The sequence below is a fragment of the Lycium barbarum genome, chromosome 7 (assembly GCF_019175385.1).
Source record: "Lycium barbarum isolate Lr01 chromosome 7, ASM1917538v2, whole genome shotgun sequence".
In the NCBI taxonomy this organism is placed as follows: Eukaryota; Viridiplantae; Streptophyta; class Magnoliopsida; order Solanales; family Solanaceae; genus Lycium; species Lycium barbarum.
In genome coordinates this window covers 22,685,248-22,757,336 of record NC_083343.1, presented here as the reverse complement: position 1 = coordinate 22,757,336, position 72,089 = coordinate 22,685,248, and the positions used below count along the sequence as shown (strand labels likewise).

The following is a 72,089-nucleotide window of genomic DNA, read 5'->3' as shown; positions in this document are numbered from 1 at the left end:
CCACGTAAATAGAACAGTTTTTCTCTTTTGAGGACCAGGTCCTTTGTTCTAAATTCCTTTTCAAAACATTTCTTATTTATCTGAATAGCTTGAATTTTGTCTTTGCATCCATCTTTATAAAGACATGTCTGACCGTAGTAAGTGCATCGCGAAGTTTCAGAGTTGGCACCATGCTTGCTACATGAGTTGCAAGGGATTTTTGCCTTATGAAAGCTAATCACCTGCGTGCCACCGACATCCTTGTACATAGAAGCAATTTCACAGTGGACCAGGTACAACAAGGTGACTTATCAGGATCTGCCTTAACCTTCATACTATACTCTAGTAGTTGTCTACTCTTATCTAGCTCAGAGGTGAGACTCACTTCGATCTTCTTAAGCTCCTTTTCATGCTCAAGTTGGGTTTCACAAATCTCTTTTACTTTCTTCGGATTATTCACCTTTTTATTTATTTGAATCTTTAACAGAGATGTCTCTCTTCTTAACTCAACAGCTTGTTCCTTCAGATCTACAATGGAGACTTCCAGGTCATCCTTTTCATGTTCAGAAACACAAAATTCTTCACTTAAACCAATCTCAACATCCTCATTATCATTGATAGCAACAGATCTGACTATGAGTGCAAAAGTTGACTCATATCCTGAAGGTTCATTAACAACAACAATCATAGATGTGTCTCCTTGGTCATCTACATCTTGAGATTTTCAGGAGAAGTTTTCCCAGCCAGCCACAACTTGCTTAGCCAAGTTGTCAAGACCATTACTTCTGATGATTTTCTCATTAGGGACCTGGTTCCGATTAGCCGCTTTTTCAATATTATTTTTGTAATTGTCGAGCTTAGGAAGAGGACACTCTTTAATGAAGTGTCCATGCTTCTCACACTTGTGACAACAATAACATCCTTTTAAGCTCCTACTAGGACTTTGTTTCTTTGGGACCTCACCATTTCTTCAAACCATCTTTTGAAATCCTCGAGTGAGATACACCATATCGTAGTCGTCACTGCTTGAGTTACTTTCAGCAGTTTTGAGAACCAGGTGCTCATCTTTCTTTGGCTTCCTTTTTTTTTTTAGATCTTGAATAAACTCACTGTCCTCACTTTCTAAAACCCCTTGCACTCTTGCCTTCCACCGCTTATGATGTTCTCTATTGAATCTTAGTGGTCTTGTGCTAGATTCTTTCTTTTCTGGGTTTGGTGAACTAGTCATAACGATGATCCTTTCTAGGTGTTAACCTTTTAGAAAGCACCTGCTCTGATACCAATTGATAGAACCTACGGGTTCACCGTTGACTAGTTCACAGCCTGAGAGTTTAGTCAAAACAGTCTAGGGGACCTGGTCCCTGAACTATTTTCACAGATAATAATGGAAGGTAAATGAGGCGAGGTATTTACGTGGAAAACTCCTTGCTCAAGGGATTAAAAACCACGACCTACCTCAATAGGATATCCAACTTCACTAGACTGAGCAAAGTGTAAGATTACAAGTTTTTTTTTGTCCTCGGAATTAGTTCCTAATTCGACCCCTCAAAATACCTCTATTGTAGGTGAATCTAGAACACTAATGTCCCCTCACAAACAACTTCGCAACCTTCACCCTTTTTACTCCTCTAGGCTGAGAAACTAATACACCTAGAATATAATACAATCCTAGTGTACCGCTCAAGGGCACCCCTTAAGAATTCAAACCATAACGACTAACTCTAGCCAAAGTGTTAACACACTATTTGAAAACAAGGATCAAGAAAATACCTACAAACAACCCTTCTCGAAGGAATGTAGGTTTACAATTTAAAGAACAAGGAAACAAAGACTCAACAACCTAAGGACTTAAAGCATCTTCAATTCAGGGATCTGGTCCTTTGGCTTGTTGAGGCTTGTTCTTGAGAGCACCTTGATAGGGGTAACGGCTGCACTTGGGAAAAATATATCTTTTTGAATTTGTAAGTGTCAGGTCAAAATGATGCCCAACATGTTGTATAAATATGAGACAAAATAGAGCGCATGTGAGACACATGTGACCATGAATAATGACATCTCAAGGGCTTTTAGTTTCCATCATACATACAGCTGTGCTGCTGCAGTTCTGCCTGAACAGTGCAACAGCTTTACAACTGTTAAGTACCATGCATTACTCTCATGGGACCTGATGGAGGACCCGGTCCTTGGATCTTTTGTCAATTATCAAAATTTATGAAATGCTATAACTCATCAATAATGATTTCTAAAATCTCATTGAAAGTCTTCCAACCAAATCAATGAATTTCACTCTAATCTTTTCTAAGCCTTAGAGTGTGATATTGGGCACAATCAATTTAACCTCAAGTAACTATCCTATTCCTAGCTCATGTAATTAGATGGGGTTTAAAGCCCCAAATCCTTTTTAATTAACCTTTCCCAACCTCAATTATCCTCTTCCAAGATCAAATCGAAGTAAATGGGCGAGTCTTAGAGTTAGCTAATCCCTTAAGAAACATTAAAGAGCAAGATTAATTAAAGAAACAAAGACCCACTTCATTAGAAATAAAAATCATTCAATACATAAGCATAACAAGAGTTTCAATTCAAAACCTTTTCCGTAAACAATATTCAAGTAAAGGAATGAATTACTACACACTTAAATATTCAATACAAGGCAAGGAGGTGAAGAAAGAGTTAAGAGATTTCTTATTAAAGTACTCCAATATTCTCCTCCAATGGTGTGGTTGATGATGAACTCTAGCTTCCAAGCTTGAAATGTGGCCAAAGATGACAATATTTTCTCCCATGTCTTGTTTTTATAGTTCAACAACTTTCCCCCAATAAAAAGTGACGAAAATGGCCTTCAAATTTTAGATTTTCAGATTTGCATTTCCAGCCAATTTTTGCACTTTTAGCCTATTTTCTCATTTTCTTCAATTTGACTTCTTTTTGACTTGTTTTTCACTTGATTTCTTTCCGATCACTTCTCAAGCATGTAAAACTTATAAAATGGAGGTAAACGATATTAAATGCACTATTTTCTCAATCAAACAGGTCAAAAGTCTAAGATTAAAGAAGAAATAAGTTGGAAAATACCAACTTATCATGTATGAAAATTATTTTAAAAATTTTGCTCACACATACACATTTCATACACAAAAAATTTAGGTAATTTTTTAAGCCTTAAAGTTAAAAAAATTAATTTTTAGAAAATAAATTTTTAATAAAATATAAAAATTATTTAATTTTTAAAAAAAATAATTTTAATTTTTTAAAAAATTATTTTCTGAAAAAAAAAACGAAAAATATATGAAAATTCGTCATGTTTCGTAAAATATCATTATGTTTTGTAAGTAAGAAAAAGGGAATCTATATATTTTGTAATAAATAGTCTTAAGTAGGTACCCTATGTCATTTTCCCTTTTGTATTTAGGACCAACTTTGTCCTGAGCATATAATAAGAAAGTGTAAGCAAAGTCATCTAAGTAATATTTGGAAATGGATCAGTAACTAACTCAATCACATAGATACTTCAAACATTCACGTCACATTTTGCAGGTAATTTTAGAGTTCATTCACATCGAGATCATGAAGAATTCCCTAAATGGTCCATTAATCTCGAATTATAACATCATCATGTGTCCTCAAGCAAAGCAGCAATTGCTTCACATCATCACATGGTGCTTGATTGTGTTAAGAATTAAAAGAACAATGCAACAGAACCGATTAGGATGCACCAACACAAGAACAATAATGCAAGAAAGCAATAAACGTAATGAACACGAGATTTACGTGAAAACCTAAGACGACAAAAACCACGGGGCGCGAAGCGCATAGAAATCAACTATAAGGTAAGGAGTACAAAATGATCACAACAGGGTGTCGAAGCACAACGAGTTCAAAGGAAACGAAAGATTACAATCTCTCAATGAAAACTCTCTTTAACCTAAGTGTGGAATATAGTATTGTGTGTAGTCTTGATAGTTGTTCTCTTTTTCTTGATGTTCTGGCTGAAAATCTCCTTTAAATAGGGGTTGAAGACGTTCAAAATCTAGTTGGAATGGGACAAGCCAGTCGAATCCCAGTTGGAATGGGACAATTTCATAAAGCCCTTTTGGGACATATTGTAACAATCTCCACCTTGGACCAAAATACATCAATATCAACACTCATCACCCCATAAAGCCCTAAAGGGCAAGCTCTGAAGGGAAATTTAAGCATGAAGAACACCAACTAAGTCTGAGCAATGCTTAAACTTAGTAATAGCAAACGGCTTGGTTAACATATCTGTGGGATTCTCTGACGTGTGAACTTTCTTTACCACAATATCCCTTGCAGCAATTGTATCTCTGATAAAGTGGTATTTAACGCTAATATGCTTGGTCTTCGAGCGATGAGAATCGGCCTTGGTAAGATGAATAGCACTCTGGCTATCAGAAAATAGAATGGTAGTACCCTGTTGAACATCAAGATCAATAAGAAGACCTCACAACCATTTAGCTTCTTTAACACCTTCAGTTGCAGCGATATACTCAGCTTCGGTAGTAGAAAGAGATGCGATAGACTGTAATTGTGCTTTCCAAGAGATAGCACCAGAGCACAGTGAAAAAATGTAACCAGAAATAGACCTCCTACAATAAAGATCACCACCATAATTAGAATCAACGAACCCAACAACATCATAAGACGAAGCCTTGGCTCTATTAAATACCAAACCAATATCAACGGACCCTTTCACATAACGAAGAATCCACTTCACGGCATTCCAATGATCCTTTCCAGGACTATGCATGTATCGGCTCAGCATGCTTACCGCAAAAGCTAAATCAGGTCTAGTGAAGACCATAGCATACATAAGCTACCAACAACACTAACATACGAGATAGTAGACATCCTCTCAATGTCCTCCTCAGACTTAGGACAAGAGTCAGTAGATAGTTTGAAATGATCAGCAAACGGAGTAGAAACAGGTTTACAATCAAACATATTAAACCTATCGAGGACTTTCTCAAAATACTTCCTCTGAGACAGGTAAAGCTTCCTAGCTTTTCGATCCTTGTGAATCTCCATACCTAGAATCTTCGTAGCTGCACCAAGGTCCTTCATCTCAAACTCGGAATTAAGTTGAGATTTTAACTTGTTGATCAAGAAGCAATCAACATATCATAAACATATAACAAGTAAACGAAGGAACCACCAGAAAACTGTCGAAAATACACACAATTATCATACTTACTACGTGTGTAGTCTTGCCCAATCATAAAGGAATCAAACCTTTTGTATCACTGTCTTGGATCTTGTTTAAGGCCATAAAGAGATCTTTTCAACCGACAAACAAATTCCTCCTTGCCAGGAACAACAAAACCCTCGGGTTGCTTCATATAAATTTGTTCTTCTAACTCTATAAATTTCTTCTTCTAACTCTCCATGAAGAAACACAGTTTTAACATCAAGTTGCTCTAACTCCAAGTTAAAAAGAGCAACAATAGCAAGTAACAAACTAACGGGGGTATTACGAACAACATGAGAGAAAACTTCATTAAAGTCAATACCTTCCTTTTGGTGGCAACCACGAACCACTAAGCGAGCTTTCCATCTTGCTACTTCAACCTCGGGAATACCATCTTTTAGTTTGTAGATCCATTTTGCAGTGTCACGACCCAATTTGGCCAAGTCGTATGGGCACTTACCTTTTCCACCTCGGTAAACGAACCCTCAACCCAACAAAAATAAATACATAAGTAAATAAATAAATAAATCATGCGGAAGAGAATAATTACGTAAGCCTTACAATAATATATAATAGAATAGTGCGGAAATAAGGAAAATACCCCTAGGGTTTGGTCTAAGCCATACAAGAGCATCTAATGAAAAATATACAAGTCTGGAATATAATAATACATAAATACATCTATGTCTCAGAATAGAAAAATAAGACAAAACAAGAGGAGTCTTCAAGGCAGCGAACGTCGCGTGCTCACCCTGGAAACTCGAAACTATGCTGATGGTGACAATTAACCACGGGAGATAAAAGCAGACCCAACTTAAAACTCTGCATTCATAAAGGAATGCAGCAAGTGCAGGTCAGTACAAACCCACAGTACTGGTAGGTATCATCGGCCGACTAAGCTTAGCTAACATAATTCAAACAATAAAGCAGGATAGGCAGATAAATCAACAAGTATAAGTGAATGCAATCAGAAACAAGTATTCGTCATCACCTAGGTTGAAGCATCTAAACCCAAGTATGCCAAGTCTCAATATATATCCAATCCGAAATCAATCAACACAAGTACAACACCGAATCACCATAGTATAGGTCAAAATACAATGCCAATGCAATGCAGTGTACACATGTACTCCGGACGAAAGTATCGACGTCCCGGTAGCACAACCCATGGGGGACCCGCGAAGTCCATGTACTCGCTTATCCATGACTCCGAGAAAATCATCGGATGTCGGACTCTCGAATCACACAATCCACGATTTCGGGACAACCATCGGACATCGGACTACTCACATCACTCGCACACAATCCACGATTCCGGGACAACCAACGGATATCAGACTACTCACATCACTCTCATGAAAACTGAGCTCAACTCATCACAATGTATCATCAAGTATCAACAATATATCATGAGAGACGCAAATGTGTTCGATGTATGAGTCAACATGAATAATCAGATCAATATCACAAGTACCAAACATGAGTACGCCAACAATATCATGAAAGACTACACAAGTCATATAGAATACTATCCTCAAAATCAAATGCCAACAAATGGGGAACCACAAAGTCATGAACAATATATCTCAATAGTCTCTAATATCCACTATCGTTATGAGGCATCAAGCTCACAGTCAATAGGACAAATCAATTACCACACAACGGGGTGGCTAGCCCCAATCACACAATAGGGCCCAACCCAATACAGTATCCAACCCAACTTCATACCCGAAGGTTTACATGCTTTCCCCGATAAGCCATAACAATATATCTCGCAACATGAAGTCTCACCAAGGGTAAGCCATAACCTACCTGGATGGCCGAACAACAAACACCAACAATTACTTCGCCGCTTTTTCCTTTCGCTGAGCCTCAAGATCAAAGAAGTCTAGGCATATTCGAAATCTAGATTACAAATCATGAAGATCGATACTAATATCGCTATTATTCAATTTAGGTCAAATCTAACCCTAGAATTTGGGGAAACGGGGACCACAAGGTCAAAACGAAAAATTCGAGAGTAAAATAATCAAATTAAGCACTAGGTGATCAAAACCCAACAATTAATTGCTAAATTAACTCAAGAATTAACCTAATTTCAAATTTCAAGTAAAACCCCCAATTTTGGGTATAAACCCTAACTCTTAGATTCAAGAATTCAACACTAATAATGGAAGATATATGATTAACAACCCTAGATACATCTTAATCTAGCATAAACTCCAACAATTTCATCATTAATAAGCCTAGATAGAAAATCCATCAAAACCCACTTTTAATCTTCCATTACTAAGGAACTAACATGGAAAAAGGTATTCTAAGATAATTAGGAGAAATGAAATAGCAAGAGGATTAAGAGAGATTACCACCAAGAACCTTCACCAATAATCCCCAAGAATAGTCCCCAAGAGATCTATTTTCGGAATGGTATTAAATGATAAACTAAGGACTTTTAACACTTCATTAAATGAACTCACTGCCCGTCACCCGCTTCCGCGATGCCTAGGCCATCCAGCGGTGCCATGATCGCTACAGAGATCAAGCCCAAATGGCCAGGACCGCTCCATCAGTAGGGTGACCGCTTCAGCGGTACCACTGCTGCGGTGCTGGTGCAGCCAAAGCGGGCACCAGACACCAGACACCAGAAACTACACCAAGTTTCACACTACAATCCGATTTTTCGACTAATTCCCGAGGTCATCTGCTCACATACCAAATACATAAACACACATAAAAATATGCTATGAACGCACTCGTGGCCTCGAAACTCCCAATGGAGGTCTCGTTGACCGAGTCAACCCCTAATACGTTAATTCCAATCTCCCAACCCAGATCTCAAAATGCATCCGAGTGCATTGGAAACCAAACCAAATATGCACACAAGTTCTAAATGACCATCTGGACCTCTCGGAATCGATGGATTTTTGAAAAAGGTCCGTTTACCCGAAATTCAACTTTGAGTCAACTGTTTTTTGCTTAAAGAGTCAACTATTTTTCGCTTAAAGTTCAAATTTCACAAAAAGTAGCCCAAATCAAGTCTAGACACCTCGAGAAGCATGCCAACAATCCTCTCGATCAAAAGTGAGCTAACCTAGCTCGGAAAGAGGCGAAAATGCCGGAAAGACTACTAAACGGGTCGTTACATCAGATACCAATTAAACCATCGCTCGTCCTCGAGAGAATAAGGGAAAAGAATGGGGAAATACCTGAATCAGCGAATAACTGGTGATATCGGCTACGCATGTCGGACTCAGTCTCCCAAGTAGTCTCCTCAACAGGATGATGCTTCCATTGCACCTTTACAGAAACAATCTCCTTTAATCTCAACTTTCGAACCTGCCTATCCAAAATCGCAATAGGCTCCTCCTCATCGGTCAAATTCTCATCAAGTAATATCAAATCCCAACGAATAATGTAAGTATCATCGGCATGGTACTTCTTCAGTATCGAAACATGAAAAATCGGATGAACTCCCGCCGGGCCTGGCGGCAATGCCAACTCATAAGTAACATCTCCCACACGGTCAACAATCTCAAATGGGCCAATATACCTGGGGCTCAACTTGCCCCTCTTACCAAACCTCATGACACCCTTCATAGGTGAAACTTTCGATAGAACCTGGTGACCAACAGCAAATTCCAAATCCCGGACCTTCCGCATACATCTTTTGCCGACTCTGAGCTGCCAAAAGCTTGGTCTTAATAACTCTCACTCTATGAAGGGACTCTCTCAATAGATCCGTACTCCAAGGTCGAGCCTCAAATCCATTAAACCAACCAACCGGAGATCCATATATCTTACCATATAAAGCCTCAAAAGGCGTCATTGTACGCAAACTCTACCAATGGTAAGTGTTGATCCCATAGCACGATACATCTTAGTCGCCCCCGGATAAATAGAATAGCGAGAGCTATGATCCTTAGACAAGATCAACTGAATCAAATCACCCATACGAGGAACGTACACGCGTCCCCTAATCCTCAAAATGCCCTCAGAATCAATCACGGCCTCCTTGACCTCACCCCTCAAAACTCTATCTTGAATCTTGCTCAACTGATGAAATATCAAGGCGAACGAAACTGTTGGCTAGAGTCTGAACCTCTATGGCCAACGGACGCTCGGAAACAATCAAACGAGCTAAACTCCCCATACTCTCTGCCTTGCGACTCAAGGCATTAGCCACAATATTGTCTTTCCTGGGATGATAAAGAATAGAGATGTCATAGTACTTCAGGAGCTCCATCCATCGGTGCTGCCTGGAATTAAGATCTCTCTGGGTAAAGACATGCTGAAAACCACGATGATCGGTTAAAATCTCACAATGGATACCGTACAAATAATGCCTCCAAATCTTAAAAGTGAAGACCACTGCCAACAGCTTCAAATTATGGGTAGGGTAATTCTTCTCATGAACCTTCAACTGACGGGAAGCATAGGTGTTATACCCTATTTTAACCGGGGTCAAAATAGTTTACAACATTCCGGTAATTCCGGGGTTAATTAAAGTAAGAGAGTCGCCACCTAATTATTTATGGTGAATTAGGGATCCTAAGGTAATTAAAATTATTATCTAAAGTTAACTCTGTTTTAAAATTCTACGAAATCAAAATTCTAAGTAAGGGTTCAACTAACTTAAAGGGAAGGTATTAGGCACCCTTTAAGGTCCATCAACAATGGTTGACCGACCAGACTTATATCTAATTAGACTAAGAATGTAGGTATAATATTTAAAATATTTAAGAAAATATCTTGTAAGTGGTGCTGAGGTTTTAAATAATAATGTTATTTAAAATATGATTTATAGAAAATATAGTAATTTGCATGAAAGAGGATTCTAAGTATTGTTTAAAAGTAAGACCTATGAAATACTATTAGTTCAATTATGTAAAGTTTTTTAACAAATACATGTTTCAAGTGTTGGAAAAGAGTTAAAGTGAAGAAGTTACCCACAGAATTAGTTTGCCTTTTATCTCTCAAAATAAACCAACATTAGTGTAAAATTTGTGATGTTTTGAAGAATAATTATATTATGTGAATCGTTTTGAAGTTGGACCTAATTCTTTAGCAAACTCGATTGGTGTAATTATACATTTAAAAGTTAATCACATGCTAATCCTAAACCCATTATATCATGTACCAAGAATATCAAACACACACCAAAAGAAATCATTCAAAACACACATACAAACAAAATAAAAAAAGAGTAAGGAGTTGAAAGTTTTAAGAAAAGGAAATCGCTATGGGCGAGCATCAAGCGAATTTCATTGTTCTCTTGCTGAGGGATGAGATTAAGGAATGGCGATTCTATGCACGGGTAATGTATTAATGTCGGATTTCAATTTGAAACTCCGTTTTGAGCGAGTCCCGAATTGGGACTCCATTTTCCCCGATGTGTACATGTAAAAAAAAAACAAAAAGATAAAGATTAGCGACAAGGAAATTCACTCGAGGATATCATGGTTTAAGAAATGCACACATAACATGAATTTAACGTGAATACATAGGCACTGATTTATTTTCAGCTAATTCTTGTGACACAACAAAACCAATCCGGATTATAAATAGCTAAAACATCAGGGATAGCAGGCCCACATTTGAATTTAGACGCCCACAAAGAAGGAAAAAGGCCACAAGAGTAACTGAGCAGCAACCCATAACAATTAAGCAACAACCAACAATAGTCAAAAGATATCTAGCCAAAGTAATGGCCCCAGAACCTGAAACCAATAAGTCTTTTTTGCCTTCAAAGTGATATACGGCAGCAGTAATTCAGCCCAAATGAAAAGCAAACCATCGGTAGTATATTGTAGTAAACAACTATAGTAACAGGCAGCCATATATAGCAACAGTCATATTCTTTTATCAAGTGCGATATATGTTAATTTTCAAGCGACTTAAGCTACAAACGTGGCTGCAGCTCAATCACATAATGTGAGAGTCAGCTCAAGGTGGCAATCTGTTTGTTCTTTTAAGGGTAAAGCTATGATGACTAATGATCGAACATAACAAATAATTCTAATAACAACCACAGGGGGCAGTAGACAATACACAACAACCCTTAGCATAACTCCAAGTGCAGCCACTGTGTTTTCTTTAAAGGACAGCAACATGTACCAAGGATGGGGAGCCATTTCAACCACATGTATGGCAAGTCTATCGGATGTAGTATCTATTCTTTTATAGAACAAAACCAGCAGGTCACTTGGATAGATTTAAAATTGTTAAACTGGGTTTTTAAATGCTTAGACTCTTTTGAATCCATTCTAATTTTTAACAGTACCAGAACCAACAGCAAATTAAAGGTGCCAGCCTCATAGCTTTCGAACAAAATCACCAAAGAGGGAGCATTCAAAGGTCAGGGTCAGTTTATAGATCAACTTGTATCTCATGTAACCTCAACTGGGCATAATCTTAGGTCTGGATAGACTTACATAGACCTATATGCAGCTTACCATCAAATTTTAACAATATAGGCATACAAAGACAATTAAACACTTCGAAGCAAACATCGTTTTGAAATACCCACTCGATTGACTGAAAACCAAATATACCTATACTTAGATATGACTTTGTGTTATTAAGTAGCAGACTCTTAGTTACATATAGATCAGGTGAATCATCAAACATGTTGTTTAGATATCTCAATATTTTAGCAGTTTCAACTGAACAGGGTGCTAAGATTGGCATAATATTTGTCACATTACTCATTCACATAGTTAGACCATTTCCAAATGGACAGTACTCAGGAAGAAGCAGAAACAATATGCTCTTTCACACATTTCTGAACTTATATAACATAGAAATCCACACACTGAACACCTATATATGCCGAGTTTAATTCATTACTAGTACTAAATTAATCAAACATGTGGATAAATTCAGATAACTTAAGAAGCAGAGCTATAAATCATACATAAGTGTCTGTTATAGGCTATACCTCAATCCTATTTAAACCATATAATAGGTATTTAAATACTAAGCATAGCGTTAAGGTAACATGTAAATAGACATATACTTGGCTAAAGGTTAACTAATAGACATACTGATCCCATAATTAATAAACTAAACACATAGTCAAATCCAAACAGTGAACTAGTCGACTAAACCAAAAGCTAGATTAGGCTACATTATATGCTCCACTTAAAGTTAACAGTAACCATACAACCACCCATCATCATACAATATCACACATTCAACTAAGACAGAATAGTAAACACAGAATCGATCTAAGCTAGTCACATGATTAGTATCTGACCATTATATAAAAGCTACAAAAGAATTAAAAGAGGCAAGAAATTTACGGACCTTCTTCGAGTTCAGCGAACTAGGTGTTGAGCCTCGAATCTACCCTCGACTCCAAAGTAAAAGTCGAATGCTAATTCCTCCGAGCTTGCGTATACTCGGATTCAAAATGATGATCGAGTAAAAACAGAGTAAAATGTTTGTATTTTTAAAAATCGATATCAAGAGGTAAAGTGAGACTTTTTTGTGTATTTTTTTCCAGAAAATTCCAAACTGCTCCAGAAAAAATCCCCCTTTCGGCTGAGGCATAAGATGGTATTTATAGGAGATGAAACTAGGGTTTGTCAATCATTTTGGGCGGGATTCGAAGTCAAAATCGTTTAAAAAAAATCAGAACGTTAGGAGGCTTCATTCACTTGATTTGATTCAGGGTTACCGAAAATGGTTCAATTTTTCTGTTCTTTTGGATCTGTTGTGTTCGAAACGAAAAAAATGGGAAGCTTTCCCTTTCAACGACAGACTAAGTAAGTAAATCCAAAGGAGAGGACGATTCTGTGTGGAAATGGGGAGGCAAAAATCTGGAATGGTGAAAGGGTGATTGGGGCTTAACTTGAAATGGAAAGGGAGATGAAGAACAGAGAGAGAGGTAGCATAGAGAAGATGTGCGGCCTGTTGATTTTGTTAGGTTTAGAACTTCAACTGATGAGAAAAGATGGGCCGGGTCGGGTCGGTAAGGCGTTGGGCTGGTTAGTTTGGGTAGGAGGGGAAATGGGTAATGGGCTACGGATTGTTATGGGTTAGTCACGAATTGGGCCTGTTTTGGCTCAAAAAGTGTTGATCTTTTCTCCCCTATTTTAATTATTCTTTGGGCTTATAATTTAATAACTAGTACCATATATACTATATGAAGATAATTAAAAATTGATATGTAGAAAGTAAGGATTTAATAAAATCCGAAAATGAAATGATGACGAGCCATTTAAAATTTGTGATAAAGTAATGAAAGTAATGATGTTAATAGTAGTAGCAATAAAAATAATAGTGAAAATAAAGTGTTTTGCTCGTCAATAAATTTAGAAGCCCGAGAAAATAAATTGGAATAGAGGAGGGACAAAATTGGGTGTCAACAATAGGCTATCACTATACCCTCCTCCATCAACACAGCACCTAAACCCATACGGGAGGCATCACAATAGACCGCGAAACCCTTACCCTCCATAGGTAATGCTAGGATCGGGGCTGAAGTCAAAAGAAGCTTGAGCTTTTAAAAGCTCTCCTCACAATTATCGGACCACTGAAAGGGAACATCCTCTGGGTCAATATGGTCAAGGATGAAGCAATAGTAGTAAAACCCTTCACAAAGCGACAGTAATAGCTGGCCAAGCCCACAAAACTATGAACCTCAGTAATAATAATGGGCCTCGCCCAACCCCTCACAACCTCAATCTTCTATGGGTCAACCATAATCCCATCCTTGGACACAACATGGCCCAAGAATGCCACAGACTCCAACCGGAACACACACTTAGAAAACTTAGCAAACAGGCTATGCTTCTTCAACAACCTAAGAACAGAACGAAGATGGCTCTTATGCTCCTCCCTACTCTTGGAATACACCAAGATATCATCAATAAACACAATCACGAAGGAATCAAGGAATGAACTAAAGATGTCATTCATCAAAGTCATAAATGCAGCCGGGGCATTGATAAGCCTAAACGACATCACTAGAGACTCATAGTGGCTATATCACGTCTAAAAGGCTATTGTCGGAGTATCCCATGCCCTGATCTTCAACTGGTGGTAGTCTGAACGCAAATCAATCTTCGAAACACTGAAGCACCCTGAAACTGGTCAAACAGATCATCAATACGAGGCATGTGGCACGTGTTTAGAATAGTAGCCTTGTTCAACTGGCGATAATCAATGCATGTCCACATGGTCCCATCTTTCTTCTTCACAAATAACACAGGGCACCCCAAGGGGAGACACTCATTCTAATGAACCCCTTGCTTAATAAATCCTGTAACTGCTCCTTAAGCTCTCTTAACTCAGCAGGTACCATCCGATATGGCGGAATAGAAATAGGGCGAGTGCCCAGATCCAAGTCAATGCAGAAGTCAATGTTGCGATCGGGTGGCATACCCGGCAGACCCGACGGGAATACCTCTGCGAACTCACTCACAATAGGGATGGACTCAAGGGGTGGAGATGCAACCGTCGTGTCACGAACATGAGGCAGATAGGCTAAATACCCCTTATTTACTAACTTTTTCGCCTGAAGAAAGGATATGATCTTCTTCAGAGCGGGACTAGGAGTGCCCCTCCACTCGAGCCTAGGTGTTACGTCCCGTATTTTTATACATTGGGACAACCCGGATTAACTATGATAATTTAAGGACAAAACTATTCCGGGATATAAAGTCGGAGATTTTGACCTTCGATTTTATTTCGAGACATAAGTTGTTCATGAATTTGTTGGTATTGAACACTTAGGAAAAATTGGGACCACAATTCAAAAAAAAAAAAATTGGCACCAAAAAAATGCCATGTGGCCGTGTACAATGGAGATGGTCCCACACCTTGTGTGGCCAATTTTAATTGGTCCAACACATTGTGTTGGCCAAGTACAAGGTAGATATTTTTGTGGACTTGAAAAAGAGGAATTTAATTCATCTCTCCCCATTCAACACTTAGAAAAATAGCAAGCCATTGAGAGCTCCACCACCCCACTGTTTCGGCCCCAACCAAGAGAAAACCACATCAATTTCTAGCTTCTCTAAAAATAAATTCTTGGTGTTAATCAACTATATTGAAGACCCTAAGTAGCGTGGAAGTATTGTTTGGATCATTCAACCATTCATTGTGTCCAATTGCAAAACCCTAGGCTATTGGGAAATTGAAGAGAAAAGGTAAGATTTGATTATGTTTTATGTGTTATGAAGGTTGTATACATCTTGTAGTATGTTAAAATGGAGGAAAATCATGAAATATGGAATGTTGGAAGTGAGTTGTGTGTGTGGTGCTTGAGCCGTGTAAGTATGTGTGTGTTGTGTTGTGTTGTGTTGTGTTGAAACTATAAATTAATGCCTAGTTAGTATATTATGATCATTGTAGGGTGAAGGAATGATTGAGAATTATCCATATGTGTATGTGGGTGTGCTAGCCGAAAATGGGTCACCTTATATGGCAATGAATAAATTAATGTCGCTTAATGTTTTAGTCGTCGTCGTTATGAATTCGATGTTGGAAATGAATGCTTAATGACTCAAATTGATGTTGTAATTGATGCGGCCTGATTTGGAGGTTATAGTATATTAAATGTAATTTGTATGTTGATGAGAATAGCATTGTTAGAATGTGAATTGTGAATGCAAATCATGATTTGAAAATGAGGAGTGGGTTAAAGTGAGGTTCTCGGGTTAGGGGCTGTTCTCGGCTAATGTGGAAAAATTTTGGATTGTCGGAAATGTTGTATGAATCGCTTAGAATGTCATTAAATATTGTTGGTATGGATTCGGGTTAGTATTTGAATAAATAAGCATCGATGTTGGCTTAAAGACAAGTCGTCGAATTGAAATCATGAAAGTTATAGAATGATGGAAAAGAGAGATATTAATGTTGATAGATTGGTTGTTGTTGTTGATTGATTTGGCCGAGTTAAATTCTCGGGATGGCCTATTTACAGGGGAAGTGCTGCTGAATTTTCTGTAAAATTTAGAGTTAGTTGGAATGAATAATTGCTTAAGTGCCTATGGTTAATATTGGATATTCATTGGCACATTTTGTAGACCTTGGGGAGCCCGAGGCGTAGATTTGGAGTAGCTTTAGATTGGCTAGCTTGGAAGTGCGTTCGAGGTATGTAAAGCACCCTTCTTTCATTTGGCATGCCTTAGTTATAAATGGGCTAGACTACTAGTCTTAAGGAAATCCTAAATTCGAAATCCGAATTCGCTATGATCTTTACATATATTCTTTGGCACTCCTATGGATGATATGATGAAATATGAACTATTATGCCTTTGAAGAAATTTGATTTCCAAACTTTGCACAATGAGTTGATTTAAAGAATTCCGAACTATAAACGCCATATCTTCCTCCGGAAGGTTCGGATTGCTTTAATATTTTTGTAAGGGTTTATATGGCATATGATGAATATATTTTCTATGGGCAGGCCCGGCTCGGGTCGTGGGTCCCGCGACTTTCCTTTATGTAATTCGAAAATTTTTTGAAAGAATTTGTTATGATTATTATGTCGAAATTCAAGTATGATCATTTTGCTTATGTTTGAATTTATGATAATGATTTTATGCATATGACTACTCACGACTCTACTCGTGCATTCTGTTATTCCTTCGCCGAGTCCCGGGCCGGTTCTGTTATCGTGCGCATTTTGATATACTCCGGAGTTATGCTGTGTTATGGTTCTCCGAGCTACTCGCTAATGAGGGTCGGGTTCCACTTATGTTTGGTGATGTGTGGTATATGGCGTTATGTTGTGATGTGATATGTGACGGGGGTACGGAGATTTGAGACCTTCTGGTGTTATGCTGTGTTATGGCGCCATCGTCGGGCGGGCGACCATATTCTTATGTACCCTATGCATGACTTGCATATTTTTGACAGTAAACAAATTTTGATATGTTGAATTTGCACTTATGTTGATACTTCCATTTCGTTATATCTCAGATTTTTGCTTTCCTTACATTCTGCTTTGCATACTCAGTACATATTCCGTACAGACCCCCTTTCTTCGGGGGTTGCGTTTCATGCCCGCAGGTACAGACGCACAGTTCGGTGATCCCCCAGTTTAGGATATCCCCTTCAGTTGTTTGGAGTGCTCTTCTCATTTCAGAGCATACACTTTTGGTATATACTTTTGTTCGCTACATATGTATATATATTTGTTCCGGGGTACGGCGGGGCCCTGTCCCGCCATATGATTCGTTTGGTCTGTTTAGAGGTCTGTAGACTTATTTGTGGGTATGTGTGCCTACTTCTGTACAGTTGTGTCCATATGATCTCTTTCGTTATGGCAGCCTTGTCGGCGTGCATTTTGTATATGTTTTTTGGCAGTTGTGCCATTTGATAGCCTTGTCGGCTTTTGATATATTTGACAGCCTTGTCGGCTTTTGACGTATTTGATAGCCTTGCCGGCTCTTCGATATATGTATATGTATATATTTGTGTCTGATACAGTTTGAGATAGTTTGAGACGGCATATAGCATTTTTGCCGCATAAACTATTTGGATGTGATTCGATATGTACGGGTATGTCAGGGTGCCCAAGTAGGGCACTAGTCACGGCCTACGGGGTTGGGTCGTGAAAGAAGTGGTATCAGAGCGGTTTGTCCTTGGGATGTCTACAGACCGTGTCTAGTAGAGTCTTGTTTATCGGTGTGTTGTGCACCACATCGATAAACAGGAGGCTACAGGACATTTAGGGTGTCTCCCTTCTTTGAATCTTAGATCGTGCGATAGAGCTGTGTTAGTAGGATGATTCTGTTCTGATCCGTTGTTATTTTTCTTTCAGTGATGCCTCCGAAAAAGGCTACGGCCGCCCAGAAGAAAAAGGGCGTGGTAGGAGAGACCAGCCGGGCTCGGAAGGGTACCCGGACCCTTGCTCAGATGATGCGTGATATTGCGCCCCGGCCAACAGACGCTGCTACGTCTTCATCATCAGAGGAGTCTGGAGCAGCTTCACCATTAGCTCCAGAGGCTCCAGCTCCCGCGCCTCCAGCACCCCATCCAGGGGCGGAGGATAGGACATTGAGGGAGGCCGTGCAGCTATTGACTACTTTGGTAGCGGGACAGGTTCACAAACGCAGGCAGAGAGATGATGATGATGATGACAGGCGTGATAGCCTGAGGGGTCGTGATTTTCTAATATGCCGTCCCCCAGAGTTCTTCGGGTCTAAGCCCGAGGAGGACCCCCACGATTTCATTCGGGGAGTGCGGCGCTCATTGGATTTGGTCAGGGCTTCAGAGACCGAGTCTGTTGAGTTAGCCTCGCACAGATTACGAGATATTGCTGCCAATTGGTATGAGTCTTGGGAGCTGTCCAAAGGTGAGAGGGCTTCCCCAGCTACTTGGGATGAGTTTGTGACTGCTTTTCTCCGCCACTTTCTGCCCCCGGAGTTACGGCGGGCACGGGTTGATAAATTTTTATAGTTTCGGCAGAACGACCGGAGTGTTCGCGAGTATAACCTGGAGTTTGATTCCTTGGCCCGATATGCCCCTGCTATAGTAGCGGATATGGCTGACCGTATGCACCGGTATGTGATAGGATTGGACCGCTACTTGATTGACAGTTGCATGGCGATGGCGTCACAGACAGATATGTATATCGCCCGGTTACAGGCCCATGCTCACAGTATGGAGGACCGACATAGGGTCGATTATGCTGGTAGGGAGCGAGACAGGAGGCCGCCCAAGAGGGCCAGGTCCGCGGGGTATTCTGGAGATTCTCGAGGCGGACAGCCTCAGCAGCAGTCGTCGGGCAGATATTTTCCTTCGCCAGGCCGGGGTACACAGTCAGCCGGCAGACGATTTGACAGTGCAGGACCATCTGGGGCCGGTCAGAGTTCTAGAGCATCAGGTTCCCAGACAGCCAGAGGTTCCAGCCAGTCCAGACCACCCAGGCCCCGTTGTTCTTATTGCGGGAAATCGCACCCAGGGGAGTGCTATCGGGGTACTGGAGCCTGTTTTTCTTGCGGCCGTCAGGGCCATATTATGCGTGACTGTCCGATGGAGAGTGGTTCTGGCAGTACAGTTCAGCCGACGGGATCAGCCGCAGGTTCATCTTCTACTCCCTCAGCTGTGCGCCCTGCGGGGCAAGGTATTCCGACACAGACGGGTTGCGGTCGAGGCCGTGGTGGTGCTTCAGGTTCCAGCGGTCCTTCGAACCGCATATATGCATTGGCTAGCCGCCAGGATCAGGAGGCTTCGCCAAATGTTGTTACAGGTACTTTACTGGTTTTCTCCCGATCTGTATATGCATTGATTTATCCTGGTTCGACTTTATCGTATATTGCTCCACTTATTGCTAATGAAATTGGAATAGAGTCTGAGCCGATTGATCCTTTTGAGGTAGCTACACCTGTAGGGGATTCTGTTATAGCCAGACAGGTTTATCGAGATTGTTCTGTTATTATATCTGATCGTTGCACTAAGGATGATTTGATAGAGTTAGATATGTTTAAATTTGATGTTATTATGGGCATGGACTGGTTAGCGTCCTGTTATGCTAATGTTGACTACCAGCAGAAGGTAGTTCGTTTCCAGTTCCCAGGGGAACCAGTTATAGAGTGGTCCGGGTGTACAGCATCGCCGAGGGGTAAGTTTATTTCATACCGCAAGGCTAAGAAGATGATTCAGAAGGGTTATATTTATCATTTGGTCCGTGTTCACGATACGACAGCCGAGGCACCTACTTTGCAGTCAGTTTCGGTTGTTAATGAATTTTCAGATGTATTCCCAGATGAGCTTCCGGGTCTTCCGCCTGAGCGAGAGATAGACTTTGCTATTGATTTGTTGCCAGATACGTAGCCAATATCTATTCCTCCGTACAGAATGGCACCGGCAGAATTAAAAGAATTGAAGGAGCAGTTGAAAGATTTATTAGATAAAGGCTTCATCAGACCCAGTACATCGCCCTGGGGAGCGCCGGTATTATTTGTGAGAAAGAAAGATGGGTCACTGCGGATGTGTATTGACTACAGGCAATTGAATAAGGTGACCATCAAGAATAGATATCCCCTTCCCCGGATTGATGATTTATTTGATCAGTTGCAGGGTGCCAAATATTTCTCGAAGATAGATCTGCGTTCGGGTTATCACCAGGTACGGGTACGAGAGTCTGATATTCCGAAGACTGCTTTCAGGACCCGATATGGGCATTATGAATTCAGAGTTATGTCTTTTGGGCTGACTAATGCTCCAGCGGTATTCATGTATTTGATGAATCGGGTATTTCGGTCTTTCCTCGATATGTTCGTGATTGTGTTTATTGATGATATATTGGTTTATTCACGATCAGCAGAGGAGCATTCTGATCATCTGAGGACAGTGCTTGGCACTCTTCGGCAGCAGCAATTATATGCTAAATTTTCAAAATGTGAATTCTGGTTAACCTCCGTGGCATTCTTGGGGCATATTGTCGGAGCAGATGGTATTCAAGTTGATACGCAGAAAATTGAAGCTGTACAGAATTGGCCTAGGCCTACTACACCTACAGAGGTACGCAGTTTTCTAGGGTTGGCCGGTTATTACAGAAGGTTTGTAGAGAATTTTTCTTCTATTGCGGCACCATTGACAAAGTTAACTCAGAAGGCAGCGAAATTTCAGTGGACTGATGCCTGTGAGCGCGGCTTTCAGATGTTGAAGCAAAAATTAATTACAGCACCAGTTTTAGCCCTTCCAGAAGGACCAGACGGGTATGTGGTTTATTGTGATGCCTCTGGTATGGGTTTGGGTTGTGTGTTGATGCAGCACGGTCGAGTCATAGCCTATGCTTCCCGGCAGCTCAGACCGCACGAGAAGAATTATCCTACACATGATTTGGAGTTAGCCGCGGTTATTCATGCTTTGAAGATTTGGCGGCATTACTTATATGGGGTCCACGTTGATATTTATACGGACCACAAGAGCCTCCAGTACATTTTTAAACAAAAAGAATTGAATTTGCGACAGAGGCGGTGGTTAGAGTTGCTGAAGGATTATGATGTCGATATTCTATACCATCCAGGGAAAGCCAACGTCGTAGCAGATACGCTTAGCCGCAAGTCCATGGGCAGTCTGATTGGTGTACAGTCTGGTAAGAAAGAAATGGTTCGTGATATTCATCAGCTAGCCAGTTTGGGAGTCCGCTTGGCCGATTCTGGAGATACTGGGATTTCTGTTCGAGGGGTGGCCGACTCCTCCATTCTGGGTGAGATAAAGCGGCGTCAGTATGATGATCCTGTTCTGATACAGTATAGGGATGCAGTCCGTGAAAAAGAGCAGACCCCGTTTGAGATTACATCCGATGGAGTGCTATCATACAGGGGCAGATTATGTGTACCTGACGTTGCGGGACTGCGACGACAGGTTATGGGTGAGGCACATCATGCCAGGTACTCTGTTCACCCATGGTCGACGAAAATGTATCATGATCTTCGATGTCTGTATTGGTGGGACGGTATGAAAAAGGACATAGCAGAGTTCGTTGCCCAGTGCCCTAATTGTCAGCAGGTGAAAATTGAGCATCAAAAACCTGGTGGGTTATTGCAGGAGATGAAGATACCAATGTGGAAGTGCGAGATAATTAATATGGATTTCATTGTAGGCTTGCCTCGCACTCCACGGAGGTACGACTCCATTTGGGTTCTCGTTGATCGGCTGACAAAATCAGCCCATTTTCTTCCAGTTCAGACTACCTACACAGCTGAAGATTATGCCAGGCTGTATATTAAGGAGATTGTGAGACTGCACGGAGTTCCTGTGTCCGTTATTTCCGATAGAGGTGCCCAGTTTACAGCTAAATTCTGGAGATCATTTCAGGAGGGATTGGGGACCCAGGTGAGTCTGAGTACAGCATTCCAGCCTCAGTCCGACGGACAGGCAGAGCGCACCATTTAGACATTGGAAGATATGTTGCGTGCCTGTGTTATTGATTTCAGGGGTAGCTGGGACGACCATTTGCCGCTTGTTGAGTTTGCTTATAACAACAGCTACCACTCTAGTATTCAAATGGCACCATATGAGGCTTTGTATGGCAGGAAATGCAGATCTCCGATCGGTTGGTTTGACGTGGGTGAGGTTCAGTTGATTGGTCCAGATGTGGTCCAGCAGGCAGTCGATAAAGTGAAACTGATTCGAGAGCGACTATTAGCGGCCCAGAGTCGACAGAAATCTTATGCTGACAAGCGACGTCGACCGTTAGAGTTTCAGATTTGCGATTGGGTGTTCCTGAAAGTGTCACCTATGAAAGGTGTTATGCGATTTGGCAAGAAAGGAAAGCTCAGTCCGAGATATATTGGGCCTTATCTGATTATTAGTAAAATAGGCAAGGTGGCCTACGAATTGGATTTGCCAGCTGACTTGGGAGCGGTTCACCCGGTATTCCATGTTTCTATGCTTCGTAAGTGTATTGGTGACCCTTCCAGAGTTTTTCCTACAGATGATATAAAGGTCACAGAGGAGCTATCTTATGAAGAACAACCTATAACCATATTGGATCGTCAGGTAAGAAGGTTGCGGAATAAGGATGTGGCTTCTGTTAAGGTGTTGTGGCGGAATAATAACCGAGAAGAAATGACTTGGGAGGCTGAGGAGCAGATGAAGAAAAAGTATCCTCACCTATTTCCGGCACCTTCAGGTAATCCAAATTCTTTGTTTGCTTATGTTGATCTATGAATGAATTGGACATGTTGGCTATAAAAGAAACTCCCCCGAATTTGAGTAAGATCCGTAGAACTAATCCAACATTCGAGGACGAATGTTCTTAAGGGTGGGAGGATGTTACGTCCCGTATTTTTATACATTGGGACAACCCGGATTAACTATGATAATTTAAGGACAAAACTATTTCGGGATATAAAGTCGGAGATTTTGACCTTCGATTTTATTTCGAGACATAAGTTGTTCATGAATCTGTTGGTATTGAACACTTAGAAAAAATTGGGACCACAATTCAAAAAAAAAAAAAAAAATTGGCACCAAAAAAATGCCATGTGGCCATGTACAATGGAGATGGTCCCACACCTTGTGTGGCCAATTTTAATTGGTCCAACACATTGTGTGGGCCAAGTACAAGGTAGATATTTTTGTGGACTTGAAAAAGAGGACTTTAATTCATCTCTCCCCATTCAACACTTAGAAAAATAGCAAGCCATTGAGAGCTCCACCACCCCACTGTTTCGGCCCCAACCAAGAGAAAACCACATCAATTTCTAGCTTCTCTAAAAATAAATTCTTGGTGTTAATCAACTATATTGAAGACCCTAAGTAGCGTGGAAGTATTGTTTGGATCATTCAACCATTCATTGTGTCCAATTGCAAAACCCTAGGCTATTGGGAAATTGAAGAGAAAAGGTAAGATTTGATTATGTTTTATGTGTTATGAAGGTTGTATACATCTTGTAGTATGTTAAAATGGAGGAAAATCATGAAATATGGAATGTTGGAAGTGAGTTGTGTGTGTGGTGCTTGAGCCGTGTAAGTATGTGTGTGTTGTGTTGTGTTGAAACTATGAATTAATGCCTAGTTAGTATATTATGAACATTGTAGGGTGAAGGAATGATTGAGAATTATCCATATGTGTATGTGGGTGTGCTAGCCGAAAATGGGTCACCTTATATGGCAATGAATAAATTAATGTCGCTTAATGTTTTAGTCGTCGTCGTTATGAATTCGATGTTGGAAATGAATGCTTAATGACTCAAATTGATGTTGTAATTGATGCGGCCTGATTTGGAGGTTATAGTATATTAAATGTAATTTGTATGTTGATGAGAATAGCATTGTTAGAATGTGAATTGTGAATGCAAATCATGATTTGAAAATGAGGAGTGGGTTAAAGTGAGGTTCTCGGGTTAGGGGCTGTTCTCGGCTAATGTGGAAAAATTTTGGATTGTCGGAAATGTTGTATGAATCGCTTAGAATGTCATTAAATATTGTTGGTATGGATTCGGGTTAGTATTTGAATAAATAAGCATCGATGTTGGCTTAAAGACAAGTCGTCGAATTGAAATCATGAAAGTTATAGAATGATGGAAAAGAGAGATATTAATGTTGATAGATTGGTTGTTGTTGTTGATTGATTTGGCCGAGTTAAATTCTCGGGATGGCCTATTTACAGGGGAAGTGCTGCTGAATTTTCTGTAAAATTTAGAGTTAGTTGGAATGAATAATTTCTTAAGTGCCTATGGTTAATATTGGATATTCATTGGCACATTTTGTAGACCTTGGGGAGCCCGAGGCATAGATTTGGAGTAGCTTTAGATTGGCTAGCTTGGAAGTGCGTTCGAGGTATGTAAAACACCCTTCTTTCATTTGGCATGCCTTAGTTATAAATGGGCTAGACTACTAGTCTTAAGGAAATCCTAAATTCGAAATCCGAGTTCGCTATGATCTTTACATATATTCTTTGGCACTCCTATGGATGATATGATGAAATATGAACTATTATGCCTTTGAAGAAATTTGATTTCCAAACTTTGCACAATGAGTTGATTTAAAGAATTCCGAACTATAAACGCCATATCTTCCTCCGGAAGGTTCGGATTGCTTTAATATTTTTGTAAGGGTTTATATGGCATATGATGAATATATTTTCTATGGGCGGGCCCGGCTCGGGTCGTGGGTCCCGCGACTTTCCTTTATGTAATTCGGAAATTTTTTGAAAGAATTTGTTATGATTATTACTTCGAAATTCAAGTATGATCATTTTGCTTATGTTTGAATTTATGATAATGATTTTATGCATATGACTACTCACGACTCTACTCGTGCATTCTGTTATTCCTTCGCCGAGTCCCGGGCCGGTTCTGTTATCGTGCGCATTTTGATATACTCCGGAGTTATGCTGTGTTATGGTTCTCCGAGCTACTCGCTAATGAGGGTCGGGTTCCACTTATGTTTGGTGATGTGTGGTATATGGCGTTATGTTGTGATGTGATATGTGACGGGGGTACGGAGATTTGAGACCTTCTGGTGTTATGCTGTGTTATGGCGCCATCGACGGGCGGGCGACCATATTCTTCTGTACCCTATGCATGACTTGCATATTTTTGACAGTAAACAAATTTTGATATGTTGAATTTGCACTTATGTTGATACTTCCATTTCGTTATATCTCAGATTTTTGCTTTCCTTACATTCTGCTTTGCATACTCAGTACATATTCCGTACTGACCCCCTTTCTTCGGGGGTTGCGTTTCATGCTCGCAGGTACAGACGCACAGTTCGGTGATCCCCCAGTTTAGGATATCCCCTTCAGCTGTTTGGAGTGCTCTTCTCATTTCAGAGCATACACTTTTGGTATATACTTTTGTTCGCTACGTATGTATATATATTTGTTCCGGGGTACGGCGGGGCCCTGTCCCGCCATATGATTCGTTTGGTTTGTTTAGAGGTCTGTAGACTTATTTGTGGGTATGTGTGCCTACTTCTGTACAGTTGTGTCCATATGATCTCTTTCGTTATGGCAGCCTTGTCGGCATGCATTTTGTATATGTTTTTGGGCCGTTGTGCCATTTGATAGCCTTGTCGGCTTTTGATATATTTGACAGCCTTGTCGGCTTTTGACGTATTTGATAGCCTTGCTGGCTCTTCGATATGTATATGTATATATTTGTGTCTGATACAGTTTGAGATAGATTAGGACGGCATATAGCATTTTTGCCGCATATACTATTTGGATGTGATTCGATATGTACGGGTATGTCAGGGTGCCCAAGTAGGGCACTAGTCACGGCCTACGGGGTTGGGTCGTGACACTAGGAATGCCCAGCATGGCTAAAGCAACTGTCTTGGCGCGACAGTCTAAGATCGCGTGATAAGGAGAAAGCCAGGACATCTCCAATATAATATCAAAGTCCACCATATCTAGAATCATCAAATATGCCTAAGTGTCATACCCCATAAAAGTAACCGAGCAAGACCGGTAAACTAGATCAACAATCACAGAATCTCTAACCGGAGTAGACAAATAAACAGGTATATCTATGTTATCACAAGGCAAATCCCAACCAACAGCATGATATGCAGACACATACGAATAAGTGGATCCAGGATCAAACAACACAGATGTTGCTCTATGACGGACATAAAATGGTACCTGAAATCACAGCATCTGAGGCCTCTGTCTCAGGCCTACCCGAAAACGAGTAACAATAGGCCCCACCACATCGAGTCTGAGATCCCCTTCTCGCACCCTGGGAACCACCTCTAACTGCCTGGGATCCACCCCTAGAACCATGAGAACCACCACGGCCTGATTGAGCATCGCCCTTCTGAGAAGCACCACATCGACCACCAGATGATGTCAGAGTCCTCGGTGGCTAATAATCCCGCCTGGGTCATGGAAATCTCTTAGAAGCATGCCTAACCTCTCCACAAGAATAATAGGTCAAAGAAGTCGGAGGCTGATAAACTGAAGTTGAGGACCCGGATTAAACAAACTTGTCGATCGGGAGAGAAAATGAGCTCTCGGGAGCTCTCTGTCTGGGTGGGTCACTGGGAAAGGTTGCAAAGCTGAATGCATAGGACGATCGGTATATGGCTGATATGACTTAGAAGACTGACTGGCGCCCCTTGAACTAGAACCACCATAACTCCCGGTCTAACGCAGTCTCTTGTCACCACCACTACATGCACGGGGCTTAGCGCCCTCAACCACAGAAGCATGCTCGACGATGGACTGGAAGGAAGCCCCCATAGCCTCCATCTGAAGGCAAGGAATCTGAAGAGAACCGACCAACCCACCAACAAAACGCGTGATCCTGTCAGCCTCAATAGGGATCAAAGAAGTGGAATAATGAGCCAGATACAGATAGCGGGTCACATAGGCCTCCACCGACATATCTCTCTGCTGAAGATGTAGAAACTCCTCCCTACGCGTCTCTCTCAAAGACCAGGGCACATACCTCTCAAGGAAGGCTCAGTAGAACTGAGTTCAACTCAGGGGAGGGGAAACCTCAGGTCTGCAAGCAACAAAATACCTCTACCATGTCTTCGCGTCACCACGAAACTGGTAGCAGACATATTCAACTCCATGGGTCTTCTCGATCCCCATCTTATGTAGCAACTCATACATATCCAGGATAAACTCATAAGCGTCCTCAGCAAAAATACTCGAAAACCTCAGCGGCTCTAACTTCCTGAATCTCCCAACAAGGTCCTGATCAGACACAGTCATAATAATGCGCTCCATGGGCCTAATATCATCACCAGGAGCAGGTGCCGCATCCATACGGTGAGCCATAGCTGCAGCAGGGTGTGCTACCCAAGTAGGTCTCTGCTCAGGGGTCTGCGCCCCAACTCTGGTTTGTAAACCTCCGCCAGGAGTAGTAACACCAACGGCAGCCTGCTGGGCATCTAGATGAAGTAGGACTCTGGCCATAGTGTCATGCATAGCCTGATCAGAAATAACCTCGGGCTGTGTCCATGCTGGGGTTAGACCATCTTCTGCGGCCTGGTCTCGATCATGCTGATACTTGGGCTCGGGAGACGGTGATCTCTCGCGCTATTGTCCTACCGCAGGAGCCCTGCCCCTGGCTGGGGCAGCCCCGCGGCCTCTAGCTCAGCCGCGCCCTCTGGCTGTCACTTGCCCTCTGGTGCCAGCCACAGCTACGGGCTTTGGCACCTGACCTCGGGCTGTAGTAGCTCGAGTCCTTACCATCTGTGAGAGAATAAATAAGAGTGAGATACCAATTTGATTGTTTCAGATACCAATTACAATAAAGTAGCACAAAAAAATGAAAGAAAGTGAGATTTCCTAAATGTTCTATAGCCTCTCGCAGATAAGTGCGGAACTCATCGTACCGATCCACGAGACTCTACTAGACACGCTCTTGTATTATAGACCGGGTAACTTAGGGCTCTGATACCAACTTGTCATGACCCAATTTGGCCAAGTCGTGCGGGCACTTACCTTTCCCACCTCGATAAGCGAACTCTCAACCCAACGTAAATAAAGACATAAGTAAATAAATAAATAAATCATAAGAGAATAATTACGTAAGTCTTACAATAATATATATAATAGAATAGTGCGGAAATAAGGAAAATACCCCCAGGGTCTGATCTAAGCCATACAAGAGCATCTAATGAAAATATACAAGTCTGAAATATAATAATACATAAATTCGTATATGTCTCAGAATAGAAAAATAAGACATAACAAGACAAGTCTTCAAGGCAGTGAACGTCGCGTGCTAACCCTGGAAACTCGAAACTATGCTGATGGCTACAATTAGCCACGGGAGATGGAAGCAGACCCAACCTAAAACTCTACATTCATAAAGGAATGCAGCAAGTGCTGGTCAGTACAAAACCACAGTACTAGTAGGTATCATCAGCCGACTAAGCATAGCTAACAGAATTCAGACAATAAAGCAGGATAGGCTGATAAATCAAAAAGTATAAGTCAACACAATTAGAAACAAGTATCCGTCATCACCTAGGTTGAAATATCTAAACCCAAGTATGCCGAGTCTCTATATATATCCAATCCGAAATCAATCAACACAAGTACAACACCGAATCACCACAGTATAAGTCAAAATGCAATGCAATGCAATAATGTAAGAATGCCAATGCAATACAATGCAGTGTACACATATACTCCGAATGGAAGTATCGACGTCTCGGTAGCACATCCCATGGGGGACCCGCGAAGTCCATGTACTCACTCATCCACGACTCCGAAAAACTCATCGGACGTCGGACTCTAGCATCACACAATCCACGATTCTGGGAAAACCATCGGACATCGGACTACTTACATCACTCGCACACAATCCACGATTCCGCGACAAATATCAGATATCGGACCACTCACATCACGCTCATGCAAACTAAGCTCAACTCATCACAGTGTATCATCACGTATCAATAATGTGTCAGTAATATATCATGAGAGATGTGAATGCGTGTTATGTATGAGTCAATATGAATAATAATATCAACATCACAAGTACCAAACATGGGTACGCCAACAATATCATGAAAGACTACACAAGTATTATAGAATACTATCCTCAAAATCAAATGCCAACAAATGGGGCACCACAATGTCATAAACAACATATCTCAATAGTCTCTAATATCCACTATCGCTATGAGGCATCAACCCACAGTCAATAGGACAAATCAATTATCACACAACGGGGTGGCTAGCCCCAATCACACAAAAGGGCCCAACCTAATACAGTATCCAACTCAACTTTATATCAGAAGGTTTACATGCTTTCTCCAATAATATAATCTAAATATATGCTTCGCTACACGAAGTCTCACCAAGGGTAAGCCATAACCTACCTGGATGGCCGAACAGCAAACACCAACAATCACTCATTTGTTTTCCCCTTTTGTTGAGCCTCAAGATCAAAGAAGCCTAGGCATTTCGAAATCTAAATTAGAAATCATGAAGATAGATACTAATATTGCTATCATTCAATTTAGGTTAAATCCAACCCTAGAATTTGGGGAAACGGGGCCCACAAGGTCAAAACGGGAAATTCAGGAGTAAAATATCAAATTAAACACTAGGTGATCAAAACCCAACAACTAATTGCTAAATTAACTCAAGGATTAACCTAATTTCAAATTTCAAGTAAACCCCTCAATTTTGGGTATAAACCCTAACTCTTAAATTCAAGAATCCAACACTAATAATGAAAGATATATGATTAACAATCCTAGATACATCATAATCTAGCATAAACTCCAAAAATTTCATCATTAATAAGTCTAGATAGAAAATCTATCAAAACCCACTTTTAATCTTCCATTACTAAGGAACTAACAAGGAAAGATAAATTCTAAGATAATTAGGAGAAATGAAATAGCAAGAGGATTAGGAGATCTTACCACCAAAAACCTTCACCAATAATCCCCAAGAATAGTCCCCAATAGCTCTATTTTCAAAATGGCATTAAATGATAGACTAAGGGCTTTTAATACTTCATTAAATGAATTCACTGCCCGTCACCCGCTTCTGCGATGCCAAGGCCGCTACAGCGGTGCCGCTCCAGCGGTCAAGCCCAAATGGCCAGGATTGCTTGAGTGGCAAGATGACCGCTTCAGCGGTACCACTGTCGCGATGCTGGTGCCACCAAAGCCGATTTTCACACTTCAATATGATTTTTTGACTAATTCTCGAGGCCATCTGCTCACATACCAAATACATAGACACATATAAAAACACGCTACGAACGGGTTCGTGGCCTCAGAATTCCCAACGGAGGTCTCGTTGATCGAGTCAACCCCCGATACCTTAATTCCAATCTCCCAACCCAAGTCCCAAAATGCATCCGAGTGCATTGGGAACCGAAACAGATGCACACACAAGTTCTAAATGATCATCTGGACCTCTCGGAATTGACAAATTTTTGAAAAAAGGTCCGTTTACCCGAAAGTCAACTTTGAGTCAACTAAAAGCTCAAATTTCACAAAAAGTCGCCCAAATTAAGTCTAGACACCTCGAGAAGCATGCCAACGGTCCCCTCGATCAAAAGTGAGCTAACCAAGCTCGAAAAGGGGCGAAAATGCCCGAAAGACTATAACGACCAAACGGGTCGTTACATGCAATCAATGTACGACGTCCTTTGGACAGCTCACATAACTCCCATGTAGTATTTTTGTGCAAGATTTCCATCTCTTCTTGCATAGCCACTAACCAATTTGAGGAATTAGGACAGAAAATTACCTCAAAGTAAGTAGAAGGATCAACTCCTTCGGGAATTTCTTGTGCAACAGAAAGAGCATAAGCAATAAGCCCATCATCATCATCAGTATCAGTATATCGAGTGGGCTTCTTTATAACTCGTCTCGGTCTATCACAAGAAATAACATGATCATCTTCCACCTGTGGTTTGACGGGACGTGTGGTACTAGTACTTGGCTCATCATTAGGAGCCTCCTCGCTAGCCTGACGAACTATAGAAGGAATAGGGCCTACTTCGTGAGCTTTATGGCTCACTTCTACCTCTAGCTTCTCACTGGCATCTTTCATATCATCATTATCCATAGAGGAAACAATAGACTCTTTCCCTGACGATAACATAACAGCCTCATTAAAAGTAACATCCCGACTCTGAATAATTTTCTTGGAGCTAGGACACAACGAACGATATCCTTTAAACTCAGAAGCATAACCAAGAAACATGAACTTTGTTATACCCCATTTTAACCGGGTTGAAGCGGAGTACAACATATTGGTGATTCCTATTTATTGCTTTGTTTTAAGGAGTCGCCACCTAATTGATTTTAAGGTGAATTAGGGCACCTGATTATTAACTAAGGTGAAGCTAGCTAAACCTCTGTTAATAGTCTGCTTAACCAGTATGATTCTAGGTAAGGGCTCTATATTATCCTAAAGGGAAGGGGTTAGGCATCCTTTAGAATCCGTTAACTTACGGTTATCCGACCAAACTTAGGTTAATTAATTAGGGCTAAAGATGCAAATATAATATTTGAAATTAAAGAAAATAACTTATAATACTGCTAAAGTTTTAAAGAAAATATAAACTGTTTGCTTAATATAAGATTTAGAGAAAATATAATAATTTACATAAAAGAAGATTTTAAATGCCATTTCGAATAAAACTTATAAAATTGCTAAAAAAGCTTTAAATAATGATGCTTCTTAAAATAAGATTTGCGTGGAATATATAAATAGAAGAAGAGCGGGTTTGTACAGTATTTTAATAGACATTTGAAACAAACCAAATAGTAAGATATTAATAATTCTTTTCTTGCGATTTTAAGGGCATGAACAAATATAAGATAGCTAATGTGAATCTTAAATAAACTTATATTATATCAACATGATGATGTAGAAATGCTTAGACTTATTTTTGCTTAGAAGACAATTATGACGAAAAAAGGACATGAGTTTCCCTCTTTTTCATTAACTTTATTAATTATACTTAGCCAAAATGATGTATGATTGATTCCAAATTTGAAGAGTTATTTGCGAAAATATGCTTGAGTTTACATTTATGTAACAGTGGTGTTTTGGAAATCAAAATATGAATTTATGCCATCAATTATTCTAGAAGCAAATATCATATATTCTATGAATAATTTAATGTGGAGAGAAGAAAAACTGAAAAAAACTTATGGGATTAGTTATTGGTTTTGTTTAAACTAACTACCCATTACTAAAACTAAGCCTACTAATTATTTAAGATTTATCTAAACTAAGAAAGCAAAATAAACAAAGAATTAGTTTGCATAATACAAATTTATATGCACAAAATAAAATAAGAGGGTAATAAGTATCAAATGGGCCAGCCCGTTTGGGCACTGCTGGACCCATTTTTCTGTTGGGCTTCGGCCCAGCAATTTTCATATTGTTGGGCTGCTGCTGCTGTTCCTGTGCATTGGGCTTTGGCCCAGAATATTGTTTTCTATTGTTTGTTGCGGGCAGAACTGGATACGGAGGAGACGTCGTCGGGCTTTTAGCCCAACACAGAGCAGGAGAAGAACGAGTCCCTCGGACTCGTATGCGATGGTCATGCATGAAACGAAAAGGGAAAGGAGTTAGAACCAAAGGGGTACTTCAGAGGCTACCCTAAGGACATATCAAAACAGATATACCAAAGCAAACATAATGGACAGCTATGGCTATGATCAGAAGAATTTCCCAGACGTTTTATCATGGTTCAAGTATATAACCAGTGATCCGAGCACACTCCATTAACATGTAGACTTAATTCTGAATCAGAAGTGATCATACAAAGTAATCCATCATATGGAGAACTGAAACAGATGCACTAAATTAAGGGATATTGATATCATTTTGATATCCTCTGGAGAGATTTAGCAGCCACATATTAAAGACCGAGATTATTTATAATCTATAACTATTTCACAACTTGCAGCATGGACATGACTAGGCAAAGCAGATGCAAAACTAAGAAAATAAATACATACTCCTGAATGGACAGTTTCAAGCATATGCAAGTGAATTATCAAGAGGCAAGGACATTTTTCAACTATAGAGACTGTTTCATTACACTTTATTCGACACAGTTCATATATATACACCATGCTTTTAAGTCAACAGCTCCCATATTGAACTTAAAACATGTTTTTGATTCTGAACCCAAGCTTCAATTTGAACAATCAAACAGGGGTGCTTAATAAAATATCCATCTTGGCCTTGTAAACAAATCTTGCAAATGCATTTGAGCATATTATTTCTAGTTTAATGAATCTTTCAAAAACTCATCTTAAATGAACACATAGTACATTGGCAAAAAAAAAGGCAACAAATCTTAGATCAATTGAAGCTTATGCTTAAGTACACACTAGCTCACAATTCTGGCTAAACAGCTGACAATTTTTTATGATAGTAAAAAAAAAAACATGTAACTCTCGCTAGTGATATTGATTAATTCATAAGTTGCATAATTTAATGAATCATACACAACCAATGATATGGGTATAATTAAACAAGTTGTGAGCTTTAGACATGCAAGATTAGACCATTCAAGTATGCTAATATGATCTTTGAAGATGACTTAGGCAGATAGCACCTCATTTTCAGGGGTTAATCTAAGTTCAACTAAACCCAGAGAAATTAATTCTGTCAGAAAGTTTACCAAATAATATAAGACTAAACATAGATAAAATGAACAGTAGGCAACTAGGATGAACATGCACAATCTACATTAGGTGTGACTAAGATTGGGCATGTACACAATTAGGCAACCAACAACTAGCTGAGCTTATCCAGTAAACTACAGATTCAATACTAAACAAATATGGCTAAATGAGCCTGATCAGGTACAAATTTAAATAGAAATGATCATATAGTACACAACTAACAGTTTTGTCAACAAAGGACTTTAAACAGTATTACAGGACTTAATAGGGCATTGGTGCAGGTTTGCAGACTATGAAGCAACACACCAATAAAAGAACCATTCAGTATATCAAACACATAGGTCACAAATGATCTTGAACTTGACTTAACAGATACGGACACATCTCAGATATTCAAAATCAGCTTGTACACTAATTAAAAGAAAACAGACAAAGGGTCGAGTGTGCTAATCATGATGCCAAGCAGGAAAGCTTATGTATTATCTAACATGTATTTAACTAAGCTGATCAAATCCAGCACCCATTAATCCAGGTTTGACATAAGCAATTTACAGGCATAACAAATTTAAAACCATATTAGCAGGATGGATAGGCTTCTGGAATATAAATGAACACAGGACTCATTAGATGTCATAATAGTGAAACGACAACCCCAGATTTTAGAGGGCAAGCAAGGATTGTCACCACCCTTCTAAACAGTATGTGGAAGCAAACAAAATAGGCATTATAATGGTCCTTATTAGATCCTAATCGGATGAGATACAGTCTAACCAATCATAAAAAAAACTAATGCACATAAACACGATTAACAGGTCTCCTAATCTGAACCTACACATGATTAATCTAATGACAATGCTAACAAACAAATATAAGCACCGGGTGAATCTAAACTTGTATATAAGGCTAACATGCTCCCAGAATTAAAACTAAACAGGATCGAACATGTTTAATTCGACCAGAATAACTAAAAAAACAAAATTAAAATACGACTACGCAAACAAATCGACAAAATAGCTTAAAACACTCAAACGATTACTAAAGAACTTGAAGGAAGAGAATTCACCTTCTTCGGGTGCAGCGAAGTGGATGCGGGGTCTTCGATTCACGCTCGAACACCTCGAATTTCCGAGTTTGTGTAGACTCGGATGCGAAACAGTAACAGAAACAACAAAAGAGACTAAAACAAACGATCCAACGCTTCGACTAAAAAAAAAGTGAGCTGATATTTAGGGGGAATTGAGACGGCTAGAAAAACACTCTTTTCTTTTTAAAGGGGGTTTCAGCCACTGAAGAACTTATAATTTCAGGGGATTTTCGAATCCAAAAATTCTGTTCCTTTGAGATTTTCTTTCTTTGCGAGGCAATTTTTTTGGGGTTCTAGCACCTCTCCTGAGGGATTTCCCCCTACCCTCTATTTATAGGGTTTTTTGCTTAAAAAGGAAAGAGGAGCGGGGAAGGGAAGTGCGGAGGTGGGGAATAGAAAGAGGTGGGAGACAGAGAGAGGAAAACAGGGAGAAGTGGGAGCGGAGAAGAAGGAGGGAAAGGGGGGTGAGTGGGGAGCGGCGTGAGAGGCGGGAAAGAGGAGATAGCGGCTAGGGTTTTGAGGGGAGGAAAGAGATGGAGAGGAAAGGAAGAAGAAGAGGCGGAAGCGGAAAAAAATGAGGGGAACCCTTTTTAGGGTTTCCCTTATTTTGATGAAAATATATCGGACCCGGTCCATTTGTGGACCGGGTCAATTTTAGACTGGGTTCTGAAAAGATGGACTAGTGAATTAAAACATGTACTGGTCTAAAAAAAATTGAGATAAAAACATGGTCTAGTCCAAAAATATTAGGAATTAATCGGATTTTGATTTGAGGTCCGGTAAGTCCAAATACGGACTGAGTGCAAGAAATAGTTTGGCTTCTAAATTTGAATAAGAGACACATTTTGATTAACGATGTACTAAGGGTGCCAGAATATTACCTAATACATAAATATGTAATTATAAAAAAGACCCGGGTAAAAATTATATGATGTCGCAAATGACCGTGCAATAATATTTAATAACAAACGCTATCATTAAAATGTGCGAAGTAAATGCGATGCGTATGCGGAGGTTGGTAGAAACGTTGAGAAATGCAAGTTTGAATAATACTAAATAATAGCAGCAAATAAATAGCGGTAGTAATACTGCTAATAACAATAATGATAATGGTAATAATGATAATGGTGATAAAAAATAATAATAGATATAATAATAATAATAATAATAGTAATAACAAATATTGATAATTAAAAATGATAATAATTAATAAAAATAAAGATGATAATAATTAATAATAAAATAATAATAATAAATAACAATTATTGATAGTGGCAAAATGTTAATAAATTAATAATAATAATAACAATAATAGTGGTAATAATAAGATAATAATGATAATAATAATAAGAAATAATAATGATGATAATAATAATAATAAATAACAATTATTGATAAAACAATGATAATAATTAATAATAAAATAACGATGATAATGATGATTAATAATTGATAAAAAATAACGCTAATAATAATGATTAGTAATTAATAATAATAATAATAATAATAATAATAATAATAATAATAATAATAATAATAATAATAATGGAAATAACAAGAAATAATAATTAATGACAATTAGTAATAAAATGATAATTTAAGAATAATAATAACAATAATAATAATAATAGTAATAATTATAATAATAATAATAACTGCAGCGGAATAATAAAACGTGGGTGTTAATAAAAGACTAATAATTATAGTAAAATTTAAATGCATATTTTTTAATTTCTCAAAACACTAGAAGTATTAATAGGTATTTCGGGGGGAGAGGCGGGACAAAATTGGGTGTCAACAAACTTAACAGCCCTGGGGCTAGCTTCCCATCATTAATATGAGCAAAAATAGTGCATTAAAAAACTTTAAGAATAGAGTAGTCAACGGGATTACCAGACCAAACTTCTTCAGAAATTTTAAAGTCAATAGATGAATGTGGAGACAAATTGATGAGGTAACAAGCCGTAGAAACGGCTTCGGCCCAGAAATCACGGCGGTGCCATAAACCATCATTTCAAAGCATACAACGGGCTCTCTTAAGTAATATTCTGTTTATACGTTCTGCAACTCTATTCTGCTGGGGTTTATGAACGAGAGTCTTATGTCTAGTAATACCATAAATAACATAGAACTCATTAAACTCATTACTACAGAACTCCAAACCATTATCAGTCCTGAGCTTCTAATTTTTTTGGCCAGTCTGGTTCTCAACAAAGGCTTTGAATTTCTTGAAATAGGGAAACGCTTCACTTTTCTGTCTTAGGAAATAAACCCAGACCTTACGAGAAAAATCATCAATGAAAGTCAACACGTTTTCCTCCAAGGGAAGGAACTTTGGAGGGACCCCATAAATCCGAATGAATATAATCAAGAATGCCCTGTGTACGGTGTTTTGCTATGGAGAAACTACCTCTCTTCTGTTTCCCAAAAACGCAATGATCACAAAAGTAAAGTTTACCCATACCAGTTTTACCAAGAAGACCTCTTTTGCTCAGAATGGTCATATCTTTCTCACTCATATGGCCGAGACGCATATGCCATAAACGGGTGACATCATCGTCGGATAATGAATTAGAAACTGCTACAGACCCCTTCATAATTGAACCCTGCAAGTAATAGAGAGTCCCACGTCTTGTTCCTTTCATCAAGACCAGAGCACCTTTTGAAACCTTGAGAACTTCACCTTCAGCTGAATATTTACATCCAAGAGATTCAAGAGTACCCAGAGAAATAAGGTTTCGTTTCAAGTCAGAACATGATGAACGTTGGTCAAGGTCCTGATAACACCATCATGGGTCCTAATGTTTACAGTACCAATCCCAATAACGTTGCATGGGGCGTCATTCCCCATTAGGACAACACCACAAGCTTTCTCATATGTTGAAAATTAGTCCTTATGAGGACACACGTGATATTTACATCCAGAATCAAAAACCCATCCAGAAGAATTTTTCTTATCAACAAAGACAACCGTCAAAACATCATTTTGGAATCACTTTCAACAACTCCTGCTTCAGCGGTTTTCTGCAGCATTTTGTTCTCTCTCTAGTTTATTCTTCAATTTATGACAATCACCAACTACGTGGTTTGTCTTCTTGCAGTATTTGCAAAATTTATCATTGTTGAATTTATGGCCTCTAGACTTGGACCTAAAATTTATCATTGTTGAATTTACGGCCTCTAGACTTCAAAATTCTGTCAATTTTGAAGGGCAAAAATTAAAGACCAGCCCATTTTAATGGAAAAATTAAAGATCAGCACAAAATAGGGTCAAAAGTGCAAATGACCCACGAAATATCATATAGGAATCCCATTGAAGTAATTGCATGGTTTTTCCTTCAAATGGACTGGTCTTTAATTTTTGACCTTCAAATAAGTTGGTTTTTAATTTTTGGCCTTCAAAGCGAACTGATGCCTAGCGGGTCATAAGTTCTTTAAGGAAGTTGACATAACTTGTGGATATTACATGCGTAACTTATGCCCTTCTAGGCAAGAGTACGATTTTGAAGGGTAAAAATTAAAGATCAACCCATTTGAAGGACAAAAATTAAAGATCAACACAAAATAGGGACAAAAGTGCAAATGATCCAATCCCATAAGCCCTAAACTAAATTTGCCCATTTTTAGTTATGGCCCAGCAGGTATAAAAGCCCAGCAGCAAAAGTTAACATTTTTAGTTTCCGTCAAATATTTAATAGTTTTTGCAAAATATACTAATTCGACGAAATGCTTGAAAACTTCTCATTTGTTGGGAATAAAACTATCACGCAACTTGTTTGTTAAATTTGATAGACTTAGTGGAAAAAAAAAAGGTTTAACCATAAATATCAAGAAAGTCTCATCAAAATTTAAGATATGCAACACAAAAGCCTACATTAGACACTAAGGGCCTGTTTGGAAAGCCACCCAGGTAATTGGAATTATGAGTAATTGGGTGTAATTACACAGTTTGGTCTGTTTGTTTGACCAAATAATTACATAGTTAGGTGAAAATTTAGTGTAATTGAGAGGATGTAATTACACTCCTAATTCTAAACCTAATTACATAGTTAGGTGAAAATTTAGTGTAATTGAGAGGATGTAATTACACTCCTAATTCTAAACCTAATTACATAGTTAGGTGAAAATTTAGTGTAATTGAGAGGATGTAATTACACTCCTAATTCTCAAGGAGGGGTTGAGAATTGGGTGTAATTACATCCTGTAATTTCAGAGTTAGTTTCTTTCTTTTTTGTTTTATTTCTATTATTAATTGTTTTTATTTTTATTTTTTAAAATATATTTTTATTTTTTATATTATTTATCTTTCATTTCCTTTCTTCTCAATCCAACATTTACTTGTTGTGTTTTCATGTAATTGCTCGTATTTTTTATTTTATTAATTTAGCATAACCGTGCTATTATTCTAATTTTTGAAACCACACCTCTTAATATTAGAAAGAATGAGTCATTAACAAACTTGACATATAATGAGTGACGTTATTATAGTAGAATTTCGTTATGAAAGAGGTTATAGACTTTATTTTTCCTTTCTTTTGAATTATATTTACTTAATTAAGTCACGTTGGAACTTACTTATGTAATGTTGGAATTTGACATAAGAGTATTATGTTAAACTTTTTGTTTTGGATTTTGGATTTTGAATTTAGGTTATATTTTCAATTTTAATTTATTTGATTTAGTACTATTGACTTGTTATTTCACATTGCATGTGTTTATTTTTTACTTACAGTTGATAGATTTTTTTTGTCAAACATTTGACTAATGTTATGCATTATATTTATAAATATATTTTTTGTCAAACATCCCATTCATGATGTTCCGACAAAAAAAGTCTTCTTTTAAGTTTTATAATTAATTAAAATTAAAATATTATTATTTTAAAAAAATATATCAATTATTTTTTACAACATTAGTTACAAATATATAATTATTAACTAATATACTTTCAAGAAACAATGTGTTATTAAATAACTAATTTAAGATCATTTATAAAGACACATGTTTTTTAATATTAATTTTAAATTTTGATAAAAAAAATTAAAAAAATTAAATAAACTGTGTAATTACACTTGTGCAACCAAACAACATGCTTGTAATTACACTGTAATTACATTACGACAAACAAATAAGTCGTTGTAATTACAATACTGTGTAATTACTAGGTTGTGTAATTACTACCCTAGTAATTACAGCAATTCCAATTATCAGGTGGCTTTCCAAACAGGCCCTAAAAGATATAAAATAGAAATTAGCAAATATTATAAAAATTGCACCTCTTAAGGTGAGTTCCTGCTAATTTTTTTCTTCATAATTCCCGTCAAAACTAACATACAAAGTTCGCTAAATATTTGACGGACTAAAGTGTTATGTTTTGACAAATACAAAGAACCAAAACTGTTGAACGCATACTTTAAGTACTATTTTAAACCTGCCTCTAACATTAAGGACCATCTTTGTCATTTTCCCAAAAATACAGGTGGGATCATAACGGCTCTTTTAGCCTTTTGAATTTCAAAAATACTTCTATAAAATCCCCACAAGCAGAGCAACAGGGGACTAACAAAGACTTCAAACCATTTTTGCTCTTCCTTGTATTTTTCTTTCCGAAATATGTACTTTCTTTAATTTGTTGGGTAGAGTGATAATCCATCCTCTGTGATTTTGGAGCTGAGGCGAATATGCCGGAATGGAAGCTGCTATATTCCCGAACAGCTCCGAAATCACAGAGGATTGGATTATCACTCTCTCCAAAATAGAATAGGATAGTAGATGGACAAGCCTCTTGAAACATATCTATGTCGAGTTTTGACCCTTGTAGGTGGTGTTTCCGCGGTATTTATGTTGCTCGGATTCTTAAAAAATGTCAATGTGTGTGTGTCGGATCCTTCAAAAGTAGTAGATTCTTGAAAGATCTGACAGACTGACACGGATATAACAACAATTTTTGGAGAGTCTGAACAACATAAGGAAGCAAAATGTTTCATATTCTGTTGATCTTTTTGGTATGAAGATAAGACCTAACAAGTGCTAATTTTTGTTAACTGTGTTTTCCTGTATTTAGAGTAATTTGTTTAATTTATTAGAATTTTCATTTACGAGTTGATCATATATTTCCTGTGCATTCATAAGAACGAGCCTAAAACGAAAAGGTTACATGAACTTAAAAGCTTGCTATAGTTCGAAAGAATCAAAAGTAGAGGTTTGAATGTTTAATACATTTTATCAGTAAAATAACAACACGAAATATATAAAACTCGAAAAAATGAAACAATTGACTCTTTGATAAATTCGTAGTCACTCGCTATTCTTGTTTGGTCCAAACGAAAAATATAATTTTACCTCAGTAAAAAATCAATGCAGTTATGGTCCTGCAGGAATTTATACTGTACTGTATATTGCTATAGCCTTATCATAGTGTTGTTGTTGTTTTTTTTTTTTTTAATAGAATAACTGTGGTGTCTGAGCCAGCTTGTGCGCACCTCAACTAATTCACGGGGCACTTGCTACCTCCTACAGGTACAGGTACCGTGTAACTCTATGCATCAAAACATGGACAAAGGGAAAAAAAAATCACCTAACGTCTATGTCTCCGCTAGAAATTGAACCTGAAACTTCACAGCCTTATCAAACTGTTGTTGATGTTACTATTCTAATAACACAACAAATGTGATGCAAGTTTATATGTTGCATTACACCTATCTTCCCTATTTAAATAACAATGTTCATTCCTCTTCCTTTAATCTGACTAGCCTAGTGGCTACCTAATTGGAAAGTGTGAAAATCAAACCAGACACCATTAGGCAGAGCATAGGCGGATTCATATTTAAATTCTATGAGTTTAATCTTTTAAATTTCTTAGCATTGAACCCATTATATTTTTAAAATTATGGGTTCATGTTTGCTATTAATTATTCTAATTTCAGTAAATTTTTGCATATAAATTTATGCTCCATGCCTCCACATCGAAAGTTATGAGTCCAATTGAACCTGTACCAAATTGTTTTCTAATGTTTAGCAAGTATAAACTGTAATGACCACAAATTTATCTGGTGAAAGATTTGCATCCATTTTCATATGAATTAGTTGAATATGGTGTATTTTCTCTCTTGCAGGAATTGTTTTGCATGTATTCATAACTTATCTGGATGTTTTAATTTTAAATTCAGTGGGAAGAAGTGGGAGACGTTTACTAGTGAAAAAGTGATTTAATTATCTGCCTCGTTAACTCAGCTGTCAAATAGTAATCCCAACAATTTTCTTTACTTTTTTATCAATGAGGGGACAATCTCTAATCTTAAATATATAGATCTGTTAGTCTTCTGGCTGTAATAGCATGATGTCAAATGCTTATTGAAACTGAGTTTTTTTTTTTTTTTGGTTCATTTAAGAAACGTTGCCATCCGGCAGTTTGAATATTAGTATTCATAGTTCGTCAATGAATTCAGGAAATTGCATATAGTTACTTGTGTTTGCTAGTTGTGTCTGCATTTTGGATGAAAGACACTCGAGAGCATAGATCAAAATTATTTGTTATACATATATATATATATATATGTATGTTGAAATTTCTGGGCTTCTTCTGTGTTTACTTCATTATATTATAAATTTCTTTAGTGAAAATTCTTATCTCTGCCACTGCTCTAGAGCATGTAAAACTATTAGGTACAGAGACAAATATCATTTTGTTTATATGTAGAATGATGATAACTGATGTATTTAGCAAAGGCGAGTAAATAAATAACTGATCTATTTAGCAAAGGCGAGTAAATAAGGTTAAGCTTGTTTTGCCAGGTGAGCAATGCAGAATCCCTCCTTTCTACTTAAGTTATGCCTTCTCTGTTAGCGTGAAAACGATAAAAAACACAATAACTAACGTGGTTTGATCCTACGTCCGCAGGCGCCACACAATTTAAAATCATCACCACCAATTACCATAACCACAACCAACTACACAACCGTCAGTCACCGTTATATATATTGTCAACCACCACCACGGGCTATCACTAGCATCCACCATAACTATCAGCCTGCACCATCAACCATTACCGTCAGCCATCACTAGTTACTACCCATAACACTACCATTAACCAACACCATTCCTAATCAACGCCTACAACCGCCACTGCTAGACATCATCACCACCAACCGCTATATGATTTTCTAAAAATATGTATTAGATTAATTTAATATTTTATTAAATTACATATTTATAGTTTTTTTAAATAAAAACAAGTTTTATGCGTTCAGCTATTGAAAAAACAAACATTCTTACTTATTTAGTATTCAGATCTTAATACAACATCTTAATATTCATATGTCCATTCAGATTCAAATATATAAATCTTAATGCACATCCTAATATTCAAATGTGTATTCAGATTCAGAAGTCTTAATCTTAATGAAAACAAATGAAGTCAATAGAGAAATGTTCTCTCAAACTGAATCAAGTATAGATCATCATTATGAGGTTTTACCTAGATGGCTAGACATTTTTTTTTAATCAAAACCTTGGATGGCTAGACTTATTTTGTATCTTTTTTAAATTTTATTCACCTAATTAAAGTTTATTGATCTCATGACATGTTTTCATAATTCATGAAGTTATAGTTGCCATAATAAAGGGTAATAAAGTATCAAAAAAGAAGGATAATTCTTTTTTGATTGCACGAAGAAAAAAGAGAGAAGTACCATTAGGTTTGTCAAAAACCAAAATCTAAAAAGTCGACAAAAACCAACAATCAGCTGACAAATTTACATTTGATTTGATTTTAATAATTAAAATACCCACTAAATTGATTTCATTTTTGTTTTACCAAAAAACAATTTAAACTGAAACGTGAACACCCCTAGCGATCACAAAATATTCCTCGCTTCCGCGGAGATGCTAGTCCCAACAGGCCCGCTATCAAGGAGTCAAATTTCTGCTTTCACGACAATCAACAGGGCCAGCTGCTTCGCTTTCACGGACCTCTTAACTGTGGTCGCAATAGGTCAACCTTTGACCGAGGTCCGCTTTTGCAGTCAACTTCTCGCGATCTTGAGACTTTGCCAGCCATACTCCTCCTCATCTGTCCCTCTCGTCTCCTTTCTCTAAGTTTTTCATCCCCTTATAGTTTCCTCTTCTCAATTTTCCCTAAATGACTATTACTAGTTAATTGCTTATCATTTCCCTTTATCAGTTGTAATTTGTATTCTCAGTGGTTATAATATACATTAGTGTTGGGTTGGTTACTTTGGGTTTGTTTCACATTTCTTGCAGTAGTTAGTCCAATATGGCAACCTAGATAATAAAATATAACTCGCCATATTCAGTTAAATTTTATATTATTGTAAAAACAGTTTACACCGTCACCATGATCAGTGTAATATTTCAAATTCATAAAGGAAAAAAGACGAGAATTTAAAAAGGAAGAAGCATGTAGACTTATTAGTTAAGTTGCTTTGATCTCTATGTAACACCAAGAGTTGATGTCTTGATGAGCAACTTGGTAGTAGTGTCCTTCCAAAGATTAAACAGAAAATAATTTAACCATCATCGATTAGTGTGGCCACATATTAAATGTTCATACTTTGAGAGTTCCTACGACAAATCAGCAATAAAAGAATGACAAACTTTAACTAGGTAAATTGAGATTATCTAGGATTAATTTAAGGACTAGATCTGCTTTCTGCTCCAATAAGGATGTAATGCTAAACATCATTGCAAAACCAATCAAGAATAAAGTTAGTGGCCATAGATCTTATTCTATTAAGATAGCCTGGAAATGCAAATCTGTTGGTCTATTCTAGGGGCGGATGCATGGTAATTGGTATCAATAGTGAGTCGTTGTATCCTGAATGACATAAGGCGGACTGATGAGAGCAGATCAACGAAAGTGAAAAGACTACCAAGCTTTAAGTTGGTGGCGAGTTTCTAACAAAAGAGTGTATGTATATAACACCTTAAGGAAATTTTATATAGGAAAGGGAGGAAAAAATAAAGTGTCATATTAAACAGAACACAAATTCACATGGCAAGCGCAATGGAAGAGCCACAGCCCAGGACCGAACACCCTTCGCTGAAAAATTATATAGTATTGACATGTCAATTATTACGTATTACAAATATATATATTCGAACACTCTTGACTAAATTTCTAACTCCGCCACTGAACAAGCGTGTACTTTTAGGCTCGACGTAACGTAGCCAAGAAACAAATACTTCATGAGCAGTGGTGTAAACTATGATTTTTTCACTAAGAGGATTCAATGTACTCTCCCCTTACATTTTAATTGCCGCTTTAACTCTTTTGACATTCATTATTAATTAAAAAACATTATAATGTATAGTTTACTGGGTTACCCTTGTTAATAAAAGTAGTTTGATTTCTTCTTCTTAAGTACCGTGTCGTTAAGAGTATATTTGAAAACAATTACCAACTATAGTCTTGAATTCGTAAAGTGACAATTACTTTGGGATAATTCTTTTGAGCTGAAGTGACTGTTAATTTGAGACGGAGAGAGTATTATATATTCTTAAAAAATAATTTTAAATTTTTATATACAATGTAAGTTTCCAAAGGAGAGGATTCACAGATGAATCCCTTACGCCCCTAGCTCTGCCTCTAGGCTCTAGTTACGAGGTCTAATGAGCGTGAGCCGACACTATGTGTATGCTTAAACTTGGGATGTGACAAAAATGGTGTTTGAGTTGGACTCCCGTAATGCGATGGTGAAACAAACTTGGATGAGGACGTTGAGTCCCTAAGAAACGTCATATAAAAAAAAGAATTGATAGGCTTCTAAAGAAGAGACATATATAATACCTTATACAAATCTCACATCGAAAGTGAAGGAAAAAATAGTGTGCTATATATGATAGATTACAAGTTCACATGGTATGTCTGCTTTTATTAAAAAAAAAAAAATCAAATTTGTGAAGTTCGTGGGACTAAAACGGACAATGCAAATCATGAACGTGGATTATAATAATATGTCTCGATAAACAGGGGTGTCTTGAGCATTAGGCCAATAAGGCCATTGCCTTGGCCCCATAATTTGGGGGCCCACTTTGTCCTGTGTATATATTTATTATGTATTAATTATTTAATTTTGATTTTTTTTTTAAAAGGTACTACTAATTTTTGGGCCCACTTTTTACTATAACAGTCAGACCTCCCTGTAACATTATTGGGTTCGAAATATTTTGGCTGCTATAGCAAATGATTTTTATACACCTATAGCAACAGTGACATTTAAATAATATGTCGTTGGTATAGAAAAAAGATGCATAAAATCTAATTTTTCATTTCTAATTATCAAATCCTAAGCTTATTCACACTTTGTATAACTAAGAAAAATCATTTAATGAGTGTGTGTGTGCGCGCGCTTTAGTTAAGTTAAGGCCTCGCATTAGAGTTTTGTCTTAGGCCTCCAATATCGATGAGACGCCCCTGTCGATAAATATGATAAATGGTACTAATACCAACTCAGTTAAAATTCTGAATTCGTCTTTGATTTATTTTATTACTCTGTAAGAGTTTCGGCCGTATGATATTTGATCTACTTCATTTTAGTTTTTGAAAAACATACTCTTCCGGTTTCAATTTGTTTGTCTTACTTTTCTTTTTAGTCCGCTTAAAAAAGAATGTCTCTTTCCTTTTTGACAACTTTTTAACTCCAACTTTCCACGTGACATGTTTAAGACCACAAGATTAAATGACATTTTAGTACATTTTACATATCTTAAATTTAAAATCACAAGATTAAAAAATGTTCTTTTTTTTCGTAACCTCCGTACCAAGTCAAACAAGACAAACAAATTAAAACTGAGCGAGCAGTATATTTTGTTGTAAATGGTCCGAGTCTTAGTACGTTTGATATTTCACATCTAAACGTATGGTTAGACTTGTCATGATTACAAGCAGTTGCATATTAAACTTTGTGTTTAATTCCAGTTTAGGCTGTGTTGCCAGGTCCCTAGTAGTTGTGATTCTACTGAACATGATATTTTTAGTGGCACGTTGTTTAGAAAAAAAGGATTTTGATATGCATGCAGTTATTATAAGAGTTGACAACTGATTTTAGGCATTGTTGCATTACACAGCAGCCCAACAAAATTCACAATAGAAATAATTTTAGCCTTTATTTATAATAAATAAATTTTAGCCAGTGTAATCTGTATAATTAATGTGTACATTAATACAAATAAATTATATATTGATTTTATACTTATTATTCATTTGTTATACACAAAGTATACGCTGTTGATGACTATAATCTATTATGGTTAGCGGACAAATATTTTTTAACCAAATAGCCAAAAATGTTAAAATCCCATTTTTTTCCCCTTCTAAAGCCCAATAAGGTGGTCATTATGATTGAACTGGAAATCAGAATTTAGCTCCTAGCTTCCTATTATCCACAGTATTTGGGGGTTGCATTTGTATCCACCTGTTTTTGGGCATTATTAAGTATCATTTGACTGAAAGTAGAAAATATGTTTTTAACTATAATTTGTTTAGTAAATGAATTACTAATAACTTACACATTTTAACCATTTACATAAGAATAAAGTTTAAAAAAAAAAATCTAAATGCTATAACTATAATTAGATAAAGGAACTGTGTGTTGCTTAAGGAAAGCCTAATTAGGTTACTTCTCAAATTTTTTCAATCTTTTCAAACCTGTTTTCCAAGTAGGGACTTGAGGAAAAAGACAAACAAAGGGGAGAAGAAAAGAATATGATTAATGATTTAAGTATCTCACCTTTTTGAAATTTGGGGGACACACCTACTTGTGCAAATGCAAAGCCAACACGATTATGACAGTGAAACTTGGGGTTTAACATTAATTAAGAATATAAAATGTATAGAAAGCAGAACCAAAAAAAGATTAAAAAGGCAAATCCACCAACTAATCAGTGGACAGGCAGCATGAAATCTTGGAATAAATAAAATACAAATAAAGGGAGGGCTTATCCAATGGGGACTTCCACTTTCTAGGGTTGCGTCTATAGCACTTCCTCTGCGCATGGTTGTATATTAAAAGTAATTAATTTGGATTATTATAATTAATTTATGTTATGAAGACGGAAAACCAAATAAGGAAAGGTTTGGCAAGAATGAAACTACCCACCTCTAAGAATAAGGCAATAACTTTTTTACTTGTGGAATATGTGCAGTGGTGGAGTCAGAATTTTATATAAGAGGATTCAAAATATACAGAAATAAATATATGAAGAAGCAAGAAAATTCAAAATCTACTATATATACATAAAAATAATATTGATCTTATATACAGTGTAAATTTCAACGATGGAAATTGATGAACCCCCTTCCGGTGCCCTAGCTCCGTACATGCATTTGTGTATAGAACAAGTATCAAAACAAGTCGTACAACTAAATATATATACTCTCACGTCGTAAAATTAGTTCAATAGTTTCATTTCTTTTCCCTGATCTCCTATGTAATCGGAATAATTTATCAAAAAAAAAAGAAGATAGATCTTTCATTTCCTTATTATTCTTCTTCTTTTCATTTTCGTACTAGTCATAATGACTCCATGTTAATATTTTTTTTTCTTTTTAACAAATTTTACACTACACAAAGCTCAACCAGACTCCAACCAACAAAGGTTGTGGTGGAGTGTTAAGTATTCATCTTTAATTAATGGTTTCAGATTCAATTCTTGTTGGACACATAGTTACCTTTGTTAGGGAGCACTTTATCCCCTGACGTGGGAAAAAAATATTTTATCCGCCTAGCTTTAATGTTAAGATCTTTAAGTTTAACTAATTTTCTTATGATACGCTTTTTGTTATAGTAAAAATCTTATTCGTTATATTTTATAAAGTAGATTCAACTTTGAATTTCATTGAATTTTTATTGAGGACAAAATTAACGACATATTTGTACATGAATAGTTTTATTGATAACATGATCAAGAGGTCTGATGAATATTCATATGTGGCTCCCTAAACTTGCCCCTTTTTCCATTTTGACACTCCAACTAAGTGTTGTTCCTATTAAACCCTTGAACTTAGCCTCAAGTGTGTCCATCAAACACAATCCGACTTACATAACATATATGGTGAGTTTCATTTTTTTAGCCTTGTGTATGAATGTCAATCGCATCTTACGCGGAAAATTCAACCAATTAAAACACCCTATCGATTTTAATTATACACATCAGATATTAAATTTTGGTTTTGGTTTTTTAGTTTTCAATTTTGGTTTCTAGTTTTATTTTCTTATTTTTCAGTTTTTGATTTTCCAATTTTAGTTTTGAGTTTTTATTTTCTAGTTTTAGTTTCTTATTTTTCAGTTTTAGTTTCCAATTTTGATTTGTTATGTTCCATTTTTGTTATTTGATTGGTTTAAGTGGTGGTTCCTCACTTGTATAACATAATAGCACACTTCTTCCTATTTGATGTGTACAATTAAATGGGTGGAGTGTTTTAATTGATTGAATTTTTCATGTAGGATGCGATTGACATTCACGCGCAAGACCAAAAAAAAATGAAACTCACCATATATGTTATGTAAGTCGAATTGTGTTTGATAGACACACTTCAGGCCAAGTCCAGGGGTTAAATTGGAACAACACTTAGTTGAGGTGCCAAAATGAAAAAAAAAAAAAAAAAAAAAAAGATAAGTTTAGAGGGGCCCATATGCATTAAGCCTATTCAAAAAGGTTAAAAATCAGAAAGCATCATAACTTAAACTTTTTACTAAGCTGTTAGCTTCCTGTAACTGCAATACAGTGTACTATAACCTGTTTTGAAATTTAATCATCCGGTATATGAATTCATTACGTCCAATTAATCTAGATTCGTATTAACCGTACCCGGTAAAGGGAATAAAGGCTCAAATCCGCTAATGAACAGTGTGAATATAATGCTTTAGATCTTCAATATCAGATCTCCCTTAGAGTATTTTCAAGATAATCGTCAAATTAATACTCATCTTGTTATGTTATGTGACACACTTTTTTTTAGTCAATATTAAAAAGAAGAGTTGCCACCTTTCTATTTTTTAGTAGTAATAATTTAATTTTAATTTTAATCCTAATGAAATGATTTACATCTATACAAATATCTATAATTTTTTTTAAATTATAAGTTTCAAAAGTCTTTCTGTCATTCTTAAATTTCGTATCCAATCAAACACCTTCACATAGTTGAGACATGTGAGTTATTTTTATCAAAGGAATAAGATTTTGTTTAACGTGCATTGATCCATTTTATAAATTTTAACATTGGTAGTAGATTGTGATGCAATAATAACCACTACAACTTAGGTAGATGGTTCATGCCATAAGCTGATTCGTGGATTCTAGCCAATTGCTAAATTGTTTTTCTGCTTGAATTGTTAATTCATATTTTATAATATATAGTACTCTATCACTGCCATAAGTGTTTAGTACGATGGTTTAATATAATAAGTTTCCATTAGCATATAAAATAGTATAGTAAGTAGAGAAGTTCTCCACTTGCCATTGCCTTGTCTCCAACCCCAATAAAGAGGAAAAAAAAAAAACATTAGAGCAAGAAGAAGGAGAAAGAAAAACTGGAGCTTATCAAGGAGAATGAAATAAAGGAAGAGAAACTAATCGGATTTTTAAAAATCCAATTAATTATAAGGTAAAATATTCATGGACAACTCTTGATTTGATTGATTTTACTTTAGTTTTAGGTGTTTTTTTTTTTTTTTTTGGAGTAATTATATGATGAGTGTTGTTGTTTTTCTTTTTTCTTAGTTTTAGATGTGCTTTTTTCATAAATTCACGTTCTTTTTCCTTGATTTTCCGATCTATTTTCCTCTTAAGAACAAAGAAATACAGATTTCGGATTTTTCAACTTGATTATTCATTTGTTTGTATATTGTTTGAGTATTTTATTTTTGTGGCTTTATGCTCCTGATTTTGTTGAGATTCATTAATGAATTCTTGAAATCTAATAGCCTTCATACCGAGTTTGCATGCGGAAACTATTATGTGTCTTTTTATTTTAATCAAGTTCTATGCGGGTAAAATATACGAAAAAGTCTCAAATATTCCATCGAACTATTGGAAATGACTCATTTATGTCACTCGTCAATAGTTTGGCTCATTTATGCCATCAAACTATCGAAAATAACTCATTTATGTCACTCATCAATAATTTGACTCATTTATGTCATTGTTGTTACCAAAATGACTCATCCATGTCATTTTTCATTAATGCTAATTTTACAATACTAGATATGATACGTGGCCTCCAACTAGATTATGGTTGGGTGGGTTGTGTGTATGGGTCGGATTTTTTATTAATTTGAGATTTAAAATTGGGCTGGTTTTATTAAACGACGTATACCTCTAATTGGAGGCCACGTGTCATATGTGGTATTGTAAAATTGGTGTTAATGAAAAATGTCATGGATGAGTGATTTTGGTAACGGTAATGGCATAAATGAGCCAAACTATTGACGAGTGACATAAATGAGTCATTTCTAATAGTTCGATGGCATAAATGAGCCAAACCATTGACGAGTGACATAAATGAACCATTGAAAAGACTCAAATATGTCATCGAACTATCTGAAATGGTTCATTTATGCCACTCGTCAATAGTTTGACTCATTTATGCCATCGAACTATCAGAAATGACTCATTTATGCCACTTATCAATAGTTTGGCTCATTTATGCCATTGCCGTTACCAAAGTGACTCATCCATGTCATTTTTCATTAACACCGATTTTACAATACTAGATATGACACGTGGCCTCCAACTAGATTATGGTTGTGGGTGGGTCGGATTTTTTATTAATTTGGGATTTAAAATTGGGTTGGTTTAATTAAATGACGTAGACCTCTAATTGGAGGCCACGTGTCATATCTGGTATTATAAAAATCGGTGTTAATGAAAAATGGCATGGATGAGTGATTTTGGTAACGGCGATGGCATAAATGAGTCAAACTATTAATGAGTGGCATAAATGAGTCATTTCCGATAGTTCGATGCCATAAATGTGTCAAACTATTGGTGAGTGGCATAAATGAGCCATTTTCGATAGTTGAATGACATATTTGAGTCTTGTCTGTAAATTATAATAATTATTAGTTAGAGACCTAGTAGAAATGGAAACTAATTATCACATGTTAAATTACACTTAGAGTGTAAAAAACCAATATATAACTTAAATCGTTTTGATTTTGGTCATTTGAGATACAGGCACAATCTGCTGAATACTTATTTGTTTCAAGCACAATACTTTGATTCTTCGGAAGTTTTTGATCATTACAAGTTATGCAATATCAGCAATTTAAATTCCTGGTCATGTACAATTAAAGCTAAGTGGGATGTACTTATATAATTTTCAGCATAATCAAGTACTTAAATGATCTATTGCTCCATCTTTTGGGTACACTTAATAGCTAGTTTTCTCAAATGCATGAAAAGGATGAGAGATACTATATTTCATCTTTGAAATTCAATTCTTGAGGCTAGGGGTGAAGCTTGAGAGAAAGCTCAATAGCTTTAGGGGGTGTATAAAGTAAACCGACAAACCGCACCAAATCGATAAATCGAGTCAAACCAAGAAAAAAAACTCAGATTAGTGGTTTGATTTGACTTGGTTTGGTGTTGAAAAAAAAACCCGATCATAATTGGTTTAGTTTGGTTTTAGCTAAAAAAAGTCAAATCAAACCGAACCAAACCAACCCGACATCACATGTATTCAGTTTTAAAAATATTTTATACATAAAAATATTTATTTGTAATGTAATTTATAAATATTTCTTAAATTTTTTCGTAGTTTTTTTTTATCTATAATTATCATATTATTCAAGCTTGAACTTAGAATTTTGAATGTCAATAAGTTTTATATCCTATGGATGTGAGTAACTCATATAAAGTCCAAATCAAAACCAACTCAAAACTAATACTAACAAAAGAAATTCAATTTACAACTAGGAATGACAATAATGTTGAATAGCTATTATTTAGTTTTGCATAATTGGTTTAGAGAATGAAAATACATAACTTTTTTTTTCTTGTCATGTAATTAATACTTATTAGTCGTACTTATTTTAGCATGACTGGTTTAGAAAATGAAAATACATAACTTTTTTTTCTTGTCATGTAATTAATACTTATTAGTCGTACTTATTTTAGCATGACTGGTTTAGAGAATGAAAATACATAACTTTTTTTTCTTGTCATGTAATTAATACTTATTAGTCGTACTTATTTTAGCATGACTGGTTTAGAGAATGAAAATACATAACTTTTTTTTCTTGTCATGTAATTAATACTTATTAGTCGTACTTATTTTAGCATGACTTAGTATTTTTAGATTATAGTCATTTTCTTTATGGCTTATTAATTAGCAATATTTATTTTAACCGATTTTATTATCTTTGTTGAATAATTTAATACAATGTCATCACTCTTATCACATTTTTTGTTATTTTGTTATGAAACACCTTAATTATATAGTTGTATCTTACTAGGACTAAAGGAATATTTGAAGTAAAAGTTAGTGTATGTTTTATATCAAGACTTTCCCGGGAAAAAAACCCGAAAAATCCGAGAGAACCGAATAACCCGAGAAAGCCCGAGGTTGAAAAACCCGAATTTTATTGGTTTGGTTTGGTGTACAAATTTAAAAATCCGACGCAATTAATTTGGTTTGGTGTTTAAAAAATCTGAACCAACCCGGTTCATGTACACCCCTAGTCAAAATCTTGTATAGCATTAAGAAGTCACTTTATATGTATAAATAATTTATTCAGAATAGAGCAAGTTGCAACTCTTTAGAATTCAGAACCCAACAACAACACACCCAGTATAATCTCACAGGTGGGGTCTGGGGAGGGTAGTGTATACGCAGAACTTATCCTCAGGCTGTTTCCGATAGACCCTCAGCCCAAAGAACGATGAAAAAAGAGGCAGTAGCAACAAGCAGAAACAATAACAGAATAATAAGATAACCCATAAACTCAATATTCGCTTGAGGCTATATCTTGAATTCACATGATTTTGCTATTTTTAACTTTTTAAGGGAAAAGGGTGTCTCCTTATCAATCTGTGATCCATGTTGTCTATCTATTTTAGCTTTAGGTTATTATTTCTGTTCCTATTTTCAGGCTAATTGCAGATGATTTGAGGCTCTGAAGGTCTTTGAGGATGTTGGACTTAAACAGAATAGAACCTGAAGAAGGAAAGATAGATTTAGATCATCTTGCTAACTATGATATTGCTCACAAATATAATCTTAGATATGGTGATTGGGTCACTTTCAAGAGCCATTCATCTAAAACAGTTAGAATCTCTCGACCCGAATCTTCGAGAGTTAAAAATTCTGATAGTAGCGAACCTCAGGATGCAGATTATCCCTCACTTAGCTATGAACTCGAGAGCGAGATTCTAGCCAGGTTTCCTAGGTGGGAGTACTGGAAACTTTGCCTCGTAAACAAGAGATGTTCGATGCTTCTAAAGAGCGGTGATATATTTCAGATTCGTAAAGAGAATGGATTCAAAGAACCTTCAGTATTTATGTTAGCAAGTGGGGAGACTAACTGGTGGACATTTGATCGTGAGTTCAAGTCCCGGAGGAAAATCCCTGATTTACCCTCAGATGTTTGCTTTACGTTTGGCGATAAGGAATCGCTTTGTGCAGGCACACATTTACTCGTCTCGGGTAAGGAAATCGATGGTCTCGTTATTTGGAGGTTCGAATTAGCAACGAATAGTTGGTACAGAGGTCCCTCTATGGTTAATCCTAGGTGTTTATTTGCATCAGCTACTTGTGGTACCTCTGCTTTTGTTGCTGGTGGTGTTGGTAGTACGGCGAATAGTCAGGTCTATGACACGGCTGAGAAATACAACCCTGATAGCAGATCGTGGGACCCACTACCGAGGATGAAGAGGAAGAGGAAACTCTGTGCAGGATGTTACATGGACAACAAGTTCTACGTGATCGGGGGAAGGAACAAGAACGGTGAGTTAACATGTGGAGAATTCTTCGACGAGGGTAAGAATAGATGGGAGCTGATTCCAGACATGTTGAGGGACGATCCGGAACCAGAGGGACACTCACCGCCACTCATAGCTGTCGTGAACAACGAGCTGTACTCGCTCGAGGCTTCTTCGAATCAGCTGAAGGTTTACTTGAAAAGAAGCAACACTTGGAGAATGTTAGGGCAAGTACCAGTGAAAGCTGATTTTAACAGGGGATGGGGCATTGCTTTCAAGTCACTGGGAAATGAACTTCTTGTAATCGGAGCTGCTTCGTCATCAACGTCTTATTCGGGCAATTCCATGGCTATATATACTTGCTGTCCCGATCCTGATGCAACTGAGTTGCAGTGGAAACCTCTCGACAGTGGTCGAAATCGACTTAGTAGTTTTATCTTAAACTGTTCAGTAATGGTAGCTTGAATAATTCCGCTAATTATCAGCAAACAAGAAGTCTTGTATTGTGATCAAAATATAAGTGGCATGGCCACTGGTTTCAAATATTTTCTTGCATATATTCACTAGTGTTTGCTCTGTTATACTACTTTGGATACTGCATGCTACCATGCTTTTTATGTGATTTCTATGCAGGGTGTTATTCTAATATTGCAGTGTGTAATAATAAGATAATCCTATTTCTATCTAATTAAGAACGAGATTTTCTCGAGGTAAGTTCTTATTCTGGTTTATTCCACTAGTTTTTTCAAAGAAGTTCATCAACTTTTTAGTAACATTTTATATCCTATATTTTCTCTAAAAACGATTCACCACAGAATTCAAATTGCAATATCGTCGTAACCTTTAGTCACTTTTTGTTGAGTATTGGTTCACGTATTTCTTAACAATCAACATGTCGTTTCTGAAGAATCAACATCATCCTCTTGAGTCTTGACCATCTGTGTAATTGGTTTTGTTTATGATCATCTGGTAAAATAAACCAAGGGCAGTCCGGTACACAAAATATCCAGCGTTAGCAGGATAAGCCGCACCACAAAAGGTTTTATGTAGGCGGCCTATCTTAATGCAAGCAATGGTGATTGCTATCATAGCTCAAACCCTTGACCTTTATGATCATCTAGTATTCGAAAATTATTGGCTGGCTAGTTCGTACTTGGACGAAATGAGCAAATAGTCACATTTCAGACTGTTAATTATTGACATTTAACCACTGCTTCAAAGCTATTCAACATTTAGCTGCTTTTTAATGCGGAAATAAAATTTGTACAATAATGTTCCTAACTAAAACACTGCTCTAGCATAGAGTGCTAGAGTTCAAAACTTTTATATGTGAAACTAGTTGTGCTGGAAGCTAAATAATTCCTAGAGTTTAAAATGTGCAATTTAAACTCCAAGAAAGTTTCATGGAGCTCTAACTGTCTCCTTCTTGAACTCTAAGATAATATCATGGAGTTTTTTCTCAAGATCCACTTGCATCATTCTAAAGATCACTTTGAGTTTCACTTGCACCATTTTGAAAATTCTTGGAGTTTCACTTGTATCATTTTGAACTCAAGAAGGATGGCGTCTAAAATTGATTATATATTCTCAAATATACAAAGAAAATCACAATAGGGTAATTTCATGGGTGTTACCAGTACCAGATAAAATAATCCAATTTAAATTATACAAAGAAAACTATAATGGGGGAATTTCATAGGTGGTGGTACCTCAGAAAATAATGGAGTAATTTCATGCCGGGTGCCTATATAAAATTGAACCGATAAAGGTTCAAACTCTTTTTCTTGCAATTTGAACCGGTACTTGTTCAAACTCCATGAATTTTTCCTTGAGTTAAAACTGCACATTTGAAACAAAACTCCATAATTTAGCTAAGGGTATTTTTGTCCAAATTTTATTTTCATCTTAAAAAGTGAATTCTCAATTTACGCTACAAATGGTGATTAAAATTACTATCTCCCTCCCAGTATATATGATTAAGCCTGGCAACCGGTCCGGTTTTACCGATTCAAACGGGTAACCGGTGGAACCAGTTTACCGGTTCTGGTTAACCGTTTAAAACCTACCGGTCCGATTTTGATTTTTTGGGACCAGAACCGGACCGGTTAAACCAATCATTTTTTTTTTTTTAAATATAGTCGTTAACTGTGTGGGCTGGACCGTTGGGCAACGGTCTATTTTGCAAAAATGGCCGTTGCCAACAGCTCCAAATGCCCCTTTTAGTCCCCCTCTCCCCTGCCCCCCCCCCCCCCCCCACCCCCCCAATTTTTTTTTTTTACACTTTAATCCATCCCCCACCTCTATATAAATCCCTCTTCATTTCCAATTTTAATCCACGCCAATTCACTCTTCTCTTTCTCTCAATTATAGCTACTTTGCAACAATTAACCACTTTAAATCTCTCAATTAAATATTATAAAGTTTTATTCTAGTTTCAATTATTAATTTTGCAATTATAATATTGTTGTTGGAGTTGGTGATTTTGCAACAATCCGAAGTAGCTTTGGTGGATTTGCAATTCTAGCCGCCTTCACTTTGTTGAAAATTAGTCCGGCAATTTGGTACCTTCGTTCCAACTCTATCTTTATTTTTCGCTATTTAATTTACGCAATTTAATTTGTTGCAATTTATTTTCTTATGATTTATTTGAGTGTGATTTAAATTAATTCTATTTAATAATGGCGAAGAGATTTAGACGTGGTACCGGTAGTAGTGGTATTGTTAGGGGTGGGTTTAATGAGGAAACATTTGTGAACGAAACACCTAATTTAGGTATTGATGTTGGTGGAAATAATCCACTTTTAGATCATGAGGCAATGCAACAACATTATACCGACACTTTTAATGAAATTGATGATGATGATGAAACACAAGCCCTCGAAAATCCCATAGGAGATACATGTCCTGCACAATCACATACACAAGATAAACCGCCAAGAACTCGTAAGCCAACCGCTAAAATCTGGAGATTTATGACTAAGAATAAAGAAAGACAAATAGCTACATGCAATATATGTAGACAAGAATTTGTTTTTAAGCAACAAACTAGTAAAGATGGTGGAACGGGTACACTAACAAATCATATGAAAGGTAAACATAAGGATGATTGGGGAGAGCAAACGGGTTCAAATCTGGGGGTATTCAAATGACAATAGACCCACGAACAGGTAAAAAATTTAAGTATGACAAGAAAAAAGAGAGTGTAGAAATAGCTAAAATGGTTGCTTTTGATGCTTTACCATTTTCCTTTCCTTCGGGTTTGGGGTTTGTTACTTATATTCAACGTTGTTATAATCTGTTATTTGAGGGTATTCCTAGAAGTGATTGTTAAAGATGGTCTTGAGTGTTTTGAAGATTCTATTCAAAAAAAGTTAGAAATGTGGTTGCATTTCTTTTCTGTAATGCTACTAGGGCAAAACTGAGAGATTTTAAGAATTCTTGTGTGGAAAATGGTCTTAGACCTAGGAAAAATTCAAGTAGAAGTTGACACTAGGTGGAACTACACTTATATTATGTTTAAACAAACATATGATTATAGGATTCCCATACAACAAGTTCACAACCATTTTAAAACGAATAGTGATGATTGGTTAAATATTACCGATTGGGAAGATGTTAAGGAATGTGTTGAACTCTTACAAATTTTTTATAATGCAACTCTTGCTTTTTCTAGACAATTCTATCCCACGATAACCGAAATTTTAGCCTACTTAGCGGAAATAGCTAGAGTTTTACAAGAGTATAAAAATAAATTCGGTTATCAAGCGGCTATTTTTAATATGACAACAAAATAAGAAGTATTTTTTTCCCTTCCCAACTTTATTTATATTGTGTTCTCTTTTAAATCCTTGTTTAAAAATGTCATATACTAGACCATTGGTTAATCAAATTTATACCTTTTTAGAAGTTGAAGAGGAAGTTGAATCATCTTTAACTGAAGTCGTGCTCGCTATTGATGCCGGGTTTAGAAATTTTTTTAGTCATTATTCTAATTTGGAAGAAAATGCTACATCCGTTGCTCCACGCCCTACTACTTCTCAAAGTAGCAAAAAAGGCTTGTCGGATTTATCGCATTTAAAAGTTTTACATTCACATCCAACTCCTTATAATGCAAACTTTGATGAATATCACCTTTATTTGATGCAACAAAATGTGGATATCAAGGAACTAGATGATTTGGACGTCTTAGCATCACTACAAGAAAAAATATATGCGGCAACAATTTTTTTTTTTTGTTGCCATAGATTGATTATTGTTGTAAAAAGTACTTTTGGCAACCAAAAAAAATTTTTTGTTGCATGAACTTTTCCCAACGGCTGTTATTGCAACAACGTGCAACAACTTGTTTTTTGTTGCCAAAGGTACTTTTTGCAACAATAATCAATACTATGACAACAAAATTAAATTCTTTGGCAACAAAAAAATCATTTGCAAATAATAAAACTAAGTTGTTGCCAAATATTTTTATTTTTTTTATTGCGATATCTATACTTTCTTGTAGTGCATGGTGGAAGAGATACAAGACAAGTCATCCGATACTTTCAAGATGGCTCGAGATATCCTTACGGTTCAAATATCAAACGTGGCTTCGGAGAGTGCATTTAGCCAAGGAAGACAACAAATTGGAGACCATAGACACTTATTATCCGGATTTAGCTTGCAAGTACTAGTGTGCATTCGCGATTGGATTAGATCCGAGCGATGCAACCAAAACTTAGAAGCGGTGGAAGGCGAAGAGGAAGAGATTGAAGATTTCATAGCAAGTGGAGTGGACCAAATGGAAGACTTTGAAGATATCTCCATGACCGAATATGATATGGCGGATATTAGTCAAATGATTGACACTTTTTGATTTTATTATTCTACTATTTCTTTGCAACTCATGTATTATTTGCAAGTTAAAAAAAAATACAACTTGCAAATAAATGTTATCCATGAATGAATAAAATATATGGCTCATTGAGCTTTCTTCTATTTACTTGTGTTCATATTTTTACTTATATTAAGTTAGGAATATACCTAAAATATACTAAGAATATACTTATAATATACATCTACTTAAATTAAAAACTAGAAAGTTATATACTTGAAAAATAACTAAAATATACTAAGAATATACTTATAATATAAATATACTTAATTTATAAAATAGAAATTTATAAACTTAGAAAAAACTTAAGCTATAAATAACTTAAGTTATAATACATATAACTTAAACATATACGTATATGTTGTTAGTCAGTAAATATATAAAAAAAAATTCTTTTTTTTTCTTTTAAACTTTACTTATAAACTTATATAACATATATAAATATACCTACAATATACTAATAAATACTATAATATATATAAACTATACAAAAAACAAAAATAAAAGGGGTTTTCTAACGTTTTGGACAGGTCCGGTTCCGGTTTCCAGTTTGAAACCGGTGGCCGGTTCTAGTTTTTAGACCGGAAACCGGCCGGTTTACTAACCGGTTACCGGTCTGGTCCGGTTTGAACTGGTTGCCAGGCTTATATATGATGCACTTTGATTGAGTATGAAGTTTAAAAACAAAAGAAGGTTTTTTGAAACTTGTGATCTAAAATAATTTATAGATATTGAGTGGCAATAAATCATCTCATTAAGAGTAAAATAAAAAGTTTAGAGTTAAATTGCTATTCACTAATTAAAGAAATATATTATTCTTTTTGGGTTAGACTTAAAAGAAAAATGCATCAAATAAATTGATAGGAGCAGTAAACCATGCAAAAACCATCCTTCTGAGTTGGGTTATCTAGAAAGTATTTGGGATAGACTAAAAAGGAAAGTGCATTACACATATTGATAGAGTGAATAATAAATAGTCCAAAAACTGACCTTACACTCTACTGAAATAGATTTCGTGGAACATCAACTATATCCAATCTAGCCAATCACCCCTCTCCACAAGTCATCCCGTACTTTGTCACATACGTGGGTTCGTCTTCCGAGCTAGTTTTCTAGAGTAGTATTTTTGAATCTGTTTGTCAAAACCATAATCCGATAAAAATGTTACTCAACAATTGAAAACCTTGATTTAAAAATAATGAAATGTGTAACTATCTTCTTGCAATAAAGGAAGTTACTGTAATGCTTTTTGTATGCTTACTATACAACCAGTCAGAATAGAATGAACTGCGTCCATATGATACATTACAAGATATTTTGAGACAATCAACTTGTTGGACTCCAAAGTTTCCTTCCGTCAAGACTTTCACAAGTACTCTCCTAATTTTTTCTAATCCTTTCAGCCATCATCTGTTCTACTAACAGATTGTGTAGCCATGGAAATAAAGAATAATCATTCGTTCCTAGTACTTTTTGTGCTCTTTTTATGCTTCACTCTCAACAGTGATCTCTGTCTCGGAGGGGACACCATTTCTGTGAATAAATCTCTTTCATTTGGCCAAACAATTATCTCTTCAGGTGGGAATTTTGAGCTTGGTTTCTTCAGTCCAGGTAACTCTTCCAAATATTACATAGGCATATGGTACAAGAATATTGCATTGCAAACTGTAGTTTGGGTAGCAAATAGGGAGAAACCACTTCATTATGGTGCTGCTAACTTGACAATTATGCGAGGCAACTTGGTGCTTCTCGATAGATTTCAAGGCTTAGTTTGGTCAACACATATTGCTAAGAGTACAACTCCAGATAATTCAGTCATAGCAGTTCTTCATGATGATGGAAATTTGATTTTGAGTGATTTATCAAATACATCAAAATCCTTACTACTTTGGCAAAGTTTTGACTACCCAACAGATACATTTTTGCCTGGTGCTAAGCTTGGATATGACAAACGTACACAAAGAAAACAGGTTCTAATTTCATGGAAGAATTTGAGCGATCCAGCACCAGGATTGTTTTCCCTGGAACTAGACCCAAAACATAATCAATTTGTTATAAAATGGAATAGGACTACACAGTATTGGGCAAGTGGTCCATGGAATGGCCAAACGTTCAGCTCAATCCCTGAGATGAGGTTAAACTACATATACGATTACAGCTATACCGATAATGAGAACGAGTCATATTTTACATATTCCCGTTATAATACTAATAGCACAATCATATCAAGATTGATCATGAATGTCTCGGGGCAAATTATGCAACTAGCATGGTTGAGTGGTTACATTGATTGGAATCTATTCTGGGCCCAACCAAGTGACCATTGTGAGGTTTATGCTAAATGTGGGGCATCTGGAGTATGCGATAATGCTAATGCATCCTGCAATTGTTTGAGCGGTTTCAGGCCAAGTTCAGATAGAGAATGGAATTCTAATGATTACACTGGTGGCTGTGTAAGAGACCAAAAGGTGAAGTGTAATGCAACTACTAAAGACAAGGATAGTTTCTGGATGAATTCAATTATGACATTACCAGCTTCTCAAGATACTAATATCACAGTTAGGGAAGCCTCGCAGTGTAGATCTACTTGTTTCAACAATTGCTCTTGCACTGCTTATACTTATGAAGGTTCCGGTACCTGTTCAATTTGGATAGGGGATCTGTACAATCTGCGACAACTCAGCATAAATGAAACGGGACGGACTATCTTTGTCAGACGTGGCTCACCAGAAGGTTAGAATAGCATAGTATAACTTAGCTTGATTCTTTATTTCATAATGGTAAAAAGCACTATGTTGTGGACAGAATTCCTTATTAACGTTAGCACTTAACAGCAATAATTCTCCTTTTGCTTTTCCTATGTGAGGAGTTAGTTGAGCAGAGTAAAAATTAACAACTGGTTCCGAGGTCCACCGAAGATTTGCATCAAGTCCTTCAAGATAGATGTTATATATATCTGACTTGTTTTTGGCTCTCTACTTTCAGCTCAAACTAAAGCTAAGAAATCGATGAAGATAAAGGCTATCCTTTCATCCATAACAGCTTTGATGTTTCTACTCATAGGCTGCTTTAGCTACATTTACTATGGAAGAAGAATGACAAATAAAGCAGGTATTTGCTGAATTAATCTTTTCTTTCACTCTGGAAGATATTTTTCTTTTAGGACTTAATTCCAAAGGTCATTCTTAATCCAATTAAGGTAATGAGGTATTTTTTTTCTTCTTCTTTTTCCACGCAGTCTATTTCAGATAGGAGAAAAGGTACTGAAGGGGCACAAATATTTCACTGGCACAAAGTTGAAGGAGAAGCAAAAGTATTGATGAATGAAAACAGTGATGACGTCATTGATGTTCCATACTTTCACTTGGAGACCATTTTGGCAGCTACAGACAACTTCTCAAATGCAAATAAGCTCGGACAAGGAGGATTTGGTCCTGTTTACAAGGTTAAAATTTCCTCCTTACACCTTTGCGGACTGGTACATCCGCATTCACCTATAATAATGAGATGAAAAACTTGTCGCAGGGTATCTTTCCAGGCAAAAAAGAAATTGCAGTGAAAAGGTTATCTAGTCATTCAGGACAAGGCATAGATGAATTTAAGAACGAAGTGACTCTAATTGCAAAACTTCAACACAGAAATCTGGTCAGGCTTCTGGGCTATTGCATCAAAGCAAAGGAACAAATTTTACTATATGAATATATGCCAAATAAGAGTTTAGATGCATTCATATTTGGTAAGATTTATTCTCAAGATCCTATACTGTTTACAAGATTTAATCTTGTTAATTGATGTCATCTACTTGTTGTCATGATAATTATGCAAGATCGAAAACTTTGCAAATTATTGGATTGGAAGAAGCGATATGACATCATATTGGGAATTGCGCGAGGTCTTGCTTATCTTCACCACAATTCACGATTGCGGATCATTCACAGAGATTTAAAAACTGGTAACATTTTATTAGATGAGGAGATGAATCCCAAGATTTCAGACTTTGGCTTGGCAAGGATTGTTGAAGGAAAAAGAACAGAAGCAAATACAAACAGAGTAGTGGGGACCTAGTAAGTATAACATCCCTTCCTATCATTTTTTTCTTGCAAATGATCCTAATTATAATGGGTGTTTTGTTTTTTGTTTTTTGTATTTGTAAAAATACTTAGTATACCTAACACTTTTTCCACATGGTGTGATCTAGTGGTTATATGTCCCCTGAATATGCATCAGATGGACTGTTTTCCATCAAGTCAGATGTATTCAGTTTCGGAGTAGTCGTACTTGAGATAATCAGTGGAAGAAAGAACACAGGATTTTACCAATCAGAAGAAGTGTTAAACTTGTTAGGTTATGTAAGTGCAGAAACTCAACCGTACATCCTATTGATCCTTGTGGCTAGTCTTGATATCTAATTGAAAGTTATCACAGGCATGGCGATTGTGGATGGAAGAAATGGCAATACAATTAACAGAGAAGTCATTACTTGAATCATGCAATAGAAGCGAAGTGATAAAGTGTATCAATGTCGCACTCTTGTGTGTCGAAGAAGATTCAAATGCTCGTCCTAACATGTCAGATGTCATTGTAATGTTGGTCGGGGAAGGTATGAGTCTTCCAAGACCTAAACGACCAGCTTTTGTAATAAGAACACACACGTCTGGCACATCGTCTGCTCCGTCCAAAGTCTCTAACAATCAAGTGACAATTACAGCAGAAGAAGGACGATAGCAATGATGTGAGATCATCTTAATCAGACATTTATATATGATACAATTTTGTAATTTCTTCCTGCATACTTTCGAAGCACTAGCTGAAACTAGGTCTTAAAGTGGAGCGATATTATATTGTTTCATCCTATTTGTCTCCTTATGCGAGCTTTCCGAAAGCATAGATACTTGATTCTTAGAAAATATGGCTTTCGTGAAAATTCTCAGAATATCAAAATAATCTTATGCATAATTGTTATTTTGTTGTTTGGACAGGTAACCTTCCACGTAATAAATTAAACGAACATGAAATACTTCTTTATCGTAGTAACAAGAAATCCCAAATCGCTCTTTTTAGAAAAAACGGAAAAGGGTCAGATTTGCTGTTGTATTCTTACAAATAAGCTATATTTGCCTTTCGTTATACTTTTTTAATATATTTTCTCTTGCCATACAACTTTAGGGCCGTATTTGCCCTTATACTCTAAAAAAAAAAAATCATATTTATCCCACTCCGTCAAATCTCATTTCCCACCTTTATTTTCCTATGTGACGCCTACATGACTTTTTTTCTTTCAACTAAATCTACTCACTTATTTAAACTCTTTTAACCCGACTATTGACCGATCCGAGACACCGATTGAGAAAGTACGTGGCGTGAATATTAATCATTTTTTTCCAGCCAAAAATGAAACTCCCCAGTCGGCGGTCAACACTATTGTTGGCATAAAGTCAAACTTGAATGAGAGGCCTTAATATTTTTATTTAAAGATAAAGTTATATAATATATAGTTTTTATTTAAAATTTATTTTTCTAGTTTTTTGAGATGCAAAGCTATGAATAATCGTCTTATAATCAATTTCTTCTAATATTTCTTTTCCAATGAGTGATATGCCTAATCCATTCAATCTCTCTTGAGATATGATCTTAAGTAAGATTTTATCAATTTTAGTTTTGAAAAACTTCTTTCCCCTGAGGCAGCTTATAGGAACTGTTAACATTATTCTATAGGCATCTGAAAAAAAAAAAACAAGTATTTTTATCTGATTGAGTATATCAATTAAAGTAATATCATCTACTTGTATTATCTCCCTTAACACTTTTAATTCTGAAAATAAGTCTAAACCATCAATATCAGAGTGACTATTATATTTTAAAGAACATCCAAGGTAATGATCATGAACTTTATCATGTTTAATTTGTCGGATATGTCCGTGCATGACTGGATCAAATTCTGCAATTATTTCAATTAGAACTCCTTTTTGAGATTGTATCAAAGCTTCATTTTTCCTTCTTCTTTTAAGTTTCGAATAGCCCGATTCATATTTTCTAATTGACATATTTAAACTTTAATAATAATAAAAGAACAATATATGCCTATGTACTAGAAATCTCAAGCACAATAAACTTTAATTGAAAAAATAATACTATAAAAATGATGAAACAAAACGTGATTCAAATAACTTTCATCTCAAAATAAGAACTTGTTGCTTCATAAACTTTCAATAATACTTGATATCCAAAAAAAGTAGATCAATAATTTCTTTTGTTGCACACACTTTTCTCTTGCTTGTTTCAAGAATAATGTTGCTAAAGAGACATTTTTTGAAGCTTGAAGGAACCAAGAAACTATAAAAAGAGAGGAAGTCTTCACATATGTTTAGGATATTGAGTGAGTTTTGCATAGCCCAAAAAAGGAAATGAAAAGTCTTGATTGCTTTCACTGAAAAGGTAAAAAGAAAAACTAATGATTACTTTTTACTTCCATTCCATAAATTCTTTGTTTACACGTTTACAATCTTTATTTGAGGCCCTCTTTATGTCAAATCAAAGTATAAAAGATATATTCCTTTGTTAGTAAAAATATGTAATACTTTTTAAAAAAAAAAAACAAAAGCTTATACTATAATTATTGTGATATAAAATGAGGCCTTCAAAAGTTGGGGGCCTAAAGCCCAAGCTTCAGCAGCTTTACCCAAAGGCCACCCTTGCTTATTGAAATGAAGAACGGAGATGAATCTAAGCCACTATTTTGAAACATATTGTTCTATACAAGTGGAGATAGCAAGCAACCTTCTTTTACTTCGCAATTATTACTTCCTCTCTGTCACAATTTACATGGCGCAGTTGAAATTTCGGGTGTGTTCGGTATGGAAGAAAACATTTCTCATGTTCGTTTGCTCAAAATTTTTGTAAAATGTTTTATTTGTGAAAACAAGTTTCTCACAAATGGAAAAAATGACTTCCAAACAAGTCCACTCCCACAACCCCACGCACCACCCCCTACCCACTCCAAAAAAAATTATATTTTTTCTGAAAAGAGAGTTTTTTTTTTTATTATTTTTTTTAATTTTAGTTTTTTCACACCACCCAAAAAAAAAAACCTCTCCAAAATATTTTTTCTTAATAAAAAGTTTTTAATTTTTCTTTTCACACCCCCCCCCCCCAACCCCCTCCAAAATTTTTAAAAAGTTTTGAATTTTTTTTGATTTTTTGGTTTTCTACGAAACCCTACCCCGCCCCAACACCCAACCACCCCCTCCCAAAAAAAAATTAAAAGTTTTGAAAAGTTATCTTTTTTTATTTTCTACACCCCCTACCCCTCCCAATATTTTTACTTCATATTTAGTTTTACCTTTATAATATTTTTTATAAAAATGAAAACTTTGCATGGTTAAATTTGGTGTGGGGTGGGTGGTGGGTCGGGTTGTAGTTTTGGGGGGGGGGATTTCTCATTTTTTATAACAGTAAAATAAAATATATGAAATAGACAATTTGGGAGGGGGTGGGTGGTGGTGTGGGGTAGGGTTGGGTGAAGATGAAATGCGTTTGAGGGTGGTAGTTGCGTGGGTGCTTGGGGTGGGGTGGTGGGTGGCGGGGGGTTGGTCGGGCTTGGATGGGTATTTTCCTAAAAATATTTTCTCCCAACGAACCGAACATGAGAAAATAAGCAAGAAATTCACTTATTTTTCACTACCCAACCGAATATGAGAAAATAAGTAGAATATTTCCCACTATCCAATCGAACATGAGAAAATAAATAGAAATTTACTTATTTTCCAAGAACACATTTTCCAGGAAAATATTTTCCTCCATACCGAACACACCCTTCAAGATTCAAACTTCTAAATTTTGACCGTGAATTCGGACGTAGAAGCTTTAAGTTTTTTGAAATAAAATATATATATATTTAAAAACTACGTGAAAAGTATTATAAGTCAAATAATTAACAGCTTAAAATATTAAAAAAACACAAAAAAATTTCGGTCAAAGAAAAACTTAGTTGACTCTCGAAATTCCAACTACGCCACATATTTTCCTATGTAGCGCCTACATGACTTTTTTCTTTCAATTAAATCTACTCACCTATTTAAACTCATTTAACTCGCCCGCTGACCAATGACACACCGACCCACTAAAAATTGAAACCCAATCATTTCATTTTTTTTCTTTTCAATACCAATTCCAAAGCTTCAAAGCTTGTTCTTTTATGGTGGATTTCAATTTTTTTTTACCACATATAAGCTCCAACTACATGGATCTTTCAATGTTTACTATAAGTGAATATAATAAGACTGAACTTATAGGCTCTTCTCAACTACTCTAATGGGTCAAACCCTCATTTCCCTTGGGAATTTTCACAAACACATTATACACTATATTAGTAATTGACAACTGCCACTAGAAGAAACACACAAATAACAAGTAAACCTATTTGAGTTGTAAGAAATTGAATAATGGATTAAGAAAGTACCTGGCATGAGTATTAATCACTTTATTTCCAGCAAAAAATGAAACTCCCCAGTCCTAGATGTCCAGCGAATAGAAATTACATGCCACGAAATTTAAACTAAAAGAAATTTTGAATTAGTTCAGGAAATAATGTCTTTATTTAAAGACCTAAGAAATGCAATGGCATACTGACTAACCTGTTAAGGGGCCATGCAGGGCCGGGTTTTATTAAAAAATATTTTTTAAAATTAAATTAAAATTTGTTTTTTTTTTTTTAAAGTTGAATATTATGAAACGTGTAAGTTGGAAGTTATAAAATATAAATTGTTCTAATTTAGTTGTAACTTATAAATTGAAAACTCGAAGTCCTAACAATAACTGAGTTTATAAAGACTTCTAGCAACATATTTTATTAGGTATAAATTTTTAACTACCAACTAAGTAACCAAGTATGAAATATGACCTATAAACTAATAAAGTAAGACAATTCTTAATAAAATTCAAGGCTGAATTAAACCTTTAACTTTATTTAATAGAAATTTCAAATTAAACACACAATGATACAAATACAAGAAGAACACTTAATCTAAACAAACACCTTCTAGAAAATGTTCTGTTTCAACTAGGCCTCCAAGTAGCTACTTTGCAAATCTAAATTAAAGACTTAAAGTGAAAAAGAGTATATTCTTCAATACTTCACATTTTATTCACCATCTTTGTAAGTTCTTCTACGTCAACATGAGGTGTTGGTTCTATTGGACGCTGATTTGGACCTCCATTTGTCAATATTTCTCCAATCACTTCGTCCTTCGGCTCATCTACACATCCTTGATTTTTTCACTCCAATCTAATTTATCTCTGAAACATATTAGAACTTTCAAGGGAAAAAGACACCGCGTGAGAATAAATACCTGAATTAGACCTGAGGACCAAATTAATGCCAAATCTAGCAAGTACCAACCCAAAGCAGAACCCTCCGCCTCTTCTTCCACTAGATCTATTTTTTGTCGCTGCCCCTCCGCCTCTTCTTCCACAGGATTTGGTTTTCGCCACCGCCGCCCTCCGCCTCTTCTTCTCTTTCTTTTCTTTAATTTTTATAAGTTGTCTTGAATTTCTTTCTAATTTTCATTGCCAACTTAAATAACTAGAGTTTCATGTAAACGGCGGTGCACACACATTAATCGCCGGAGGGCAGGTTCTTCGAACTCTTCCGACCAGATCTGTGTCGCCTGGGTTTTGCTGGTTTGTCGGAGAATGTGCTTTCGCCGGAGTTCATCTAAACACTGTGAAATCATTAGATCTATGGTCATTCGTACAGATTTGGCCAGCTAAACTTTTTCGGCGGTCTACAATTTTTTTTCCGACAATCCTTGCGGCATGTGTGTTAATAGTGTATAATAACTATATAATATGTGTCATTAGTGTGTATACATTATACACTGATTATACGTTGATTATACATTTATTTTACACAAATGATACAAGAATGATACATTTTTTATACATATATTGTGAGGATATATACAATAATGATACATTTTTTGTACATATGATACATTTTCCATACGTATGATACATTTTCTATACGTATGATACCTTTTCCATGTGTATGATACATTTTCTATACGTATGATATATTTTCTATACATATACTGTAGGGATACATATTCAATATAACAATGATACATTTTCCATACATATAATACATTTTCTATTCATTTTCTATACATATACTGTAGGGATACATATTCAATACAACAATGATACAGTTTCTTTATATATGATACAATTTCTATACATATACAGTAGTGATACATATACAAAAATGATACTCCCTCTGTCCCAAAAAGATTATCTTAGTTTGACTTGGCACAGAGTTTCAGAAATAAAGGAAGACTTTTAAATAGGTGGTCCAAAACAAGCCTTAGATATTTGTGTGGTTGTAAATCATCTCATAAAGTTAAATTGTGTTTAAATATAGAAAGGTGCCAATCTTTTTGGGACAGACTAAAAAGGAAAGGACGAAGATAATCTTTTTGAGACAGATGGAGTACAATTTATATACATATGCTGGAATTAGTTTGTCATGCCCCAAACCTAGGCCTAGACGTAACATGACCCTCGATGCCTGACTGCATGTGACCGAGTGAATCATATGGCTGGCTGAATCGGCATGGGACATGAACTGATGCAAAATATAATTTAAAAATGAATAGTTCAAGTAAAACATGTGATATCATAATAATACTGAAAATATTGGTTTAAGTCATAAGTGCGGAAATAATCTAAAAACATGATAATGTAGCCAACAGGGCTAAACACAATTGACTATCCGACATGACATAACTGAACTAGTCTATGAAACCTCTGACATGAGTCTGTAATAATGAACTGTTGCTGGGACAAGGCCCCTAGCATACCTGACTATCTAACTTGACATGACTACTGAAAATAAAGACAACACCCCGAAGGAAGTGGGGCTCACCAAATAGATGATACGATGAAGTCTTAATGAGCAGAATCCGTCATCCTATAAATCAGTACATGCATCGTGAAATGCAGAACCAGCGCAATAGGGACGTACGTACACGAGAATTGTACTTGTATGCAAAGCAATTGAATGAAAGAATAGTAACTGGGGTGCTTGGGGAATGAGAACCCAAATCAATAACATGGATACATGAAGTAATACGAAACCGAAAATGTAACTAAAACTATAATTTTAAGCTTAAACTGAAACATGGACATGATCATGATCTAGCATGATAAAGTTGTAATGTGAGTAAATCACTTTAAGTGGGAGAGCCTTAGTATAACTGACAACATGAAATTACCACGTGAGCACGTGAAGTCTGGTACCTGGACCGACAAGCAGAGAAATCCCATACTTGCCGGGATATGAGACATGAACATGACATGAAATGCTCTAATCAATAGTCTGAAGGTATCTTCCTAACTGGGCACAACAATCCTTACCCTACATTGGCATACGTAGTTTCAAGCTGTCTGAGCCTTCTCGGTAACCTGTACTACTCCCAAAGCATAAACATTAATATTAGGTGGCTTCTGAGCCCATGGTTTTCAAAAGCTAGTTTATAATGTAGTTTATAACATGTACAAATAATATAGTTTTAAATGAAAATCCGTAGCAATATATGTATTTACTTTATGAGACATGAAAACATGTAAGAATCCATAGAATGGAACAATATGAGTTCATAACTGATATCTCAGAGCTCATGGAAGAGATAACACGAGCATACATAGATTACAGACAGGTTCATGACAATCGTAATGATATACATGAATAAAATTATTTGAAACATGATTGAGCATGAGAATACATATATAAATAATTAACTTGTGTATGAGGTATTTCATGAATTGAGGCATGATTCTCTAACTCTGAGGAGAAATAGGGTTTTTCATGAGTTAACGTGGTGTGGGGAAGAACAGCGATGTTCCAACATGTGTATAGAAGCTCTACATGTCTTAATCGCTCCAAAACACCTGAAGAAGAATCAAACATTGAAGAATCTCAAAAACCTTCATTTGAACCTTGGAGAAGGGTTTTCTTGAAACCCCTAGGTTGATTATATAAGATGTCGCTTAGAATTCATGTATAATTATTAAAATTCACTTAGGAATACATATGAGAGGCTTACCTTGATGTATGAGGATAAGGAGAAGAAAGAATGGTCGTTCTAGGGCTTGAGGATGTGAAGAATGAAGTGAAAAAGCTAAAATAAACGAAGTTTTAAAGTTGCTGTCGGGCCTATTTTACACCCACTTAAAGCCCATTTTATGGCCCGTAATCAGATTTACGGCTCGCAAATCCTACCGTGAATTGGTAACAGTGTGTGTGATTTTTAGGCAGAATTTACGACACGTAAAAGTTTTTACAGCCCGTATTCACAGCCTGTAAATTCTGTCGTAAGTCGGCAGAAAACTGTTTAGTAAAACATACATAATATTTGGTACAGATGTCCATTTAGGCTCCACCATATAT

At 36.5% G+C, this 72,089-nt stretch overlaps 2 protein-coding genes and 1 pseudogene across 2 annotated transcripts; 2 read left to right on the top strand and 1 right to left on the bottom strand.

The window, feature by feature from the left end:
- Positions 1 to 37,126: 37,126 nt before the first annotated feature.
- On the bottom strand, positions 37,127 to 37,683 carry LOC132601395 (uncharacterized mitochondrial protein AtMg00300-like). The gene is made up of 2 exons (XM_060314482.1): positions 37,647 to 37,683; positions 37,127 to 37,521 (listed from the first exon to the last, which is right to left on the bottom strand). The coding sequence occupies exons 1-2, from the start codon at positions 37,681 to 37,683 to the stop codon at positions 37,127 to 37,129; spliced, it is 432 nt and encodes a 143-aa protein (XP_060170465.1).
- Positions 37,684 to 50,258: 12,575 nt separating this feature from the next.
- LOC132603292 (F-box/kelch-repeat protein At3g27150-like) lies at positions 50,259 to 55,355 on the top strand. The gene is made up of 2 exons (XM_060316287.1): positions 50,259 to 50,458; positions 53,946 to 55,355. Exon 2 carries the CDS (start codon positions 53,986 to 53,988, stop codon positions 55,237 to 55,239), a length of 1,254 nt encoding a protein of 417 aa, XP_060172270.1. The 5' UTR covers positions 50,259 to 50,458; positions 53,946 to 53,985; the 3' UTR covers positions 55,240 to 55,355.
- A 5,628-nt stretch (positions 55,356 to 60,983) lies between these two features.
- Positions 60,984 to 64,521, top strand: LOC132603291 (G-type lectin S-receptor-like serine/threonine-protein kinase At4g03230; annotated as a pseudogene).
- Positions 64,522 to 72,089: the final 7,568 nt, after the last annotated feature.

What these genes read in the sequence shown, in the direction of transcription:
- LOC132601395 (XM_060314482.1), bottom strand. Translation starts at nt 37,683, where the DNA reads ATGGGGAATGACGCCCCATGCAACGTTATTGGGATTG. An exon ending in ATGCAACGTTATTGGGATTG is followed by an intron (nt 37,522 to 37,646) that starts GTACTGTAAACA and finishes GTAAATATTCAG; the next exon opens with CTGAAGGTGAAGTTCTCAAG.
- LOC132603292 (XM_060316287.1), top strand. Translation starts at nt 53,986, where the DNA reads ATGTTGGACTTAAACAGAATAGAACCTGAAGAAGGAAAGATAGATTTA.